Raw genomic sequence first — 72,089 nt, 5'->3', positions numbered from 1 at the left:
GGGAGGCAGGAACGCCTGACTTGAAATTGTCATGGCAGATGAGTCCCCATTCTGAAACCACAGACGATCCCCTCCCATCAACCCACTCCCAAAGACTCCCATCCATTTCACACAATGACGACTTTGGTGTGCACCATTTCTGCCCACTCATTGCTGCTGGGAGCTGCAGCGTCACATTGTGTGTGAGATGTGGCGTTTGAGAAGCCGTGCATCGCCATGGAGGTTGAGCATCAGTGAATATGGGAATAAGTGACTGCAGGGCGTCAAAAGCCCATGCCAGAGACACCATGAGGACATGAAGCTGCTGAGCCGGACCGAAACCACCCACATGTTGGTCCAGAATCTGATCCACAGAGAGATTGATGTGGGGAATCTCCTGATCTTCGGTTTCGCTCACTTGCTGATCATGGCCGCAATCCTGTGTCAAGCATTGGTGCGTATGCAAGGATGCCGAAGTGCGAGAGACTGAGAGCAGAGGTTGCTTCATGGCGTTTGAAGGTTCAATGCTGCCCCAGTTGCAACTTGAAACCCTAGCGAATTTGGGTTCACAACTGTAAACTTTATGCGGGCATCCATGGTCCTGGAAATGTTATGTCAAAGACATCAGCTGGTTCGTCAGTATGCACTACGGCACGTTCATACAGAATTCAATTAAAAATATAATTTTCTAGTCACAAAAATCTCACCGCAGTATGGAATCTTTTGAATACTTTATCGAATTTGATTAGGAGGACAGCTACGAGTGAAGCAGTGTCAGTGCATCGAAATTTGTAATTTAAAACAATGTTTTATATATAATATTTTTAAATTTTATTATGAGTTATATTTACTTATGTGAAAACATTTTTAAATTTTATTATAATACTAAATGCAATTTTTTTTAAGTTAATAGTATTGCTTTAAAAAATAGATTATATTATTGAGGACAAAACTAGATCAAGCTCATTTTGCCACATGAGAAATCATTTTTATTGGTTGGTATGTGAAAATGCAAAGCATGTGTGGAAAATTAGAAATAACACTTATTTAAATATATTATAAAATCAAAAGGTGATTGTTATAAGAAAGTTAGAATATGTTAATTAAATTAGGTGTCTCAGAAGTCGAATCTTTGGCGCTCAAGCCAAGTGATATTGAATATGACTTTCCATGTGACCTAAATGAGATTCCAATCCTTGGCACTCAAGCCAAGTGACATTGAATATGATTTTCCATGTGAGCTAAACGAGATTCCAATCTATCAAGGCATGTTTGTTGTTCCTACTAATTTTGGTGACATTGAATATGACTTTCCATGTGAGCTAAGCGAGATTCCAATCTGTCATGGCATGTTTGTTGTTCCTACTAATTCTGGTGAATATTATTCACAAAAGGAATGATGTCATTCATGTCCTCTTGTTTCCCTTTTAAAACTCTTTCGAACAAGGTCTTTAACTACCAATGAAGAGTTATAGAATGCATGTATTGGCTCTTTGGTTCCTTCTTCCCTTGGTGTGACCAGGGTCGGGAAGCCATTGTGACACCTCCTCTAACAACATTGAATTTGAATAAGTTCGATGATGTTGAGAAACATAATTCTCAAGCCATTGTATATCCTCTTAAGTACTCAAAGAGGTCACATAGTAGTAAGTAACCAACACCTCCTAGGCTTGCAATTAGACACGTCACTGACTTTGCTTACCGCAACCACAGGCCTCGCGACATGAGGACCACATTAAACACCAAACAAACACAAAACCATGAATAAAAATATCACCAACTCTAGAAACTCCAAATAGAGAACGACCCCATAAAAACAAATGCTTGAGTAAGAGAATTAGGAAAGACTACTTCCCCAAGAATGCCATAGACTCAAAACCAAGTAAGCAATCAAGTTGTCCACATGGACACAAGGGCTGACAATAGTATGAAGAATTGAAAAAAAACTAGCCCGCCAAAAGAATCCACAAGTGGAAGCATCTAATAACCAATTCAAAGAGTATGAAATCCCTGATAATAAACCAACTCTAAAGGAAGCTAGGCACCCAGACTCAGAAGAAAAAGTATAATACCAGGCTCTTTCAAGTACCTTTTACCAAAACCCATAACGCGCCAAGAACATATAGAAGTCGAGGTAAATAATACAGAAGGCCCATAGAAAGATGTTACCAGTTTAAATAAATGAAGAAGAGTCAAAGTCGAGTCTGTCAATGACACCGAGCCTGAATTCTGCCTTGCACACCCCCACTTGTTGTTGAAGAAGTTGTTGACATTTCCAAACTCTACCTTGTTGTCTCCACCTTCTTCCTCCTGAGTTCCACCTCCCACAATAACCCAACAAATGAGTGAGTCACACTCTTGGCAAAATCTCTAGCATGCCAATTTAAATCAAGAAACTCCCACTTTTCATTTTGAATCATGGAGTGGCCTTCATAGTAGCGCAGAAATGCCAAACACTGAAAGGGGAAGGAAAATCCCACCCACATCAAGGAAAAAACACTCACAAGACATAAAATCCCGCCTCTTTTCATAGAAACAAAATAATCCACAATACACCTAGCAATAAAAAAATATGGAAGTGCATAAAAATTCTTAAATTTTACTATTAATTATTTGAGTGAAATTTAATTGTTTTATGTTTTTTTCTAGGAAAAAGTCTTCTTAATGTTTTATGTTTTGTTTTTTATTAATGTTATATGATATAATTTTTTATGAAATGAATTTTTTTAATAAATGAATATAATATTTTGATTTTTTTGTAATACTTAAATTATATACCATTTAAATTTTTTTTTATCAAATTAATTTTATATATATATACCAAAATTTAAAACATCTAAATTAGCACTTGTCCCAAAAGATACAAAGAGAAGTTGTTAGGATTGTTAAATTGGAATTGTTAATTTTTTCTAGAAGAGTTAATTGGTTTGTGGAAATTATGGGGAGTGTTATGGACAAAACAAGTAGTAGAATTAGCATTGATAAAAATATAATATTCATAGATGAAGTTTACTTTTGAATAAAATATAATTAATTACATTAATATTAGGGTCTCTAGGGTCATCCTAGATAAGAGTGCATTCATCTTAGAAGAGTGCATTCATCTTAGAAGCTCCAGGGTTTAGGGGAACACTATTTATCTAACCCAAGAATATCAGTCCTAAATACTGGGGAGATTAGAGCTAAGAAGAAGTCTAGTGATTCCATTAACAAGATTTGTGAAGCCTTTGGCCTAGCAATACTGTGGGGGAGTAAATCAATATAACATAAAACTTTGTTTCTATGATTGGGAAAGTATGTAAACCATTTAGATAACATGTAAAGTAATTGCAAATGTGAAAAAAAAAAAAAACAAACAAACATGGTAATACAAACCTATTGAAACTAAAAAGAACAATAAAAATATCATAGAATACAATAGAAATATCATAGATTAAGGAAAAAAAATGAGCTATAAAATATAAGCTACAAAATATTATTTTCCATGTGGAGGAAATATAAAATCAATGCTTCTTCATTATCAAATAAATATTTCAAAATACATTCCTATTTAGACTAAGATCATGAACATACCTTGTAATTATACATAGCATTAAAATAAACAAAGAAAATGCATAGTTGGGCTTTATCAAATATTAACCATAAAGGGTTCGATTTGAATTTAGTATATAGTTTTCTCATAGACCCGAAGTGTATATATATATATATAAACATAAAGAGTTTATATAATCCGACCATGCAAGACTAACCACATACAAAGAAATGCAAATACAAAAAACCCAAATAAAGCTATAACAAAACAATATTTATAAATAAATAAACATAGTTCCAAGTGGTGAGATGAATAATTATAGTGAACCGACTAATGCTAGCAATATACAATTATGGTTCTTAAGGTATTACGGGAAAAATTGCATAAAGTTGGCTAGTGCAAAGACCTCTTGAATGCATATAAACCCTGAGCTTGGAATCCTAGAGTGGTCTCGGCCATCAAATTTGAGAACCTGTACAATTTTATAGAAAATAAAATGTTTGTAAGAACCTGCAAATGGCATAGCTGAGATGAAAAGATTGTGTATAATTTGCCTAGAGCAAGGGGTCTCCTAGGATACCCATGTTCATAACACACCTGCAAACAAAAAGATACGGAGACATCAGTTAGGGTATATGAGAAGGCCTTCGAAAAAATTATCATGAACACTATAATGAGTTTAGACAGAGAAAGTAAGAGTTATACATGTTCATATAGCACGAAGACAAAGATAAAGAACCCTATTCCAAATGAAATTATATATATATATATATATATATATATATATATATAAGCGGTGAGTGTTGCCGACAAAGAAATCCCTCTGTGCAAAGAGAAAACTAGAACTCAAACAAAATTTGCCCGGCGGGAGTCAAACGAAACCACATACGCCTTGGAATCTTGAAGTTAGAGGAATTATTTATAGAAAACCAGTCTAGGGCTTCCCCTTTGAAACCCTAACCAAATATATAATTAGAGGCAAAAGTAACGATGGAAAATGAATTATCACCAGAAAGAAGAATAATAAAATAGCCGAGAACCACAATTGACAAAAGAATTTTTGAGTAATTTAGACCAACGAGTAATTACCTTGACATGTGCACTAGCAAGTTCCCTGTGGGTGAATTCGATCGAAAAACTAAGTTGAACGATATAGAATTAAGCACTAAGCAGGAAGGTTCACCGATGTTTCCCCATCACTAAAAAAATTGCAGTGCCATTTTCTCCGCAGTCTCCTGGCTGTTCAATGGGACGATCTTCTTCTGCTGACCATAAGTAGGAATCTGGTATCTCATCATGCATTGAATTAGTTGTTGAAACGCTCTTGCAAGTATGAGACAGAAGGTTCATCTTAGCAGCATGTACTTGTTTATCAAATTAAAGAACACAACGCCTGAATGCAAAGCGAAGGTAAAAGGCAAACGAACGCTAGTGAGTTTGCCTGCGGTTTTCCATGAAGTGACTGCATGCGATGAATCTTTTTGCATATTTATCGTTGCCATTTGGGAAGAATTAATAAAGAATAACTGGATTTCGATCTAGTAATCAGCCTAAAAATCTGCTAATCTTATGAAAAAACAGTAAAAATATCTTGCCATGCCATGGAGTGCACAACAGAACTCGGAGGTGAAAATAAGGCAACTCAACCGATATTTGGAAAAAGCAATCACACTTCAAATCAACGGTTGAAAGTGTCTCACCTGATCGAACGGAGCAAGGTAAAAGTGTTGACGATTGTTGCTCCTCTCCTACACGACAGTTATTTGCAGTGTGTACTGTTTGGCCACAGAGCCAACAAGCCAGTTTGTTCCACTTTTCTTGTTTATGACTGTGTAAGTGGATATCAAATGGCCTGTAATAGTGTGTTTTTGGGATATACTTGTAATATCCCTTTCTTTTCTGTTGTGCATGGGGCCTGAATGGAGGCCTTTTCTTGCTGAATCTATTATAAGTTTTTCTGGTTTTGTGCAATTTTTCCTTCTTAGCTCTTCTTTTGAGCTTTCTTTTCTTAACTAGTGGATCTTCTAAAGATAGGCCATATTTGCTGCAAAAAAATTTGTTGTCTGGAAATCTAGACAGCTTTTCTAATGAATTATTTACCTTTGCACTAGTACAAAAGCCAAACAGTGTTTTAGTAATCAAATTGTAAATTTGTCCCCATGTATAGGACTCAAATGGCATCTGGAAGACTTCTTGTAATCGAAGATAGTCTACAAACCTTGATTGAAGTGCTGCCAAGTAAACCTATTTCCACAATAGATTTTTGGAGTCCTTTGTTTCATATATCCTCTACATCCATTCTCTATGGAAGTCTTCATATTGGGAGATCTTGTAACATTTGAGGTTCATTAGAATGACTTCATTTTTATCAGCTATATCAGCTTCTAAACCACACTAATGTTCAACGATCATGGAGGTTAGAGCTCCAATCATATTGTTTTGGACCGTCCCATCTGGATTGTGGATTATGTTACCTTGCTCATCTTTGAGCAATTGATCTTCCATTTGCTTAATCAAAGCAGGAGAAGATTTTGTTTCCCACCATCTCAGGAGTGTGCCTGTAAAGCACTGGATAATGGTCTTACAAGCATCTACCTCAGGTTTTCCTCTAAGACACATGATTTTATACTCTATGTACATCATATCTATTAATTCTCTGATTTGTCCTACACTGAGGTTGTCTATAGACCATTCTCTATGAGAATCAACAAAGAATGTGTGAGTTTCTAGAATTTTACCCTTGCCATGGATATCAAGCACAGTGTACCTAGTGTATTGACTTTCTAATGGCTCATATATAGGTAAAACTTTTGTTTTCTCTTCTTCTTTAAATAAAGCTGAGAATGTGATATGCTCATCTTTTGGTGTTTCTGCAATCTTAGAAGATTCTCCTTTGTCTATTTCCTTTTTTATTTCTTGGGATGCAGACTCCTTGGGGAGTAAGAATGAAAACCTGTCGATGGGTTTGACAGGGTCTTGTATTCGCACAGATCCTTTGTGCATAAATGCTACAGGAATTGGTTTCTCTGTTTTGCCAATAGATAATCTGTCTACTTTATTTACCAATTATGTTAATTGACTTGATGTAGAGCCAATGTGCTCTACCACTTTGTCTTCTACATTCTCTAATTTGTCTAGAGATTCTCTCATATAACTCTTGACGACTGAATGATCAAATTGTACTTGATCTAGAGAATTATTTACACTATTCAAGGAAACATATGCAGTGTCAAATTGGTCTTTGACTACGGAAGCTTTGGCAATATTCATTTCAAGGCCTTTCAGAGCAGTATTCATCCAGTTCAACTGCTCTGTTGTTTTCTAAATTCTTCCTTCAGTGCCTATTGCATTATCATCCTTTAACACTAAAGGAACTACTTTGGCAGAACTTTGTCCTTCTCCAAGCACAATTCCCTTATAAGGTGGAAATGTGGTTGGAGTCTCAACCTTACGACCATCTAGAGCTTTCCAGAGATGTTGGGATGGAGAAGATGCTAATGAGTCAGTCATTAAAACATAAGCACACTGTCTTTTTTCTAACCAGGTATAAAAATAAATCCAAGTATCAGTGGATTCCATGTGTTTTTTCCATTCTACAGATAGTGCTATTTTTTGAGGAACAATATGACTGCTTCCAAATTCTTTAGCTTTGGGTTTTGTGAAAATATCCCAATTCAACATTGCTTTCATCCATTTTTTTGGGATTTTGGTTTTTGGAAAACCATCCATAAGCGTGAAGAACTTATGCATCTTTGTTGTACTAGGCTTTTTACAATCTTCTGGAACTCGGCCAAATCTGCAGTTGGGAATCAATCCTTTTGATTGTTCAAGATAAACAAGACCATATCTTGGTTTTGTTGGTTTCATATAATAATTCTATAAGCCTTGGATCTTCTTCTTCTAAGGTAGGAACTGTATGTATCATGAGAACATGCTTAAATTCATGCGGGAATGGAATTTCAGAGCATTTAGGATTTGGACAAGCAGTAACAGAAATAGAAGGAGGTGCTTCACCTATTCTTGGATTATGGTTCTCATGTAGGACCAAATTTGAAAGTTGGCTTAAATTGATAATATTTTGACACTCAGGAAATTTGACTTCTAAAGAATTAAATTTCACAAGCTGGGCTAACTCAAAAACAGAAATATGCTTACAAGAATTTACTGAGGAACTAGAGCAAGCAATATCATCCAATTCTGGAGAAACATAAAAACGAGACATTCTGCAATCTTCATCAATTCTTCTTCTATCAATTTTGGATCTTCGGGAAAAAGAGAGAATGGCTTTGATGATTCTTCATGAATATCTGCAGAGGTTATTTTCTTGATAGAAGGGGAAAGTTAGATCTTCCCATTTGATTGTTTGGTGCTCAATCTTCTGGTTTCTGGTTCCATAAGCAGCTGAGATCAACCCAGATTTTATAGCCAACCAGCTCAATTAACATTATAAATTAATAATATTTATGTTAAGATCATACCATTTGTATCTTGATGGGAAAAAACAAAACCCTGCATTTTGATTTTTCTGGCAAAACAAATTATTCATGTACAAGTGATTCCGGATAGAGTAAAATGTTTTCCCAGGACTTGAACATTTTCACCTACATGCGTACTAGATCACTACTATCATTAATGGGTTGAAGTGGCTGTTTTCACTTCAGAGGTCAGATAAAATCACCATTGCCCTGTTAGGATATTCCGACATATAGGAAATAGTAAAGTATAACTTGGTCTAGTGTAGAGTTAGGTAAAGTGTGTTTCTTTACTATTTACTTTTGTAACTTTCAATCTGACGGACACGATATGTAGTGATCTGACGGTTCATTCTCTCCTCGGTATTACCGACACTTGATCCGTGGCTTAACACCTAATTGGTCCATGATCTCTATTTAAAGAGCATGGAGGGTCATTTGTAGGGTAACCATTCATGAGAGAACCTTATGTAAATTTTCATTCTTTTACTAATAAATTGCCTGAAGTGGCCACATTGGCTCAGGCCATGGACTGTTTCCTCCTTGAGGGATTTAACCACATCAACAATACTGGTATATTGATCTGTGCTCTGTTTTTGAGCGGTGTCCTTTGATGTTCTATCTGAGGAACTTACCCTATAAATTCCTACATGGTATCAGAGCTATTTAAGTGGCACATCCATTGGTGATCCAAATCTGAAGTTGGTAGAACTGTATCCAACTGACTTTTCCTAGATCTACTGTTACTGATTGCTTTCAGGCCGAGAGGATTGCTCTACTGTATTAGGAGCGTCTGTTCAAGTGAGGAACCCCTTTCGTTTGATGCGAAAAGGTTCACAGTGTTATTTTTGGTTCTTAGTTATTTTCTCTCTGTTTATTTCGGTTCATTTAGTTCTTTGTTTTTTTATTACCACATCTATACCATTCATTTCTACATATGCTCTTTGCCCCGCGACTCTGTGTGATCTGGGAAAATCAGAAACAGAAAGGAAGGATTTTTCTCATGCGTATGCTCTTTTCCGTCATGCCTTACCGTGATCTCGAAAAATCAGAAACATTAAGAAAAATATTTATTTTCCGGTTAAAGTTAACTTCAAGCCATAAGGTTTTTTTTTTGTATGTTCGTGTTGCGGTTTTTTTTTTTGTCTTGTAGGCAAAAAATAGCTTTCTCAAGTAAGCATGCACCCCAAAGCTTCGGTGACTTTGAAAAAAGAAAAAAAACCCTTCCTTTTTTCCAAAAGCTACTAACCTTTTAATCTAGTTCACTTGGTCCAAAGCTACTTTATGAGAATAGAGGTCTTTAGTTCAAGTCTTTCTTTTTGTTGAGCTAATTAGATTAAGTTTTGAAAGGGGGTGGATTTTTTTAAATATAACATTATCATTCATTTCCACACATTCCCGCATTTCGTCAGCATCTTCAACAACTTTTCTTCAAAAAGCCATAACTTCTGCATCCGAAAGCTGTTTTTTTTAATCAGCCTAATTTTTCGAGATCTTTCCATTGGAACACTTAGTTTAAACATCTATAGTTTCAATTTCTGCTAAAATGGAAAGTCCATGCCAAGTTATTCTTGACAACACCAACTACTTCCAATGGTGGTCCTACATTGTGGATTTACTTAGAAGCAAAGGCCTTTACAGAATAACCTCAAGCCAAGAAACCAAACTGAAAGATGAAGATAAGGCAGCCAAATTGGAAAATAGGCAAGATCAAGCACGTGGGTTGATAGGGATGTCTATTTCTCTAGACCTTAGATTCCATATCGTAGAACTTGATACTCCTAATGAAGCAATGAAATAAATCACTAAAGTTTTTGGAATTAAAAATGAACTTAGAGCCCATCAACTCGAAAGTGAGTTGCTTACATTGGACCCCAATAATTTTTCTTCCATTGAAGATTTTTGTCCAAGTTCAGACGCTTAGACTTCTCTTGGAAGGTGTTAAGGTTAAGAAAGAAGATGGTAACCTTATCTATTCCATTCTTACTAAGTTGGCACTAGCCTACTCTGTGTTTGTTTCCACCTTCCATTCTACACGAGAAGCCTCCATTTCTCAAGGACAAGACTACCAGTCCCTTTCCTTTGATGTCTTTTGTGATTTTTTAATAAGATAACAAGAAAAACTCTTACATCTTGGTCTTCTTAATCTTGGAAACTCTTCTAAGAAAGCCTTAGCACCCAGCAACAACCAAATTCAAAGAATCCTAAGAAGTCGTATCCTAAAAAGAATGGTCCTAAACCAAACAAGGGTCCTAAGCCATTTTAGTCTAAAAATGAATTTCAACAAAATGATAAAGCAAATAAAAACGAAGGGAAGAAGACTGATAGACATTGCCACTTTTGTAATCGAGATGGCCACTTAGAATCCAAATGCTTTAAGAAGATGGAAGCCTTGGAATAAGCAATGAAGAAGCATAACATCCATTTGGAGCACTCAAAGACTTCAATTTCATCTTCAGGAATAGCACTTTCCACATGTGGTTATCAAGCATCTCAATCTGGATATGCACTAAATGTATCTTCTTCTTCTCATTCTCATGAGTGGCTCATTGATTCTAGAGCTTCTTATCACATGGCCAAAAACAAAGCCATGTTTTCTTCTTTAAATGATTGTAACACCAAAAATATATATGTTGGTGATGATAGATCTCTTAGTGTTGTAGGGACTGGAACTATTCATACAGACAATGGTCAATTCAATGATGTATTATGTGTTCCAACCTTATCCTGCAACCTTCTATATGTATATCAGATAACTCATTCACGTGAAGGTAAAATTGTTGAATTTTCACCTCATGATGTAGTAATTAAGGACCTAAGAGATCCTAGACAGATTTTAGCTATTACCATTACTGATGATTCTACAAGGTTGTATAAGTTTAACAACTTTGGGTCATCAAATTTTCCCTTGGTATTTGTTTCTCATAATGATGAAGTGAGCAAACTTTGGCATGAGCGATTTGGTCACTTAAACTATCGCTCCCTTCAGAATCTATGTAAAGAAAATATGGTGACAAGTCTTCCAATGGTATCTTGCAGAGATGGTGTTTGTTCCGGATGTGTACTCGGAAAACATCATCGAGATAGTTTTGAAAAACGTGCCTCTTGGAACGCCTTAGCCCCTTTACAACTTGTGCATAGTGATTTATATGTTCCACTTCCAGTTGTTTCATTCTTTGGCTACAAGTATTTCTTAACCTTTATTGATGATTTCTCCAGACGCACTTGGGTATACTTCTTGAAACTCAAGAGTGAAGTATTTAACATGTTCTTGGCCTTTAAGGCTTTTGTTGGAAAACAATCTGGACATCAAATTCTTAAGCTAAAATCTGATAATGGCGGAGAATATGTTAACAACAAATTCATCAACTTTTGCACTAAGAATGGAACTCAAATGCAACACACTATTCCATATACTCCACAGCAAAATGTTGTAGCTGAAAGGAAGAATCGCACCTTGAAGGAAATGGTTACTTGTATGCTTAAATATAAATGACTTAGTATTAATTTTTGGGCATAAGCAATTAAATGTGCAAATTACATGATAAATCACACTCCTACTAAGGTTTTAAAGAATATCACTCCAGAAGAACAATGGAGCTCAATTAAACTAAATGTAAGTCACTTTCGTGTTTTTGGAAGTGAAACATGGGGCCATATTCCATATGAGAAACATAAAGCTTTAGAGTGAAAAATTTATTTTTGTTGGATATTCTGAAAATGTCAAAGGGTACAAACTTATTTCACCTAAGCCCAAAAATGTTATCATTAGAAGAGATGTAAAGTTTGCTAAAAATATATCAGCCTACGAGCCTAGTTTGGCGGATGTGCCACCTCTCTCTATCCCTTCTACTTATGAAAATATTTCTTCTTCAGATGATGACAGCAAGGATGGCAATCCTCCCCCACCTTCTCAGGATCCTCCTTCAACTCCTCAGCTTCCAAAATGGGTCTATGCTATTCGGGATGCAGTCGGTTCTCTTGTCGGTGATCCTATAGATTAGCGACGTACACGTTCTCAATTCGATAGAGCCTCTTCTTTACTAGATCAAGGTTCAGCTAATTATGATCTTGACACCTTTGCAGAAGCTTCAAACCATCTAGACTGGGACACAGCTATGAATGAAGAATATTGTTCATTATTGGCAAATGATACATGGGACCTTGTTCCCCTTCCAAAGGGACAAAAACTTGTTAGATGCAAATGGGTTTACAAAACTAAGTATGGACTAGATGGAAAAGTTGATAAACATAAAGCTCGTCTTGTTTCTAAGGGTTTTTCACAAGTTGAAGGAATTGACTATACTGAAACCTTCATGCATGGGGACTTGCATGAATAAATATATATGGAACAACCTACTGGCTTTATACAAATAGACTCCAGCCTTGTATGTTGACTTAAGAAATCCCTTTATGGTCTCAAGTAATCCCCTCAGGCTTGGTATGCCAAAATGGATAGCTTTCTTTTAGACACTGGATTTTTCAGGTGTCATTCTGACAATATTGTCTACACCAAGAAAGTGGACAAGTCTCTTATCATTCTTGTTCTTCATGTTGATGATCTTATCCTTACTAGTAGTGATCCCAACCTTATAAACCATGTGAAGTCCAGCCTTAAAAAGAAGTATGAAATGACAGACTTAGGACACTTGCATTATTCTCTTGATCTTCAGGTCTTGCAATCCAAGGAAGGTATTTCCCTTTCCCAGTCCAAGTATTGATGTGATCTTCTATGCCATCTTCACATGGAATACTATAAGCCAACCCCTTCTCCCTTTCAGTTTGGAGCCAAACTTTTAGTCACTTGTACTTCCCCTAAAGTTGATGCTACCTTATACCATCGACTTGTAGGAAAACTTTTGTATCTGACCCATACTCATCCTGACCTTTCTTTCGTTGTTGGCCTTATTGCTCAGTTGATGGAAAACCCACATGAAAGTCATTAGAAAGAAGCTAAAAGAATACTTCGTTATGTTCAAGGTACAGTTCAGTTTGGGATTCATTACAGTGCAGAAGCATTTCCTTTATTAGTTGGTTTCACTGATTCTGATTGGGCTGGTGACCCTGATGATCGGAAGTCTACTGCAGGTTATGTGTTCACTCTTGGTTCAAGACCTATTACATGGGCTTGCAAGAAACAAAATGTCATTTCTCTTTCTTCAGCGGAAGCAGAGTATCATGGTGCCATAGAAGCTAGTAAGGAAGCCTTGTGGCTTCGTCAAATCCTGTCAGATTTTGGCTTTCAGCGGTAGCATCCGACTACACTTTGGTGTGATAATCAAAGTGCCATTCAACAATGCAAAGATCCAGTCCAACATCAGCACAGCAAACACATTGAAATGCACATGCACTTCATCAGAAAGCTCATTCATGACCAGGTCCTTGAACTGCAATATTGTTCAACAGATGATCAAGTTGAACACATCTTTACAAAAACTCTCACTAAAGCGAAATTTACTAAAATTCGATTTATGACAACTCCTACTGTCTATAAGACAATCTGGTGTCATCATATATACTTTTATCTGGTAGAGAGCTACACCACAAGTACGTGCAGATCACACTTCATTAAGTCAAATGAATATCCAGTATCAGTCCACGGTACAATTATGTACGATATATGGCTATCCACGTTCCATTTGGTCTCTAATAAGTAAACGAGATAAATATCATATGTGAAAACGTTTATTTTGGTATATAATTTTTTTGGGAATAGATTAAAGGAGTCTTTTAAGCAGCCGAAAAATTGTCAGGACGGGGTTAGAATTTGGGTAAATAAATTTACAAAAATCTCTATCAATTTTTTTCAAAACATAATCGAAATTGTAATAAGTCCCCGGACAAAAAAACATAACCGCGATTGTAATATCTCAAGTTTAAGTCGCATGCAGTATCAGTGCGCAGTATCACATTTTTAAACGATGAAGCTTTAAACAACGTGCTTCAATGGGTTTGATACCTATTTGTGCTGGGTTTGCATTCCTTTTTAAAGTGTCTAAATAAATCTACGTTCAATAACTTTATAATCGTAAAAAATAAAAAATAAAAATAATGTTTTATATATATAAACGATAAACCTTGATATTTAGTTTTTTTAATCACTTTTCAATTATTTCATTTATGCGGTTTAAAAAAACATTGAGCGTTGAAATTTCTAAAATCTAATTATATTTATTTTTAGATACAAATTAATTTATCAATAAAATTATCTAATTATCCTTTGAAAAATATTTTTAAAATTTAATTATTTTTAAATATAATTTAGATTTTTAGGAAAATTTTCTAGTTATTATTTTATTAAGAAAATTATCTGATCTATTTAATAAATTAATTAATCAATTTTTAAAACAATTTTTTGATGTATTTCAAATTTATTTATTGGTAAAAATATTTTTATTAGAGATTTAACAACTTTATTTATATATTACAGATTCATTGTGTTGCATTTTTATTATCATGTCAATGAGTCAATAGTTGTAATGAGAGATTTATCGTTGATAATATTTATGACATTTTAAAATGAGAAAAGTTTTATTATATAAAATTTCAATTATATAAGATAATAAGATTGTCACTTGTAATACTAAATATAAAACATATAAGAATAACCAATCAGAAAGCAAAACAGGAGATACTACATTGTATCCGAAAACCTTAATTTATATTGAATGGGTGCAATATCTCTCTTTCTTCTTCTATTTCTTTTTTTATTAATTTTTTTGTTTACCCATTGCAATCTCTTTAAAAAATATCAGTTGTCTTTTAATCACTTTGTTTATATATGCAAATTCAACTTTCAAACATGGGTTATAATCAATCAATCAAAAATTTAGTATTATTGTTTTTGGCTAGGATTTGTTAAATTATAAATAACCTAACATTTCAATTTATCAATCAATAAAATCTAAACTGATCCAATTATAAACCTTACACTAACTTAAATTTAATATTTTTACTTTACTTTACTTTAATTACATTTGAACTAAAATTACATTTAAATTAAACAACAAACCGTAACTATTTGATAATTTTTTTTATTTTATTGTATTATTTATTTGATTTAAACCTAATATTAAATATTACACTAAGTTTGAGATCACTTCTCAAAACAATTATAAATTTATAATATTTATCTTAACTTTATAAGTGATTCCAGAATATCTTAAAAATAAAATAGTCTGGAATAGACTAAAATATTTTTCCAGGACTCGATATGCAGAGATTCTACGGCCAACGCTATTCCCACAGCTTTGTCGAATGACAGTAGTTGCTTACTGTGAACAATTGTTCCATTGAGCGATTAATGCGTCTCCCCTCCATTATTGATATGCAGCGACCGTCTCATCACTCGGAAGTTATATATAGAAGGAATGTGTGAGTTCATGGATTTGAAAAGGTAGTGCGGCAAATGGAATTTACAGAATAGTTTGGATTGTCTCATACGGTCTGCATTATTATACTTTGTCTGCCATTTCCTCTGACTGCTCAGAGTGTTTTGACCAATAAAAGACATTTCCCCTGAATGCTCAGAGTGTTTTGACCAATAAAAGTGTAAAAGATGCCATAAACTAATATTGTGGTCGGATGTTTTTAGAAATATATAAATTTGTGTTTTAATAAAGAGTTATTAGAAGTTTTTAGGCTGGGTTTCTCGTGTAATTTTTCTAAAATTTGATAAGAATTTATTGAAATCACAAGTTTGATGGATCATTCTGCAAAAGTGCTCTAGGGATTTTCCAGGGTGCTGAATCCATATATATAGTCAAAAAATTAGTTTAAATAACACAAATAAAAATTTCACCTCAAATTTTTCCAGCGAATTCCCCCACCAAAAAGTTCAAAAAGTAGCACTAAAGACAACTCCTTTCAATAATATATGAATTTGAGGTAGTTTAAGCAGATTGTTTTTCCTGAAATAGAAATTTTGGTCATATTTTGATAAAATCTGGGAAGAATTTTTCTAAATCTATGTTATAATTGTCCAACTTCAATATTTTAACTGTGCTAGGGATTTTTAGTAGTGTTGAATCTATTTCCACCATCAAAAACATGATTCAAACAATGCTATAACAAGATTTTTTGAATTTTTTTACCTAATTCAAATCCCTTTTCACTATCGTGTCAATTCCCCAACCTCACTCCTCTAAGCCGCCTCCCATTTCTCCCCGGTTCCATTCTTCATTAGCTTTGAAATTGAAATAAACATGCCGTTCATAAACCACTATCCCTGTCGAAATAACTAATTTCATTTCAGTCATTTAAAAACATCTCGTAACTCCTTAGTAATTGCATTAATTATATTCAGAACTGGTCACAGTTAGATGAACAGACTTATCTAGATCAATATTATTATTGAATATGTGTAAGTTTTTTAATCAATAAATAAAACTACTTTTAATTTTTTAAAACCTTTGAACATTAATGGGTTGTTCGAGCGAAATCTCCAAATGTTTAAACGTCCTCTAAAAAGTCTTTCAAACGTTAAATAGCTTCCAAAAACTCTTTAATCACTATTTATATGATAAGAATGTTTAATCTCATTTTACCCTCACAAAGGATTTGACTATCTCATTTTACCATGATAAAGTATTTGACATACTAAAATGTTTCAAACGGAGGACAATTTAGAAGCAATTTCGCGCACTAAGCTCTAATCGTAGATTTTTTTTGACAAAAATGTTTTAAAACACTGATAAGTTAGAGGAAATTTTGCACTAGGTAATTGGTCATTCAGATATTAAAAAAATTTATATAAATGAGATTTAGGGACAAAGGATACTTGACCCACTATCAATTATAAATGGAATGGTTTACGGAGATGGCACGATCAAAATGTTTCAAAAAAATTTGTATTAGAGTTATTTGAATCATGTTTTTGATGGTGGAAATAAATTCAGCACCATCCAAAAACTTTGAAGCACTCAAAATATTGAATTTTGATAGCTTTAAAAAAATTTCCTACCCGATTATATGAAAATAAAACTGAAAATAAACCAAAATTTCCATGACTTTGAAGACAAAAAAACAGTTAGCTAAACTACCACATTATTAGAATGAAAAAACCTTTACCTAAACTACCACATTATTGGAATGAAAAAACCTTTAATAGCATAATTAAGATATTAAATGTAAATAGGGAAAACATATATACCAAGACAAACCTTAATAAATAAATAAAAGATAGAATCACAAATTTTTATAGTCCTCAAATGACAGAATATTATCTAGGTGTTGAACGCTACTTCTTATGCCATTAATGGGGAATTGGGCTCCGGTATCTGGCCTTTGATCATTTTGGCTTCTTCTACCTCCTGCTCTTCCAGCGTTTCATAGAGCGGACGATTTCTGGTCTCGGGGAGAAGTAGAACCAGGAGTCCACCCCACATAGCGAACCCTCCAAACGCAACAAATGAAACCCACGGTCGTGTTCTTCCCATGACAACGATGACAGGAGCGATGGCACCACCTGCCATAAAGGCCTGCCTCACCGTAGCCACTGCCATGCTCCTTACATTCGTAGCAAATAATTCCAAGCACAATATATACACTATATCAAACCCCACACATATTGCCAAGAGCCCCATTGCTTCCACTACCATCTGCATCCACCCAATATCCGTTGCGCACAACACGGCAGAAGCAACGCAACACAAAGTGCAGGTGATACAAGAAATCGATATAAGAATCCGTCGATCGACTCTCGGAAGCAGGATATTTCCGACGGCTATGGCCGGGATTTCAATGAAAGCATTGAGTGCGGTGCTCACATACAGATTCACCTTCATATTGCTCACGTTAAGCAGCAGACCGTAGTAGGCCAAGCCCACCGTGGCTGCAGCAGCCGTGAAGGCCACAATTCTCCTTCGCACCCACGGCACTTTTAACAGATTGATCATCGCCGGGGAAGAATTTTCGACTCCCTCTGCAGAGGCCGAACTGATCCGAACGTTCTCGGGCAGACATTTACCGTTCCGGGCAGCCATGTTTTTAAGAATGTCCAGAGCTTCGTCTTCTCTTTTTCTGATGACCAGCCATCTGGGAGAGTCGCATACAAAAGGAAGAACGAGGCAACAATAGGCCATGGACAGTGCAGAAATCGAAATGTAGGCCATTCGCCATGACGATCTGGTAAGGTATGCAATGCCGGAAAGCGAGAGGAAGCCTGCTGCGAAAAAAACAAAACCATAGAGCCCAACTTGTCCTCTCCAATTGCTCCCCACTACTTCGGTTGAGAGAACTAAGCTGCAGGTGCCAATGACTGCACGACCAATGCCGCTGATTAGCCTGAGGGAGGAGTATATCCAGATGTTGGGAGATAGTGCTGTCAGAAATCCAGAGATTGAGATTACGAAACACGACAGCATTAATGTTCTCTTTCGCCCAAGAGATGTATCCGCGAGAGGTCCCAAAAACCATGAACCTGCCGTGCATGGGATTCAATGCAAAATCATGTTGACAGGGGAAAATGAGTGGTATTAAGTGCACTGGTTTTTAAAATATAAATACTTTATTTTGAGATTTGATAAACATTATCCAAATCAAAGATAGATAATTAATTTTTTTTTTTTGTGTTTTTTTAATCAGATTTCAAAATATTCCCAATTTTAAAATTTGATAATATTTTCAGAATTGGTTTTTAATCCCTGAATCTATGTGCATGGCTCAAATATTATGTGGATCGCTGATTCCTCCAATATTAAGCAATTAGATAAAGATAAACATGAACCCTGTTCCTAAAATATTAAGCAATCAGACAAACATGGACTCTGTTTCTCAAATAATCAATCGGACCAACATGGGCGCTATCAAATAATTGACAGCTGCCATATCAGTATGGATACTTGGATATGTATAAACCTAGATACTTGGATATGTATATACACTAAACCTAGATACTTGGATATGTATATACACTAAACTATCATTCACGAAGCATCATGGAAAACAAAATCAGTATGAGAAAACAGTGTACCTAAAACACATCCCATGAAGAAGAGGGAGGCAGGAACGCCTGACTTGAAATTGTCATGGCAGATGAGTCCCCATTCTGAAACCACAGACGATCCCCTCCCATCAACCCACTCCCAAAGACTCCCATCCATTTCACACAATGACGACTTTGGTGTGCACCATTTCTGCCCACTCATTGCTACTGGGAGCTGCAGCGTCACATTGTGTGTGAGATGTGGCGTTTGAGAAGCTGTGCATCGCCATGGAGGTTGAGCATCAGTGAATATGAGAATAAGTGACTGCAGGGCGTCAAAAGCCCATGCCAGAGACACCATGAGGACATGAAGCTGCTGAGCCGGACCGAAACCACCCACATGTTGGTCCAGAATCTGATCCACAGAGAGATTGATGTGGGGAATCTCCTGATCTTCGGTTTCGCTCACTTGCCGATCATGGCCGCAATCCTGTGTCAAGCATTGGTGCGTATGCAAGGATGCCGAAGTGCGAGAGACTGAGAGCAGAGGTTGCTTCATGGCGTTTGAAGGTTCAATGCTGCCCCAGTTGCAACTTGAAACCCTAGCGAATTTGGCTTCACAACTGTAAACTTTATGCGGTGGGCATCCATGGTCCTGGAAATGTTATGTCAAAGACATCAGCTGGTTCGTCAGTATGCACTACGGCACGTTCATACAGAATTCAATTAAAAATATAATTTTCTAGTAACAAAAATCTCACCGCAGTATGGAATCTTTTGAATACTTTATCGAATTTAATGACGAGGACAGCGACGAGTGAAGCAGTGTCAGTGCATCGAAATTTGTAATTTAAAACTATGTTTTATATATAATATTTTTAAATTTTATTAGGATTTATATTTACTTATGAGAAAACATTTTAAAATTTTATTATAATACTAAATGCAATATTTTTTTTTTAAGTTAATAGTATTTCTTTAAAAAATAGATTATATTATTGAGGACAAAACTATATCAAGCTCATTTTGCCACATGAGAAATCATTTTTATTGGTTGGTATGTGAAAATGCAAAGTATGGGTGGAAAATTAGAAATAACATTTATCTAAATATATTATAAAATCAAAAGGAGATTGTTATAAGAAAGTTAGAATATGTTAATTAAATTAGGTGTCTCAGAAGTCTAATCTTTGGCGCTCAAGTCAAGTGACATTGAATATGACTTTCCATGTGAGCTAAACGAGATTCCAATCCTTGGCGCTCAAGCCCAGTGACATTGAATATGACTTTCCATGTGAGCTAAATGAGATTCCAATATGTTTGTTGTTCTGTCAAGGCATGTTTGTTGTTCCTACTAATTCTGGTGACATTGAATATGACTTTCCATGTGAGCTAAGCGAGATTCCAATCTGTCATGGCATGTTTGTTGTTCCTACTAATTCTGGTGAATATTATTCACGAAAGAAATGATGTCCTTCATGTCCTCTTGTTTCCCTTTTAAAACTCTTTCGAACAAGGTCTTTAACTACCAATGAAGAGTTATAGAATGCATGTATTGGCTCTTTGGTTCCTTCTTCCTTTGGTGTGACCAGGGTCGGGAAGCCATTGAGACACCTCCTCTAACAACATTGAATTTGAATAAGTTCGATGATGTTGAGAAACATAATTCTCAAGCCATTGTATATCCTCTTAAGTACTCGAAGAGGTCACTTAGTAGTAAGTAACCAACACCTCCTAGGCTTGCAATTAGATACGTCACTGACTTTGCTTACCACAACCATAGGCCTCGTGACAACCACAAATTTGTTGGCACGACATGAGGACCACATTAAACACCAAACAAACACAAAACCATGAATAAAAATATCACCAACTCTAGAAACCCCAAATAGAGAACGACCCCATAAAAACAAATGCTTGAGTAAGAGAATTAGGAAAGACTACTTCCCCAAGAATGCCATAGACTCAAAACCAAGTAAGCAATCAAGTTGTCCACATGGACACAAGGGCTGACAATAGTATGAAGAATTGAAAACAACTAGCCCGCCAAAAGAATCCACAAGTGGAAGCATCTAATAACCAATTCAAGGAGTATGAAATACCTGATAATAAACCAACTCTAAAGGAAGCTAGGCACCCGACTCAGAAGAAAAAGTATAATACCAAGCTTTTTCAAGTACCTTTTACCAAAACCCATAACGCGCTAGGAACATATAGAAGTCGAGGTAAATAATACAGAAGGCCCATAGAAAGATGTTACCAGTTTAAATAAATGAAGAAGAGCCAAAGTCGAGTCTGTCAATGACACCGAGCTTGAATTCTGCCTTGCACACCCCCACTTGTTGTTGAAGAAGTTGTTGACATTGCCAAACTCTACCTTGTTGTCTCCACCTTCTTCCTCCTGAGTTCCACCTCCCACAATGACCCAACAAATGAGAGAGTTTACCACAATGAGTCGCACTCTTGGAAAAATCTCTAGGATGCCAATTTAAATCAAGAAACTCCCACTTTTCATTTTGAATCATAGACTAGCTTTCATAATAGTGCAAAAATGCCAAACACTAAAAAGGGAAGGAAAATCCCACCTATATCAGGGAAAAAACACTCACGAGACATAAAGCTCGCCTCTTTGCATAGAAACAAAATAATCCACAATACACCTAGCAATAAAAAAAATATGGAAGTGCATGTGGGGTGCCGGGAGGCCACACCACCCCGACACCACCCCCTTTTAATTACTTGAAAGTCATATTTATTTAAACGGAAAAAAAATTCTTAAATTTTACTATAAATTATTTAAGTGAAATTTAATTGTTTTATGTTTTTTCTTAGGAAAAAAGTCTTCTTAATATTTTATGTTTTGTTTTTTATTAATATTATATGATATAATTTTTTATGAAATGAATTTTTTTAATAAATGAATACAATATTTTGACTATTTGTAATACTTAAATTATATATCATTTAAATTATATTTTTTATCTTTATGATTTATGAAAGTATTGTTAATATATATAATTATGAGAGTTTCATAATTATATATATTAACAATACTTTCATAAATCATAAAGATAAAAAATATAATTTAGATGTTTTAAATTTTGATATATATATATAATAGTTATATATATTATTATTATTAATTATATTTTTTATCTTTATATATTATATTAATAATTAGTAATATAATATAAATAAGTGAATGAGATCAGTTAATTAATATAAAATATAATATAATCAAATAACAATTAAAATCAATCAATTAATATTAAAATCAATCATGGATTTAGATTTCGTAGATTCCTTATCATTTTAATATTGATTTCAATATATGTAAAGTTCTTAAATTTTCATATATTTGAGATAATGGGAATTGAAATGTATGATAAATTTACTGATATTTTAATGATTAATCTAATATAATTAAAAGAATAAAATATGTTTTTCAAAATAATAATATATTTGATTTATTAATGATAATTACAAATAATAATATATATTTGAGCATGTTTATAATATATATATATACTTACTGTATTGGATAATATGTTATATATTTGTTTTTTTTTAAAGGAATCTTTTAGCTTCACGCCGAGCACCCGACGTTGACTACGCATATCAGAATGCGCTGGGACAGCAAACACTGTTAATGAATGCTAATTCCTTTGAACGGTTAATCCACCTTGGGAAGTCTCTATGTAGCGCGAGGAAGAATCTTGTAGATCAATTACGGTTGATCTGTTGAATTTATATGTTGAATTTATATTTATTAGTGTAGATTTATTTTAAATATGGATTTAATATGAGTTGAGAAAGATTTAATTTATTTAAGTGTAAATATTTTTTTTATGAGTTGATATTATTTAAATGTTTTGTATAATTATTTTATTTTATTTTATTTTTATTTTTTGTATTTTTTTTATTTTCGCGGATATGAACAAAATTGCAATTTTTATGACAGATAGAGAGGCTTACACATCTTACTGAGCTGTAGAATGAGCCTCTCGGTTCAACTAGGGTATATGTTATTTAATCGCCTTGAGAGTACTTGTGGCATATCTTTGCATCGTGGCAATTAATAACTGTCACTCATCTATCATATATCCCTGTGCATATCGATGCGACGACAATGCGACAACATTCTTGCTGAGAAAGGACTCCAGTCTCTACGGCGGTCAATATTTCTGGAGCTATAGTTCCATTAATGCACAGGGAAATATATGCTTCCAATTGGATTTTAGCAAGTACCAAATTAACAAGAGACATATATTGCCCCCATGCATTAATGGAGCTATAGCTCTAAAAATATTAGTTGCCCAGTCTCTACCGAGAAACATTGATGTGACGTGCCTTGATATTGGTTTCCCATCAATAGATGTGTTACTTAAGATAAAAGCGTTGCCTCTCATATCATGCGATCCTAACATCAATGTAACTAGCAATTGCATCGAGAGGTGCAAAGAAACACCGAAAGCTTAAGACTGGAATCTGCGAGGTTTTTGCAACCATCGTTGTTCGAGTGGTTTGGGTTTCTTGCGAGCGATGATACAGAGGGAGCAACAAGTGTAGGGTTGGAAGAACCGTCATAATTGTTTCCTTTCCATTCTTTGCCATCTATTGCAATTTTCTATTAAACTTTATGTCTAGACTCTTGATCATGCATACACTGATAACTTTTCCCAATGAGCATTATAAATTGTGGATTTTATCCATTGATGATTTTGTTGATTTCATGGCTTCCATGCTTTCGAACGCATTTTGTTTTGCAGCAAGCAAATCTAGTGATTTAAATTATGGTGGGATGGTGTTTATTTTTCCTAACATTCTATGCAAGATTCAGTTTCCAATGGACTTTCTTTGACGTTTTCTTTCTTTGAACCTATACCCTTGAGTGGGATTTCTTTGACATTTGCTTTCTTCCAAATGTTTTCAATAGTGTCGAAGATTTTGTCAGATGTGAAACTCACAAATGTTGCTTCCTTATCTAAACGGTAAGCAATGTCCATGAAATCCCATGCTTCATAGAAAGCTTGGATAGGCTGCATAATAACATCATGTTGAGATTCACTGCCATCATAAATGTAGATTGTTAGTTCGATCAAAGAGACTACTCGCATCTTCGAATACCTTTTGACAACAATCTTATAATGCTCATCTATTAGATCTAGAGATTCAACTTCCTATGGGTCTGAAGTTGAACCTTCAACTTCATTTTGCATAGGCCTTGTTTTCTAATTAATTAATGTTATTAATTCTTTCAATCTAAATCTAGATACTTCATGTCCTTGATCCATATGCTCCTCTGTTTGCTTAAACGCTGATTTATTTGCAATCCACAGGTTGTGCACATTTTCTCCTGGAATTTCTATGATCTCCAAAGCATTTTTAGAAATTTTAAGTGAAAATATCTGGAACATTTCCTCGATACAAAAATTCTTCAAACATTCCATGAGCCTCTTCCCATAACCCCCCTCGAACACAGACAAAGAACATAGAATTGAATGTTACTCGGCCAGGTTGAACTTCTTCCTGGATCATTTCATCAAAAGATTCTAAGGCTTGCTTGAAATCCACACTCTCGTTAGAAAAGGCATCGATGACATCATTATAAGAAACAAGGTTTGGCTTACAAACAGATCCCTTCATTGACCCAAAGATAGAAATAGCTTCCTTGCACATACCATTGCGGCCATAAGCATTGATGAGAACAGAGAAGGTGTAAACAATGTTGCCATAGATTTCTCTCTTGGCTTGATCAAAGACTTTCATTGTAAGTCCCACTCTCCCATGTTGACCCAAAATGCTAATCAGAATGCTCAATAGTTTCCCTTGCTCATTCCTTCGCTTTTCATGAGAAACTTCCCACTCAAAGCATTCAATGGCCTTCTTGCATTCTGCTTTGTTCCCAAGCTCCCTGAAAATATAAGCATAATCCTCAAAAGCAGAAATCTTGGGGGACCAATAGGTCAGCGGAGATGCAATATTGTCCCTGGGGTCAATGTGGAGAGCCTGGTCCAAAGCTACCTCTGCAAGTTTACTATGTTTTCCTGAACAGATTTTGGGTTCGCCAAAATGCACTTTTGACACATATCTAGTGGACCTCCTACCACAAAAATGTGAAACAAGTTCAACTTGGGGTTTAGGATTGGATTTGGGGATTGAAAAATATGCGGGGGAACTCAGGAGCTGTACACATACGTCCTCCATTGAGCGTCCTCCATTGAGCTACAAGTCTGACGACAAGAGGCACGTGATTAAATATGATTGGATAAAAGAAGACGAAATTTAAGCGTTTTGATTCGATAAAGTGAACGATATTTGCATATGGAAATCCCGTAGAGAGAAACACCTTTGACATAATTATGATAATTTTAATTAGCTTTCAATAGCTTAGATGAGAGCAAAACAAAATTAAATGAGCATGACATAAATTAAAACATTTTTTTATATGGATTTGTAAAAACTTGATTATATAATCATTTTGTATATATTTTAAATTATATATTATTTAAATTATATATTTAAATATATAAATTTATTAAAAAATATAATAATCATTATAGTTTTAAAAACTAATATTTTTATTTTTTATTTTATTTTTCTTAAAATTTTAATTATATTTGAAATAAAACAGCGAAAAAATAAAATTCAATATTAATATAAAAATAAAATTCAAAATTAAAATATTTAAACTAATTATTATATAAACAAGGGCAACTGGTTAGCCGCCGTCTCTGTCTAGGCAAATGCTATTTCATACCCTATAGCATCATTAATGCACCTACCTGACACCAGATTGACGTCACCCGGAGAGCCGTTCCTGGGCATGCATCCATGCATCCACATCTCATCACTCAACTGGGGCAATGCCCGTTCCTGCCCGCCTCCTGTTTGAGGCCAATGCGCTTGTAAGCTGTAAATTTAAAAAATTTCAACCTGCAGTTTACCGCTCAAAATTTCAAAATTTAAAATCTGCAGTTTACCGCTGAAAATTTAAAATCTGCAGCGGGTGGTTTGAATTTGCTATTTCTCGGCGCCCATTTGAATTTTGCTGGTAATGCCTCGACCAAAGCGAGTGGAGCTATCCATGGAACTGGGAGGGTCTTTCATCCTGGAATTCAAATGGATCGCAATGAGAGCATGCAGATGCCCTTTTGCCTTTTGCCAGCTATTTCCATGGTGGTTCTTTCACTAAGGGTTCTCTAGCCAAGTGTTGTTGGTTTCATGCGAATGTGCAATGGCCATGCGGCAGGCGCAATTGTCGTTTCTATCAATTACAGGTTGCTACCAAACATAGCCTCCCGCTGCCTGCCAATGATTACCCACTGTTAAATTATTTTGAGAAAATATTCCCGTGGAATCAGAATGGCAATCTTTAGGTAGATACTAGAATGGAGGATCCAGATTATATGATGGATAAGTTAATGGAATGGGTTCACGAAGTTGTAGCTTATGTTTGTTGCAAATATAACCTAGAAATAGCGAGCAATATATGGAGCGAAAGCCCAAACTTGGTAACAGGCAACTTTGTTGAAGAAATAAATAACCGCAATCCTTGCATATTTCAGAAGAGCGAAGAGGAAGGAGGTTGAAGAAACTAGAAGACAGCGAGTGAACTAGACAAGAATTTTGTCCAGTTGATACAGATCCATTTTACACAAGGAACATGTGATCTCGACGGTGGAGGTGAGACAAAGGTAGTGGTTTGGTTTCTATTTCGTTTACGGATTTGTGCATAAGTTCAATAAAACTTCACAGTGAAGCTCAGACATTTGGGCATTTACTCAATAAAACCTGTGCAATAAACTTGAAGCATTTTGCCTGCATGTCTTGGAACATCATGTGGCATGCCTGTACTCTATTTCATAGATTTATGGATTGTGTACTTGCCCAATGGTTTGTCGTTGAGCGTTAATGTAATATGTCCCTCGATGATTTTGGCAATTTGTTGGAATATCATATTTGGTCGTGTGTGCCTTATTTTGTAAAATCATAAGGTAAAATCCAGTAACAATCCAATTATTTTGTAAGTAACTATTTTGACATGTAATATTACAATATGCATAATATCAAGGTTATTCATATGTGACATTTTAGTGCCCAAATCAAACACGAAATGGAAGGATGTATGGCTTTCCTTACTACGAGTAGAGGGAATTTCACAACTTTCCAATGGAAAAGTTAATGGGGTTAGTAAGAGGTTATAGTGAAAGTTTAATGTTTCGTTAGTATTACTAAGAGGTTATATATTTAATTTCAAACAAATTTAAAATAATATTATATAAATTTTTTAATTTTAATGGTAAAAAAATAATATTTTTAGTTGTTTGGAATTTTGTTTTTAAATTCAATTGTGATTTTAAAATAAAATTATTATTGTAATAAAATAATAAATATTGTGTATGTAATCATTATGTAAAAAGTATGGAGTGAGTTTTCTATTGGTAAGAATATGTGTTTTTCTATAAAAAGCTAGTTGTTCAAATTCTCCATAAATTTTACTAATAAAATTCTTGTGTGGAGGGGATTTCTTTTCCTAAAAGCAAGCGAATCTCATTCATGAATTTCGTAGTAGAAAAATTTAATATTTGATTATGATGATTAACATCCATTGAGGTCAAACTAGTGCATTAAGGAAATGATTTAAATTATTAGATTTTCTTTTGCAAATCAATTTGGTTTATCAAATTAAGTGTTCAATTAGAATTTCTTAGAAAATTATTTTTATGTTACGAAAATATTAAGGGTAGTGTCTCAAAATCCCCATAATTTTGTTGACTTAAAAGGTTAGGAGGATTGGTCATGTGACCAATCTTTTGAAAATGAGATATAACCTCTATATACTTGGGAGATTTGAAGAGAATTTGTTTATTTATCTTCAATTTTTTTTTAAGATTTTTTTTTTTCATTTAAAATCTTTTTAGTGTCACAAAAACTACAAGTTCTTTGAAAATATTTTTGAGAAATAAGCAATACCCTATTTCACTTTAAAACTCTCATAAAAATTGTTTTTATTTTGACAATAAAAATCATAAAATATAATTATTTCTATAAATTTTAAAAATATAACTATTTATAATTTAATTAAAAAAATTTATTCATATACATTTACTTTAATCTTAGATTTATTAAAAATCTAAAAATATCCCAAAAACACATTCAATTTGAAAAAAATTATTCATATACATTTACTTTAATCTTAGATTTATTAAAAATAAAAAAATATCCCAAAACACATTCAATTTGAAATCATTAATAAACATATTTATTTCTCTTATGGTTTATGAAATTAATGTTACAGTGTATTTGTATAAACAAAAAATTAACTCTTTATTTAATAAAAGATATTATTGTTTATCATTTAAGAGTTAATTTTCTAAAATATTGATGTGAAAAAGTTGTTTTATTATTCTTATTATGTGTTTTTTATAATTTCATATGAAATAGATGTGCAATTTCCTCCATGATCAACATGAAGTTGACACATGAAATTTAAAAGAATATTAATAAAACAACTCACTCCATTGAAACCAAGGTAATAGAAAGTAGGTTAGATTGGGTTCATGAGAAGGGGAGTGTAAGTCAAAGGGACATCCTTGGGATCCGCCTTATTACCAAACACTATCTTGTTGTTGTTGTTTAGATAGTCAAAGGCAATACGTAAATTCATCACTAATGAGAGGACTAAGTTGGGAAGGCATAGAAAATCCTCCTTTGCAAAGCTTGTAACACCAACAAGCTTGGATGAAATCACTGAACATCCTACTACAAAGTGTCATATTTCTCATCTTCGTCCATCTTTAGATGCAAAATTCAAGTGAAACTTAGTAGATTCCCAATCGTGTTTCCAATGCCACAAGTAAGGCTAAAATTTGGAAAAATCCACAAGCACTTTTGGAAGCTTTCAACACAACACTGATTTTGGCACAAGTCTTTGCACTTCGCATCTGCACACTTTATGGATACATGAGAGGATGGCCTTCTTGGAAAAAAGACGACGTTGTACTCAGGGTATCACTTACATGTATAATTTTTGGTACATGGTACACATCATTGGTCGTGTCCATGACGAGTGATACATTGTGTGCAAGAATACCCACCAATGATTTGTGTAATACTTGATGAAGTGGTTGGAATATATTCAATTATTTTTATATTAATATTTTTTAATCATTGAGATTCACCCCTATTTTAATATGGTGATTTTTAACCTATAAATAGGAATCTTTATAATACCATGATTCAATACCATAAATCCATCTTAACTCTAGATATAGTAAGAATCAACCGATTCTATCAATATGCAAACCTCTTTTTAAGTGCAAAACATGAAAAAAAGTTCACATCTCGAGATTGATTCCTCTTAACTCTTAGTAGATATGAAGAATTTATGCTCATAAAATGTTCTAATAATAACACTTTTTATTTTATATATAGAATGTTGGCATTCAAATATTTTATTTATGATTCACAATTTTCACATTAAAATGTTAATACATGCTCCCTCATATTCAGAAGTAGAAACCATCTCTCTCTCTCTCTCTCTCTCTCTCTCTCTCTCTCTCTCTCGATATATATATATATATATATATATATATGAAAATATATATGAAAATAAATATACATGTTACATGTTAAACTCCATATTAAACATTAAACAACTACAAATATCCCTCATACCTTAAATGAGGAAGAAACTTCTAACTTCATCTTCCTCTATGTGATGGACACCAAAATAAACTTCTAACTACTGCAAGTGGTGATTTAATTTCAAAGGCATCAATCTCACCTTGATATGTCTTGATGTCCTTCACTTCCATCTTGAACAGGGAATGTGAATGGTTCATGGAACTTGAACTAGGTTGTTATCTTTAAGGTTCTTTCCTAGACTCCTTCTCTAGTTCTTCTTGATCCCATGATGTTCCCTCTATGTTGTAGCAACTACAACCATCCTCCAAAAAAACTATTTGGCTTTGTTTTGGAGCCTCCCTACTAATCATCCTTAGCAGCATGTCTTGCACTGCCTAGGTACTTATGCTTTTAGTTGAGTTTCTTTGGCTTATCAGCTTGTGTTTGCTAACGTGTTTTCCTTTCACCTACAAGCTGACTTCCTATGACTTGGTCTTCAACCGGTTCTTGTGTTGATTTGGAGAATTACACAGAACTAGAGGGAAACTAGCCTTACTCTCTGGAATTACGCAATGCACATGGTAGCCAACTACTCTCCAAAATTGAGTAGAGCATGCAGGTTGCCTTCCCCAAGAAAATTGCTTAGAGAAAACCATCATCAGGCTTGCTCTCAGAATTTGCGCAGTTCTGGCTGGCAGCCTTGGCATCAGTCTAGAAATTGTGCAGAGCATGAGGGGAAGCCATAGCCACTCAACCCAAAAATTGCGCAAAAGCATCCCAAGGCTTGATGTCTATTGCATGTGCCCACAAGTTGACTGGTTCCCTCTAGGACTGTGCAATCTTGCCTTGTATGCATGGGCATATTTTTCCCAAGAAAGAAAAAATCAAAAAGTAAAAAGCATCCCTTGATTTTAGGGATCTATTTTTAGCAACTGGGGGTTACATGCAAAAGTCATTTTAGAAACCTCCCACCAAGTGTCGCTTTTTCCTAGAATTGTGGCATGCATGTCATAAGCCTCGATCTTGTTAAAAATATGTATTCGATGCTTCAGAGCATATTCTTCACTTTGATCTTGGAGCTCTGGCATTCCTAATGCATCTAGGAACCTTCCACACACTCATTGTAGGTTTTCTCGGTAAGTCCACTTTTCATGTATTTTTCTTATTTTCTGTTGCTTTTTTTGTTTCGGTTTGTGTGAATGTTGTTTGCTTGGTTTTATTGAATGCTTGTTGTTATTTTAATGCATGTTAGCTTGTAGAAGCATCGTTTCGAGTTTTTCATTGCATTTCCTTGTTGTCGCATGCATGACATTGTTTTTGCACTGACGGTCGTCATTGTGGCGACTCGCTCCACACACTTTGTTGTTTTCCCTCTTATTGAATCTTGCACTTACTTATTGCATGCATGTTCATTCACTTATGTTTACACCCACCTTCGCACATGCATTTAGTACTCGCTCTTTTCAGTCGCCCGTCGGCAGGTATGAGCTACCTTGGCCGAGACCTTTCCTTGCCCAGCTTGCACTACGCATTTCTGGGATGGAAGGCCTTGCCTTGATCTCAGAAATTGTGCAGAGCCTACCTCAAACTAGCCTCCCAAGATGTGCTCTACGCAATTATGAGAGATAGTGCCTAAGCTGGCCCCCGGGATTGCGCAGTGAAATTTTCTCATGTTGCAGTCATGCTGACTAAAATTGTGCATTGCGCAGTTCTAGTTGTTAGCAGGTCAAGTTGGGCTATGCTTTGCGAATTTTTAGCAATCAGTCAACTCACCAACAGCCTAGGTTGTGCTCTACGTAGTTCTGGCAGTTAGTCTCCCAACCACTTTAGAGAAAATTGCGCAAATTTTCTAGTCAGTCACCTAGGTGTGTTGCATGTTAGTCCTCAAGTTGCTTTTGGTTTTCAACTAATAGTTTGCTTTCCATAAGTGTTTCTATGTCTCTAGGGATCACAAGTGTTCATCAGTCTCTCATCAGTATAGGTACAATGGCTCCCAAGAGAGCAGGGTCAAAGGACGCCATTGAGAGCGCAACTGGAGATGTAGTCGAGAAAGTGCCTCTGAGCTTGCCTATCTATGAAGACATTAAGTTGTTCATAGACAAGGAGATCAATATTACATGGTAGGACATAAATGAAATATTTTAGTCACTTTTGAGGAGAATCTAAAGGACCTTAGAGTCTATTTCAACATACACAAGTCTAGCTTATACCGGGTTGCATGCATGTATCCTGCATTTCCATGTGCGGACATGATTAACTGGATTGTCTCGCATATTGATTCAGAGACAATGGTATTGAACAGTGTCAGTGGAACATAACTTGCTACCTTCAGGGCTAATAAATTTCAGGAGATGTATTGCTTACCATAACCAGTGAATACAATGGATGCACTCTTCACCCATCCTAGCAACATCATGAACTCAAGAGACATCTTGAAGAGCTGGGTGAGAGAGTTACCTAAGTTTAAGATGACACCTAACCAAGTATACAAGACAAAGACATTGTTGAAGGCTTATTAGTTCTTGGTCATCTTCGCATGTCGCTTGTATGACCAAGAGTACAAAAATATTCTTGCAAAATTGGGTGATTGTGTTGGATCAACCGGCAAATGAAGGAAGACCTTTGAATTGGTCCGACATGTTGGCTCTCTAGCTGAAGGGGTAAGTAACAAAAGCCCGACATCTGCCCAAGGGTCAGCCAACAAAGCTCTTCATGTTTGCTTTCATGCTTGATGTAATTTGTTCCCATCAGCTATTCCTTGGCTTAGGTTGGGCATGGACACCTTCAAAAACCTATGTTTCCGTATATGCGTACATCTTCCGTATATGCCCAGTTTCCGTATATGCGCACATCTTCCGTATATGCTCAGTTTCCGTATATGCGCACATCTTCCGTATATGCCCAGTTTCCGTATATGCGCACATCTTCCGTATATGCCCAGTTTCCGTATATGCGCACATCTTCTGAAGATGTGTACAAATTCCATATACAGAAATTGCGCATATATGGAAACTATGCGCATATACGGAAACTGGACATATACGGAAGATGTGCGCATATACGGAAACTGGGCATATACGGAAGATGTGTGCATATACAAAAACTGCGCATATACGGAAACTGGGCATATACAGAAGATGTGCGCATATACGGAAACTGGGCATATACGGAAGATGTGCGCATATACGGAAACTGGGCATATACGGAAGCTGTGCGCATATACGGAAACTGGGCATATATGGAAGCTGTGCGCATATACGGAAACTGGGCATATACGGAAGATGTGCGCATATACGGAAACTGGGCATATACGGAAGATGTGCGCATATCTTCCGTATATGTCCAGTTTCCGTATATGCGCACATCTCCATATATGCCCAGTTTCCGTATATGCGCACATCTTCCGTATATGCTCAGTTTCCGTATATGTGCACATCTTCCGTATATGCCCAGTTTCTGTATATGCGCACATCTTCCGTATATGCCCAGTTTCCATATATGCAGACATATTCCGTATATGCACACATCTTCCGTATATGCCCAGTTTCCGTATATGCACACATCTTCCGTATATGCCCAGTTTCCGTATATGCGCACATCTTCTGTATATGCCCAGTTTCCGTATATGCGCACATCTTCCGTATATGCCCAGTTTCCGTATATGCACACATCTTCCGTATATGCCCACATCTTCCGTATATGCCCAGTTTCTGTATATGCCCACATCTTTCGTATATGCCCAGTTTCTGTATATGCCCACATCTTCCGTATATGCACACATCTTCCGTATATGCCCAGTTTCCGTATATGCGCACATCTTCCGTATATGCACACATCTTCCGTATATGCCCAGTTTCCCAGTTTCCGTATATGCGCACATCTTCCGTATATGCCCAGTTTCCGTATATGCGCACATCTTCCCTATAGGCCCAGTTTCCGTATATGTGCACAACTTCCGTATATGCCCAGTTTCCGTATATGCACACATCTTCCGTATATGCCCAGTTTCCGTATATGCCCACATCTTCCGTATATGCACACATCTTATGTATATGCCCAGTTTCCGTATATGCACACATCTTCCGTATATGCCCAGTTTCCGTATATGCGCACATCTTCCGTATATGCCCAGTTTCCGTATATGCGCAGATCTTCCGTATATGCACAGTTTCCGTATATGTGCACATCTTCCGTATATGCCCAGTTTCCGTATATGCACACATCTTCCGTATATGCACAGTTTCCGTATATTCAAACATCTTCCGTATATGCCCAGTTTCCATATATGCGCACATCTTTCGTATATGCCCAGTTTCCGTATATGTGCACATCTTCCGTATATGCCCAGTTTCCGTATATGCGCACATCTTCCGTATATGTCCAGTTTCCGTATATGCGCACATCTTCCGTATATGCCCAGTTTTTGTATATGCGCACATCTTCCGTATATGCCCAGTTTCCATATATGCACACATCTTCCGTATATGCCCAGTTTCCCTATATGCACACATCTTCCGTATATGCCCAGTTTCCGTATATGCACACATCTTCCGTATATGCCCAGTTTCCGTATATGCGCACATCTTCCATATATGCGCACATCTTCCGTATATGCGCACATCTTCCTCATAATAAAGCATTTCACTCGACATCAAAAGATTAACGACCTCATGCTTTAGGGGGCAACTGTTATAGACATTTTTGGGCACTGCAACCCCAAGCATGAAATGTCCATAAACCAAGGGCTCCTAAGTCCCTAAAAGTGTTGTTCTAACCCCTAAAGGAACAAGGTCAACTGATTACAGCTTCTCCCAGAAGTTCTCCATGAAAAACTGCTCAAAACTGGTCAAAACAGGATCATTTCAGTTGCTGCATAGACAAAGTGTGTTGGCATTATGAGACAAGTGTTGTCCTTGATGGAAAATCACACAAATGATAAATTATAGTGCAACAAATTTATTTGATAAATTATAGTGCAACAAAGTTTCCTTCATGTAGAGAAAAGTTCACGCACTTTTATGCAGAGAAAAGTTTATTCCATGTAGAGAAAAGTTCACGCACTTTTATGCAGAGAAACGTTTATTCCATGTAGAGAAAAGTTCACGCACTTTTATGTAGAGAAAATTTTATTTCATGTAGAGAAAAGTTCACGCACTGTTATGCAGAGAAGAGTTTATTTCATGTAGAGAAAAGTTCACGCACTTTTATGCAGAGAAAAGTTTATTTCATGTAGAGAAAAGTTCACGCACTTTCATGCAGAGAAAAGTTCCTTCATGCAAGAGAAAAGTTCACACACTTTCATGGTTGGTTCATGGTATTAGTTCGACAGTTTTTGATCCTATGGTTTTGGTCCGTGGTATTGCATCCAAAAGTGTTGATCTCATGCACTTTCATGGTTGGTTCATGGTATTAGTCCGACAGTTTTTGATCCTATGGTTTTGGTCCATGGTATTGCATCCAAAAGTGTTGATCTCACGCACTTTGATGGTTGGTTCATGGTATTAGTCCAACAGTTTTTTGATCCTATGGTTTTGGACCGTGGTATTGAGAAAGGACTAAGGCTATAAAAGAGGAAGGAGATCATTTGGCAAAGTATCATATGAATTATTGAATATCTGATAAAGTGCTAGATCTGGAATACTGTGATTGGGTTATGGTGCAAATCTGGATCTGAGCTAAAGAGGGATCTCATCGGTTGATGGAAAACAAGATCTAAGGATAGATCGGGATCAAATGGTTTGAAATGAACAATCTCTATATATTTGATTATGCTTATTCTAGATCTGTATACTGACGCTTGTAATGATCTGAACTGGGTATAACTTGAGTTTGAAATCGCTGCAAGTCATGTTTGAATATTTATAGATCTGTACGCGGGTTGGCTTTGGTGTAAGCACGTATGTATGCAGGTTTGGTTCATTGTAGTAGCGTATACAATTTGAGCTATGATATTTGAAGTCATAGGTGGTTTTGGTTGTTGATGGGTTCTGATGACAGTTTATACGGAAACTGGGCATATACGGAAGATGTGTGCATATACGGAAACTGGGCATATACGGAAGATGTGCGCATATACGGAAACTGGGCATATACGGAAGATGTGTGCATATACAAAAACTGCGCATATACGGAAGATGTGCGCATATATGGAAACTGTGCATATATGGAAACTGGGTATATATGGAAGATGTGTGCATATACAAAAACTGCGCATATACGGAAACTGGGCATATACGAAAGATGTGTGCATATACGGAAATTGGGCATATACGGAAGATGTGCGCATATACGGAAACTGGGCATATACGGAAGATGTGCGCATATACGGAAACTGTGCATATACAGAAACTGGGCATATACGGAAGATGTGTGCATATACAAAAACTGCGCATATACGGAAACTGGGCATATACGAAAGATGTGTGCATATACGGAAACTGGGCATATATGGAAGATGTGCGCATATACGGAAACTGGGCATATACGGAAGATGTGTGCATATACGGAAACTGGGCATATACGGAAGATGTGTATGTCATTTGCATATACGGAAGATGTGTGCATATACGGAAACTGGGCATATACGGAAGATGTGCGCATATATGGAAACTGGGCATATACGGAAGATGTGCGCATATACGGAAATTGGGCATATACGGAAGATGTGTGCATATACCGAAACTGGGCATATACGGAAGATTTGTGCATATACGGAAACTGGGCATATACGGAAGATGTGTATGTCATTTGCATATACAGAAGATGTGCGCATATACGAAAACTGGGCATATACGGAAGATGTGCGCACATACGGAAACTGGGCATATACGGAAGATGTGCGCATATACGGAAACTGGGCATATACGGAAGATGTGCGCATATACGGAAACTGAGCATATACGGATGATGTGCGCATATACGGAAACTGGCCATATACGGAAGATGTGTGCATATACGGAAACTGGGCATATACGGAAAAAAACCAGAAACCCAAAAATCACAAGTACTAACTTGTTTTCAAGTGAGATTGCACTTTTTGGGCTAAAAGGTGCGCCCTAGACTTTAGTTTCCACTTGTTGGGCTAAAAAGTGCAATTTCTGCTCCTTGATTCTCATTCAGAGAATCTCGGAAAAAATTGTCATCTCTGTCGCAGCTAGTTCCTGTGACCTGCGGAAAAGAGCAGAAAGCTTGTGAAACTAAAAATTTTAACATATATAAGATTAAAAAGCTAGGAAACATTACGAGACTTAAAAAAGATGAAACTCTAAGCTGAAAACTGAAGGTCACCAAGGTTTCTGGATCTGAAGTATAATTCCAGTGGAGTCACCAATTTTGTTGTAGTGTTTTCTTCTCAAACATGTACAAACAGAACCCACTTAAGATTGTGGATGACAAACAATCAACAACATAAATGGTTGCTAAACATTATAGATCTCCAACAACTGTTAGAAACAAATCCTACCAAAATTCGGATCTATGCCACAATCATAGTTAAACAACAAAAATAAATAGTAATAATTCTGATGACCTTATAGATATAGTTAATAAAAATCTTTGGCAACAAGAATAAGGGGATTATAATTGTGTATATTATATATATATTTCATATCACAATCTAAATCCACACTTTTCATGACTATTTGTGAGCGGAAATGCAAGTAGAAATCATTGAGGAAAGCCATGAATCGGATTGTTTGAGCTTTTTCAACTTGAACATTCTCTATAAGAAAATTTATCTTCTTTGTTACAACTATATTTTGCATTTATGTGGGATGGAATTACTAATCATATGATTCCTAGTATGTGTATTGAGCAATATTTACTCTTATCACCATATTAAGCATCTTCAATATAATATGATACTAAGTTATTTGTCCTCGTTACTGATGGTCATCTTAAAACCTCTTATCCATTAAAGTTAAGTGCAATTGGTCATACACAAACAAAATTTGAGAAAGGTAGGAAAATGACCCCATATAGCATGAGCTACTCTTTTTCCCTCAAGATTTAGAGGCAAGGATCTATTATGAGAGTGATGTATAGAAGTAAGTTTATGATTAGATATTTTGTATATCGATTCATATTTTCAACAATAATATTTATTTTTAATCATTTGATATTTCTTATAAATAAATTTTTATTACATAAGACCTCAAATAGATCATTGCCATGTTTAGTATTTTAATTAGTGTAATAAATCCTCACTACCCATTGAATCAATTTGGAGTACAAGTTACAGATTTAGTATCCCTCTTTCATCTAAATCGATAGGGTGTTCCCCTTAACTCGTATCATCCTTCTATTAGTAAAAATAAAATATAATTACACATTTAAATACCGTTTTGAACATTGATTTGTCCACGTTTTTAAGACTTTTAAGTCATTCCTACTTGTGGAGCAAGTTCTTCAAACCATTTTTTTTTCTTTCTTATATTTTTTATTATTAGTATTTGGTGTAATGGTATTTCTCACATGTGATACACTTCTTCTTATTGGTGTTATTTAATGACAACAATGTTGGTGAAATCTAGTTGTGTCATCTACTCTCATAATCATGTTATAGTTATTAATGGTAAACATAAATACATCCACACCTTATCATAGAATAAGTATTTGACGTAATGCATTAAAAGTATATTTTTATACATAATGGACTAAAAGTATTTTTTTTATATGGTATCATCATGATAATTTCATTGAAGTGATCCACAACTAAGATAAGATAGTCATTATCCCTATTAATGGTCAACAAACATCCAATAAATATATTAAAATTAATTCCCATGGTTTTCTCATTAATAAAACTCCAGGAAATTTTCACAATTTTTAAATTATTGAATTAAATGTTATTAAGAGAAAACAATATTTGAAAAATGTGGTTACCATTTGTGTCATCTATGAAAATAAGAAATATATTTATAGTATGGTACGAAAGATGTGTGCATATACGGAAACTGGGCATGTACGGAAGATGTGCGCATATATGGAAACTGGGCATATACGGAAACTGGGCATATACGGAAGATGTGCGCATATACGGAAACTGGGCATATACGGAAGATGTGTGCATATATGGAAACTGGGCATATACGAAAGATGTGCGCATATACGGAAACTGGGCATATACGAAAGATGTGCGCATATACGGAAACTGGCATATACAGAAGATGTGCGCATATACGAAAGATGTGTGCATATACGGAAACTGGGCATATACGGAAGATGTGCGCATATACGGAAACTAGGCATATACGGAAGATGTGCGCATATACGGAAACTGGGCATATACGGAAGATGTGCGCATATACGGAAACTGGGCATATACAGAAGATGTGCGCATATACGGAAACTAGGAATATACGGAAGATGTGCGCATATACGGAAACTGGGCATATACGGAAGATGTGCGCATATACAGAAACTGGGCATATACGGAAACTGGGCATATACGGAAGATGTGGGCATATACGGAAACTGGGCATATACGGAAGATGTGGGCATATACGGAAACTGGGCATATACGGAAGATGTGCGCATATATGGAAACTGGGCATATACGGAAACTGAGCATATACGGAAGATGTGCGCATATACGGAAACTGGATATATACGGAAGATGTGCGCATGCCTTTCGATTATGCACGTCGTTAGTGTATCTGCATTGTATACGCGCAAATTCAATATACAGAAATTGCGCATGTACGGAAACTGTGCATATATGGAAGCTATGCGCGTGTCTTCCGTATATGCACAATTTCCGTATATGCCCAATTTCTGTATATGGAATTTGCGCATCTGCGATGCAGATACATGAACAACCTGCATATACAAAAGGTATGCACATACAGAAGGTATGTACATACAGGAAAGTTAGGGATATACGGAAGACATTTGCATGTCTTCCGTATATGCCCAGTTTCCGTATATGTGCACATCTTCCCTATATGCACAGTTTCCGTATATGCGCAATTTCTGTATATGGAATTTGTACACATCTTCGTTTATGTTATAGAAACTGCTCATATACGAAAATTGTGCATATATGGAAGATGTGCGTGTGTCTTCTGTATATGCAGAATTTGTGCATATACGGAAACTATGCATACATGGAAGACACGCACATATCTTCCATATATGCCCAGTTTCCGTATATGTGCACATCTTCCGTATATGCACAGTTTCCGTATATGCACAGTTTCAATAAAGGTTAAAGAGGTTAAATAACAAGTACATGTTTATTAAATGTTTATAGAATCTTGAATTATCTCAGGCGCGTGGTCCACATTTTCTTGTTTTTGAGAAGATGACTCCAATTGTTCATCCATTCTTTTTTTCCTTGCATGAACTCGTCCAACCCTTTCAAATTGTAGAATATCTGTCCCTGATTTTGACTTGCGACCACACCGCCTCTTTTTATTTACTGGACTCAAGAAACTATGTTTTCTCTTGGTGGTGATCTTGGATGGAGTTATAGTATTGAAAAACATTTTGTTGTATTCTTGACATGCTTTGTCAACCAAGTTGTTCAATGCATATGCCTGTTCCAAATTTGTAAGTATTATGGATCTCAATTTCTCAAGAGTTGATGAGTTAACACGTTTCATCTCATCGTGTTCAGAGAATGCACTATCTTGGCGTACATTGGTTGATTCAACATTGTATGAGAAATTCTCTAAATTATCAATGCTTGTTTCATTATGATAATTCAGATTGGGAGGAGCTTCTGCATACAGATATATGCGGACCTATGCAGACTGGGTCGCTAGGTGGTGCATATTATTTTCTACTCTTTACTCATGATTGCACTAGATTCTCTTGGGTATATTTGATTAGAAATAAGAGTCAGACATTTCAATGCTTTAATGAATTCAAGAATAAGATGGAAAAAAGGACAGGGAAATTCATCAATATTCTTCACTTTGATCAAGGGGGAGAATACAAGTTGGGAAAGTTCATGAAATTTTGTAGGAATCATGGGATTATTCAACAGTACAAAGTACCTTACACTCTGCAATAGAATGGAGTTGTTAAACGAAAAAACAGAACCCTTGTGGAGTGCGCACGAAGTATGCTTCAAGGTAAGGGTCTATCTAATGGTTTTTGGGCTGAAGTCATCAACACTGCAGTATACATGAAAACTAGGAGTCCAACTAAATGTCTCAATTTTAAAACTGCTTTTGAAGCACTTTATGGATATAAGCCCATAGTGAATCATTTAAGGGTTTTTGGGTCCAAATCCTTTGCCCATATTCCAAAGGATGATAAGAAGAAGTTAGATCCTAAGGCCACAAAATTCATCTTAGTAGGATACTTCACTGAGTTTAAAGCTTATAAATTGTTTAATCCATTGACTCGTAAAGTTTTTGCAAGTCGAGATGTGCTATTTCATGAGCATGCTGAGGAAGGAAATAAGGAGCATAGCCTTGAAGAGTGGAACATTCCATTGTTGATGGAAGAAAGCAGTGAGGACATTCAACAGCAGGCAGGTGATGCAATCAGTAAGTCGAGCTTGTTAAGATCTGAAGTAGAAAGATTTGAGGTGAGTCTCTTACCGAGAAGACCAGGTAGTCAGACTCAACTACCAGCCAGATTGAGAGACTATGCTTTAATGTTAAACATTTTAAATGTTATAGAGCCTGCAAATTATAAAGAAGCTAGTTAATCTCATGAGTGGAGGGCTGCAATGAATGAAGAATTTGAAACTATTATCATAAATAATACTTGGGAACTAGTTGAATTTCTTGAAGGAAAAATACCCATAGGTTGCAAGTGGCTTTACAAACCTAAATTTAATGCAAATGGGAGCATAAAAAAGTTTAAAGCTAGACTAGTAGCATAGGGTTATTCACAGAAAGAGGGAACTGACTATGAAGAAACCTTTGCTCTGGTAGCCAAACTGAATACTATTAGAATGTTAATTGCTGTAGCTACAAAACATCAATGGAAGCTACACCAATTAGATGTCAAGTATGCATTTCCAAATGGTGATTTAAAGGAAGAGGTTTAGTTGATGCATCCTGAAGGGTTTGTTAAACAAGGGCAGGAGCATTTAGTTTGTAGATTGAAAAAGGCCCTTTATGGTTTAAAACAGGCACCCAAGTCTTGGTACGAGAATATTGATTCATTTTTCTTACAACATGGTTTTCATAGGAATAAGAATGATCCAAATCTATATACCATGTATGATGAACAAGGGAAAATAATTTTGATTTCTTTGTATGTGGATGACATGATTATAACAGGCAATGTAGATGCATTAATCAAATAAATCAAATTGCAAATGTCACAGGTTTTTGCGATGAAAGATATCAGAAGTTTACATTATTGTCTAGGTCTGGAAGTGTGGAGAGACTTTGGGCAGACTTTCCTTACTCAAGGGAAGTATGTCAGAGGGATGCTCAAAAAGTTCAGAATGGAACAGTGTAAGATAACATCAGTACCTTTGCAGCAGAACGTGAAATTGTGCATTGTCGACAGTTCTAAGGAGGCAAATGCTACTTTGTACAGGCATCTAGTTGGTAGTCTGATATATCTGACTACAACTAGACCAGACTTAGCATATGTTGTTAGTGTGTTGAGCCAGTTTATGTCTAAACCTCTTGAAAGTCATTGGGTCACAACAAAGAGTGTACTGAGGTATCTACATGGTACTAGTGATTATGGTATTTTATACACTGATACATCTGATGTTACTTTAGCAGGTTTTTCAGACTCTAATTGGGCAGGTAACTTGGATGATCAATGATCTATCACGAGTTATACATTCAGTATTGGATCTGGGGTCGTAGCATGGAGCAATAAGAAGTAGAGCATTGTGTCCTTATCTTCAGCTGAAGCTGAGTACAAAGCATTATATGCAGCAACATGTGAAGCTATCTAGTTGAGGAGGCTTCTCCATGATGCAGGAGAAGAGCAGAAAGAAGCGACTATCATTAATTGTGACAACCAGAGTTCCATCAAGCTGGCGAACAACCCAATGTTTTATAAGAACACGAAACACATAGATACTCAGTTTCACTTTGTTAGAGAAAAGGTCCATTCAAAAGAAATTTTTGTTGAATATTGTAAAACATGTGACAATGTGGCTGATATTTTTACTAAGCCTCTTGGGAAAGTGAAGTTTGAATTGTTTAGGGGGATGTCAGGACTTCAAGATAATCCTTTCGCCATTAAAGGGGGGAGTTGAAAATAATTAATTATATTGTATTAATGGAGAAATGGTTACATGGTTGTAACGTAACTCCTTAAGTTAGGATTAGTTCCTAGGTTATAGGAGTTGGTTCTCACCTCCCTATTCTTTTGAGTTGTATTTATTGTATTATCTTTGGTTAATTGAATGGGAGAGTATACGCTCCAGATTGTGCAGTCTCCAGGTGTAACTTGTTCACCTATAAACTGCTAATTAATTCAATTCATGTTTTTCTTTCCAATTTTCTAACACAAATAAAATTATAATATTTTTTTGATTATATAAATAACTATTACTTGTTTATATAAATATAATTAATCCTTCTAATTAATTTCTTATCTTCTTAATATTAGTAAATTATAGATCTTCTTAATATTAGTAAATTATATAACTATAGTTTATCATCAATATTATAAAATTTTATATAACTATAATTTATCATTAATATTATAATTTTATCGAAGAAGCCAGTGTTATTGCTAAGGTTCCGCATTTCCATCATCGAAAATTCAGGGAAGCGCTTGAGATCGAAAAGAGACCAAGCAATCTCAATAGAGATGATGGTTGGAAAGTGAGTAGGTGTTGGGTCCCAGCCCTCTCCTCCTAGTCGTTTTTTTGTCCTCTTTGGTTTTTGGTTTCTTTTATTGTTATTTTCGCTTATTTATTTATTTTATTATTGTTATTATTATTTTATTGATTTGTTTATTTATTTATATTTTCTAATCGCCTCTCCTATTATTTTTATTGATTATTTTATTCAGGGGCCTCCGTGTAACTAATTTCCTTTCTGCTTATATTTCGAATCTATCATCCTTTATTTTTCTTTATTACACACAATTTTTAAAATATTTTTTAACTTTATACGTTACTCTATACATCTAATTTTCCTTTTATTTAGTTTTTATCTTTTTATTTTAATTATTGATTTATTATTATTTATTGATTTAGTTATTATTTTTTATTTTATTTTTATTTTTAGGTTTATTTATTTATTTATTATTTTTCTTATTTTTAATTTTTTTTTTTTTTTTTTTTTTTTATATTATGTTTTTTTCTTATTTTTATTTTATCCATTTATTTATTTATTTTATTGTTATTGTTATTTTTATTTATTTAGTTATGTTTATTCACATTTTACTCTTATTTAATTTTTAATTATTATTATTTTATTATTATTTTTATTTTATTTTTATTATTTTTATTTATTTCGTGTTTTTGTATTTATTTATTTATTTAATTTGTTATTATTATTTTATTTTTATTCACTTAGTTATTTTATTTTTAACTCTTAATTTTTTCATAGAAGCGGTCCGTTGTAACTAATTGTCTTTAAAAAATAAATAATTGACCTTTAATTTTTAATATTTAAAAATAATTGACCTAAAATTTTTAAATATTTATTAATAAACTATTTTGATCCTGGTCCATTAGTCAATTTTAACGGTTGGTCAAACTAGTCGTTAGAGGCTCTGCTCGGTCTATATAACATGCTAAGCTGGATCTGGTTCTCCAACTTGTCCTGACGATGAACCACACTGGTTGGTTCGAAACGCGTCGACAAATGATATTGCATGTGATTTTCGCCAAAATCTTTCTCTAATTTATTTTTCAAATTATTCAGAATATAAATAAAATGAAAAATTCCTCCATATAAAAATAAAAACCACATTTATTCAATTTCTTTCCCTATCAAAATAATATAAGATGGGGTATTCGATTTCTTTCACTATCAAAATAATATAAGATGATGTAATATTTTGGTATTGAAATATTAGACCATAAATGTATAATTTTGTGGGTGTCCCAAATACCCTCACAATAAACATAAAATCACTCTCATCATTTTGTCTAGAAAGAGTCAAAACCCAAGCATAGACAAATATCATGATTGTTTGAAATAGAAACAATAAATTTGTAATCAATTTTAATAATGTGAAGTTCAATGGAAAATTATTAAATCTAAATTAAAATTAAGTGTTTGGACACTTTTAACTTTGTTTATGTATTTAAAATTAATTTTAAATAATGAAAACAATTATTTAAGAAATTTTACTATTAGATTTTAATAAAAATATAAAAATATTTAAATTTTATTTTAAAAATATATATAATTTTATATATAATATAATAATAAACATAAATAAATTTAATTTTGATAAAATAAAGAAAAATAAATAAAATTTTATAGGAATGTTATATACGATGCAAATAGAATTATTATATTATTTTTTATTTATTTTGATGTTTTATGAGTAGAAAATTGGAATGAATTTATAGGTAGTGCTTTAGTTTGAAGAATTATTGTCTTAAACTTTTTAAAAGCATTTTGATGCTTTAAATGATGTTTTTTTTTAAGGAAAGTTCATGATCTCATTTAACAATGAGATATCTTTCCAATTGTGTCATGAAGGGGGTTTTTATGTAAAGTGAGATATCTTTCTAATTGTGACATGAAGGGGGTTCCGATGCAAAGTTTATGCTTCTTGAAAGCTAACCTATAGTGATTTCAACACTAGTTACTCATGGAAAAATGGCTAGCCACATGAACACTATGAAGAAGACTCTAAAAGTGTTGAAGTAGTAACTCTAATTGAGAGTTGGAGTCAAACCTCTAGTTGACTAGAGGGTCGTGTTATAACCAAGTCACTACAAAGAAAAGAGTTATGTTCATTTTGATTGTATCTTGTTGCACAATAAAGCATTGGGAGTGGAAGTGAGGGATCATAACAAAGTGGGGTTTGGCTTCCATAATTTCATTTGTATCTTGTTCCACAATAAAACATTTGGAGTGGGAGTGAGAGATCATATCAAAGGGGTGGGAGTGAGATTGTAACAAAAGGGGTTCCATAATTTTGTTTGTATCTTGTTCCACAATAAAGCATTTGGAGTGGGAGTGAGATCGTAACAAAGGGGTGTTTAGTGTCTATAGCTATCTATGAGATTCTGCATGGATCATAACAAAGTGGGGTTTAGTGTTTGTAGTTGCCTATGAGAGGTTCCTATGAGACAAGAGACTTATGCCTATCATACCACAAATAAAGTTCCAAAATTTTGTTTGTATCTTGTTCCACAATAAAGCATTTGAAGTGGGAGTGAGAGATCATAATAAAGGGGTGGGAGTGGGAGATCATAACAAAAGGGGTTCCATAATTTTGTTTGTATATTGTTCCACAATAAAACATTTGGAGTAGGATTGAGAGATCATAACAAAGGGGTGGGAGTCAGAAGTCATAACAAAAAGGTATCAATTAGTCTACACTTTATTGGTGCATAAGTTTGAGAATTAAACTCCACACAAACCAATTGATCTACACCTCATAAATACATAAATTTAATATTATTATATATTGAAACCCTAAATTAAATATAAAAATAAAATTAATATATACTATTCATTGAAAAAAAACTGAAACTTATACATAAAAAATATTCATACCAACTCCCTGGAAAATTTCTCTGGAAATTTTCTAAAATAGCTTAAAATTTGACTGTGAAACTTTTATACATAAAAGGAATCTCTGAAACCAACTCTGTGCGTTTAAAGAATTCACTAAATATTCAATAACAATGAGTATTAAGCCAACCCTTTGAATTGTGACATTGTTTATTAGAAACGATTCTGGTAAATCAAATCCGTTCATACACACCATTCAACTGGAAATGTAGTTAGATGGTTGCAGAGCATGTGTGGTTTCTCAGAACTATATTATTTAGAAAACAACAAAATATAATTGATTGAGTTTTAGGGAAAAGAAGATCATTCTTTCCCAGAAGCACAACAGATCTATACAGATTACAGACTACAACTAGATTTAGTATTGTAATACAGGTAGTCCCTGAATCTGTTCCGGCTGGTCTGCATTGAATATTGATGCTAGCAAAACTGTTCAATATTCGACTGCAAGAGATCCCGAAGCTTCGGCCGGAACTCGGTAATGGTCTCCAACTTTGGCTTCCAGTACCTGAACGCGCTCAATCTCAGGCGTTGAACAACCATGGACCACTCTGGAACGTCCTCCAAATTTAGCTTCGACAGGACAAAGTTCTCTGGAGACGAAATATCTTCTAGATGGTCGTCCGTTTTCATTTCTGGCGGCAGGGGACGCATGAGGAGGTCTCCAAATACGGGGAGAATTTTGGCGCCGGAGCTGCGTCTGGCTGCAGCTTTCATGGCGGAATTGGCTTTGAATGCGATTGAGGCCATGTCTGTTGCACAGAATGAAGATTGGTCATTGACAGAAGAAAATAGAGATGCCCCAAATCCAATTCTTCGTCTGCCGTCAGAGGATTGATCCGACGCCCAATCTGCAGGTCGTTGGCATAACGGACGAAATGCTGAGGATTGTCCAGCATCAGCTCTGCTGCCTTTATGTGCCGCTTAAGCTTTACAGAAAAAGGAAGAAACACATTAGGAAGCCAACTTCCCGGGCTTGGCATTCACGTAACGCTTTTCTCCGCGCTCAAAACTCAAATTTGAAATTTGAAATAGAGGGACTGTTGCCGCGTCTCGAAGTGCATTAATGCGGGAGTCAGAGCTGCGGAGCTGCCGGGAAATAGTGGAGAGCCGTGAAAGTGTTGGAAGCCGGAAAATGTTTGACCATTGGAAGATTGCTGTCAAATGAGGCGGGCAGGGGGCAGGGACATCGGCGCCTGACGCGGGCAGGAATGGGCATTGCCGCAGCTGAGTGATGAGATGTGGATGCATGGATGCATCCTCATGATCGGCTCTCGGGTAACGTCAATATGGTGTCAGGTAGGTGCATTAATGATGCTATAGGGTATGAAATAGCACTTGCCTCCCTGCCTATCTTTATCCACAAAATCCCCTGTAAGCACAAATAAAAATTATTCTGATGCGATTTCCAGAGGATATGAAGCACAGAACTGAGCTTCAATTTGTGGATACTGATTATTTCATACATCGATTACAGCCAAACCACTATTTATTTAGCCGATCCACGGATGTCTTCCTGTGCCAGCATGACCAGCAGCGACAGCTTCGGCCTTGACTCCACTGCGCCTTTCAAGTTCAAGAACGACATTTTCGTCCTCCTCAACTGCTCTCTTTCCTCCTGCCTTTACAGTCCCACAAACTATATGTGCGACACCGGAAGCTCCCAAATCTGCACTGGTCTCTACAGCTGCCCTGGAGTGGTAGGCCTTGGTTTACAGCCATATTCCCCAATTTCCTCCTGCTGTGTATATGCGCCCATCAATCTGAGCTCCGCCGATGAGATAAATCTGGCTAAGCTCGAATGCCAGTCCTACACCAGCATTTACAGCTTCGGCGATGCCACAGATTCCACTCGCTGGAATTATGGTATCGCGCTCAAGTACAGCTTCAATGTCGGCAACAACAATTTCCCCACTGCCTGCGTAAATTGCGAGCAGAGCAAAGGTGTCTGCGGCTTCACGGGGATGTATAATACATTCACCTGTGTCTGCAGGAATGGAGTCAATACCACCACAGACTGTTACGGCCAAGGTATTTTCTTTCTTTCCCTTACATTTCATTTCATATCCAGATTTCGAAGTCTTCAATAAACTCTGGAAATAAAAGCAAATGCCAGATTTCGAAGTCTTCAAGAAACTCCGGAAATAAAAGAAAGTGCCTAAATAAGAAAACAATGTGTATGGTTTTGCAGCGGACTACTGGAACGGAGCCCAGAGTGACAGATCTGCAGCTTTTGGGCTCTGGATTGCTGGTCAGTACGGGCATTTTCTCGTTTTTAGTTAGTTTATAGTACGGTTATGCTTGTTTTATTCAGTATTGATCCAGGTTTTTTTGGCTTGAGTGCAGGACTCGTACTGGCGATTGCAAGTTCTTTCTATGTCTGATTTAATAATAATGTGTAATGGAGAACTGTGAGATTTGATTTGGAGAAACTTTGGCAGAAGCAAGCATTGCACTGCACTGCTGAATGACAGTCCCAACAGTGTTTGGAATGCTGTTCGAAAAGACAAATCCAAATAGTGAAATAATTTTGAGTTTATTTATGAATGTATGTATATTTTTACCAATAAGTTCATTCTTTTCACTAAATTTTTGTTGGGTTTCATATTCCATGGGGAAAAAGCACTGTAATTTCAAGGCTGGGCTCCTCTTCTTCTTAATGTAATGAATGTTCTCCTTTAATTTTTCAGAATGTTATGAAAATGAAAAATGCATGCATCTGTTTTCATTGTTGTGCATTGGATACCTCTAGAAAGAATAAAGATATGAAATAAAAGGAGTTGTCTATAATGCGACTTTTTGAGATTCCGGTGACGGAATCCGGCGGAAGAAATTGAGATGAAATCATGATTTGTTGTAGTTAAAATGGTTTTTTAACTGTATATTCGGATTCAGCACCCTCAAAAACCCCTGGGACGCTTTCATTGTGCAGAAATTAGTTATCAAACTTGGATTTCAATAAATTACTGCCGGATTTTCACCGCAAAAAATCGTCGGAAAAGCTTTCAAAAAGTCGCGTTAAAGACTATGGCGAAATAAAATAACAAATCCAAATCCTTTGAAATAAAGTGGACATGTTCTGTAACAGACAGCTGGCAATTGTCTGAAATGGACAGACTTTTGAATTTTTTTAAGGCTTTTGATTTTTTTGCCAAAGCTAGATCTTGAAAGGCAATAAAATCACAGATATTTAATTATAAGTAATATTTTAACAATTTAAGGATCACATGAAACTTCACAATTTATTGAAGTAGCAAAATAATTAATATAGTTTCGAAGACAGTGGGCAAAAAATAAAGTTGGTTGCCAGAGTTATTAAATCGAAGAGGCTGTTTCCAAAAAGTTCATTTTAATAATAGCTTCTCTCAAACTATAAACCACATTAAGGTCAAACTCTGAGTTGGTGGCTGTATAATGTGAATAGGTGGCTGTATAATGTCATATTAAGGTCAAGGTCTTAAGGTCAAAGTCTTATTAAGGTCAAAATCTCATTGGGTGGCTGCATAATGTTGGTAAGAGGAAGTGTGATTTTAAAGCTATGTTATGCTATCCTCCCCTCTGAATGTTTTCCTTGTTCTTCCTTTTTATTAAGAATATTATGAAAATGAAACTTTGTTGTGTATCAAATGTATTTGTGAAAGAATAAAGTTATGAAATTAAAGTGAATATGTTTCAGAATATTATGAAAATGAAACTCCGTTGTGTAAATCATTATTTTGTGATTGTCATTGTTTTTTTGATTTTCCACTTGTCTGGTTGTGTGGGCCGATAATTTTACTGACGCTGTGGGCCAACGATCTTACAACTTGTCTATTATGCCATAGCCTAACATGCACGATGACAACACAAAGTAGACACTCTAATTTAAGATTTAATGAAATGGGTTCTCGTTTATGCAGCCCTTCGGGCAGGTACCTATGCTCGAGGATGGCGCTGTGATTCTTTTTGCTTTGTATTCATACATATCACATAATTACTCAAACTGCATCTAGAAACTTATGGCAATTTGTTAGAGATTCATCTTTTACTTATCCATTTTTTGGTTTATGGTTAATGCAGAATCGAGGGCCATCATTCGGTACATTGCAGAGAAGTACGCAGCACAGGGGACCATTGGGTTGTTAGGTAAGAAACTAAGTGGCAAGCGCGCACCCGAAAAAACATGTACCAGAACCCTTGGTTTTGTTTTTCAAAATGGGATTGAATCTACTCTCAACACTGCATGCACTGTAGCTCTACCCGCCTTTACAGGTGTTGTCTCTCGTGTTGTTTATGCCTATGACCGACAACCTGGCTAATGCAACAACTTCAACTTCTGAAATATAATTGGAAACCCTAGCCATGGCGGTAGCAACATCATTTGCTGTAAAAACACAGCAATGCTACTCCTTTCCCCATTCCGGTGGACGGATTTCATCTGCACCACAGAATCCACAATCTCAGTTCACAAGGAAATCGAAGGTAAAGTTTTCCTCTAGCTTTCTGGACAGCGGGAGCCCCTAGAATGCTCTGGTCGACTATCAATTATAGTCCAATAACAAAAATCGAATTAATAGCAGCTTACCCCGACCTAGTAGTACTCGTGTGGTAATCTTAGCGATTCACCGCGGCAAATCTTTTTCCATTGTGCTCTGTTAATTCATTGATTATGAGGACTGAATCTTGGCATTGGTTTGGTAGGAGGCGAGATTGTTTGGGCCTGCAGTCTTCCAGGCATCGAAGCTCAAGGTCCTATTTCTTGGAGCACAGGAAGAGAATCATCTGGGGCATTTTCCAAGGATTTATACGCTCACACACAGCGACATCACGGCCAAGTTAACGTTGGCTATTTCTCAAACAATCAATAAAGATCAGGTCGGCTCTGTTTTGCTGAATCTTTTGAAAATAGGATTTTTATGGCTTAGAAGTTTAAAGCCGGTGAGTTCTTTATATATGTGCACAAAATAGGATTTTATGGCTCAGAAGTTTAAAGCCTGTGAGTTCTTTATATATGTGCACAAAATAGGATTTTTATGGCTAGGAAGTTTAAAGCATGTTATTTCTTTATATATGTGCACAAAATAGGATTTTTAAGGCTCAGAAGTTTAAAGCCTGCTATTGGTTTATATATGCAGGGATGGTATAAAAAGTTGCAGGGATGGTATAACAGGGTACAGAGAGACGAAGTTCTTGCGCAGTGGAAGAAATGTCAGCGAAAAATGTCTCTGCACGTACACTATCAGCGGTAGTAAGAGAGTAGCTTCAGCCTATTTGACTCCCGATGGTGCAACTAAGGGCAGTCAGTTTGGCAATCTGTACTTTCCTTCACCCTGATTTTGGTTATCCTTATTTTGAATATAATAGATGCACATAGAAATATAGATTGATTATAATAACTCAAATGAAGATGATGCACACAAAAATAAATATACAGGGGAAACCATTTTTCTTGCAATCAAAGGGTATAATAGTTCATGGTGAGTTTATGCTTACCAATCAATTATTTTTTGTTTTTGGTCTGATTCCTTCTAGATTGGATGCACTTCTTCTTCTGCTACAACTTTTTGCAATGAGGCTGTTGTCTGCTTCAATGGCTTTGCAATGAGGCTGATGACTGCTTCAATTGCTTCAAGTAGAGAATCGGTGGCAATCGGCAGTGGCCCTGGGCAACAGGTGTAAATAATGGAGGCTGATGACCGTTCCAATTGCATAATGGAGGCTGATGACTGTTTCAATTGCTTCAAGTAGAGAGTCGGTGGCAGTCGGCAGTGGCCATGGGCAACATGTGTAAATAATGGTGGTAACCGGCAGTCACAAATGTAATCACCATTTCAAACCTTTTGAACAAATGTTTATGCAACATTGCCCCAGCTATATATATAAAATCACAGAACTTTGGATAAAATGGGTCAGTATGGCGTATTAGTATGATTAATATGAAATCATCACAGAACTTTGGATAAAATGGGTCAGTATGGCCTATTAATATGATTAATATGAAATCAATCATATCCCCGCAATAAGACCTCCAAAAACAAAAAACAAAAAAACCACAAAAAACAAAAAAACAAAAAAAATAAAAAAAACTACAAAATGTTTTTTTTTAAATATTGGTTAAAAATAACAGTGCGCTTGAATTAATATGAAATATATCGACGATCTATAGCTATAATCCTTGCTATGCCGGAAATAAGGACTAATTATTTATCTATTAAATAAATATTATATAAAAAATTTAAAATATCCAATATTTTTAATAGACACTCCATTCATTATTAAAAACCAATATAACTTTGTTTTAATAGACACTCCATTCATTATTAAGAACCAATATAACTTTGTATTCATTATTAAGTACCAATGTAGCTTTATATATGTTAAAAGTAGAACAAAATGAATATGAAAATGATACTCATGAAAAAAATCAAAATATAATTCGAATGTGAAGCTTGAGCAATGGTATTGTAACCATGATTAAAATAGGTTAGTCGCATAAATATATTCGTATAACATTATAAGAGCATGGTATGAACATTGCATTTGTGTGAAATGTACAATTAATATGATGGTGATTAAAATAGGTTAGTCGCATAAATATATTCGTATAACATTATAAGAGCATGGTATGAACATTGCATTTGTGTGAAATGTACAATTAATATGATGGTGAAATGATAGTGATGTGTAAAAGGAAACTTAAAAGTAATAAATGATAGAAATTTTAATAATTATAAATTATTTGTATAATTAATAAAAAATAGTAATAGGGATTATTAATTAACATAAAACTTAAAAGGAAAGCTAGATAAATAATATCAATATATGGGAAAAAATTTAAAAGTTAAATAAAATAAAAGTAGAATGAAATATAAATGAAAAGATAATGTTGTGGGAAAAATGTTTTGTAAATTTCATTTTTAATGGACGAGTAATAAATAATTATTATTATTAAAAAGAAAAACTAAAAAAGAGGGTATTTATTAAAATAAATTTATAATTAAAATATATATTTATGTTTTATTGAAAGATATTATAGTATTGATTTTTAAATTTCCTAATAATTGTAAATTTGATTATAATTAAAATATATATTTATGTTTTATTGAAGGATATTGTAGTATTGATTTTTAAATTTTCTAATAATTAAATATCTTATTGTAAATTTGATTATATGATTGATTAAAATGATGTTGATTAATAATAAATAAAAAAACAAAAGTTCAAAGAGAAATCGAAGAGTTATATATATATATACATATATGAAATAAAGGTTTTAAAAATTAGAGAATTTTACAATTTTATAGGGTAAAAATTGAATTTATAAAAGATGAATTTTGTATTGATTATTATATAAGGTCATAGTTTATAAGAAAGGAAAAAAAAACTTTTTTTTATCTGAAATTTATTTAGAATCATTTTATATTAAATGGCATTGTAATAGGGGTATTTTAGTACTAAATATAATTTTGCATAAAAATAATAATTCCATCACTTTAGCCTATGAGGTGCAGAATAGATGGTAATAGGATTTCTTGTCAAGGCACTTCGTGGTGAAAGGGTCATCAGTTTGAAATCTCGTGGGAAAAAATCTAACCATGTTAAGGGTTGGTGTGACCGAAGCTGGGTGCGATCCCTAAATCGTTTTGATGACTTGGATGCCCCTCAGTCATGGTTACTCAAGCCACAAGTTAAACATGTCATTCATCTCGATATTCACATTACTTAACAAATAAACAAAAAAAAAATCATCATTTTAACTACAAGTTTTGAAAAATATTGTTTGATAAGATTCTAGTGATGGAAAACTAGACACAGCCAAAAAGTATAATGTTTGTCCTTCTTCAAGTAAGATAAATAGAAAATTATCTCGATAGTGTTTTTAATATCTTTATTATAATTGACAAATTTTAAAATTTCATAAGTAGAATGAAAAAATCAAATTTCTGACAATGTATATTATAGGCACCCTCAATGTTTTTAATTCCTTTGAATCCATTCATATCTGGCATCAAGAATATCAACTTTGTGCAATTTCTAGACATTTTGAGCTAGATTTAACTCACTAAATTCAATAATGACTTACGGAAAAATGCTGAAATTATTTACTTATTATCTAACTTCATTACGATATATGTGCCTAGGGAAATACTAATGAGAAAAATTATCCACCACATGAAAGTCCTTCCTAAGCTCTTGTAGTGATAATTTATGGACAACCTATTACTTCACAGCATTGGGAGCATCGTTCATCAGTTAAATGTATGCCCATGTTATCTATTGATGTTAGAACAAGCCTCTACCCATCATCAATGACCATAGCAAAATATCTGAGTATATATTGAACATTCGGCCATAAATCTATTATTATTCATTTTGGAATTCACAAAAGTCTGGATTTTATTTGTTAAAGGGTGTGTACCCATCACCCAAAAGAGTCTTAATTTGCATAATATTGTAAAGAAAAGAGGCATCTTGGAGTAATATTTTTGGGACAACTTGTTACTTCAAAGCATTGGGAGCATCGTTCATCAGGGAAATGTTTTCCCATGTTATCTATTCATGTTACAAAAATCCTTTATCCATCAGCGATGATCATGGAAAAATATCTGAGTATATATTGAACATTAGGCCATAGATCTACTAGTAATCATTTTGGGGTTCGTAAAGATTTGGATTCTATTTGTTAAAGGGTTTGTATCCATCACCCAGAAGCACCTCAATTTTCATATTATTTTCATGTTATTGTAAAGACAAGAGGCATCATGTTATTGCAATGGTGTGTGATGGAAACCTTAATTTCTTTTTTCTAGTTGTATTACATGTTATTGCAATGGTGGGTGATGGAAACCTTAATTTCTTTTCTCTGGTTGTATTACATGAAATTGGCTAGGAAACAACTTTGAACATATCAATATAGAATCCAAAATATTTATACATTTTGGGGATTTTTTTGACGATATGGAAGAATTTTGTGAATCCCTACTCCAAAGGTACATTGATTCTCACTTGTTTGTTTTCCTTTGTGGGTATCATCAATCGATGTGGCATATTTTTTATCCGCCTAGCTAGACCTTTGTTGATGCTTGAATTGTTATACCAATTTTCATATATGAATTGGAGTTCAAAGCCTCTATTGACTTTCATGTAGTAAAACTTTTTCATATAAGCACAATCACATCTTTTGGTTTGTAGTCAAGGTGCTTAATTTTAAATGTTTTTGGTTGAAATATTTTTTGATGGGAAAATTTCTAGTTAATGCTATAGATGCAAAATCTAAGTGGGTTTAAACTCTAGAGTTCTTAAACAGTGAGTGTGTGCACGTGCGTGCGTGTGTGTGTGTGTGTGTGAGAGAGAGAGAGAGTTTTGCAGAAAACATTGTGTGTGTAGAGAGAGAGAGAGAGAGAGAGAGAGAGAGTTTTGCATAAAACATTGTGTGTGTGTGTGTGTGTGTGGTGTAACAAAGTTTTGCATAAAACATTGGAGAAGAGCTAGTAATCAAATAATTCAAAGCATCAATGACTTATCTTAAAAATCAATTCAACCCAAGAATCAACAATATTTGTAAGTTGAAAATAGTATTTTTGTAATCTTACTAGTTAATTCAAGCATGTCTATTTTTAGTAGTTTTTAACACCCTTTATTTTCTGAGTTAGATTTTTGAATAACGACTCAAATTAATGAAGTATTGGAGTTATTGAATACTATAATAATCTCTACTCTTGATGATAAAATAATAGTTAAAAAGGAAACTTGTACTCATGTTCTAACCTGTCAATAAGATTTGCAGGGAAAAAATAAATTTCTCCATCTTGAATCATAGCTCTGATGAGATGAATTATAGCAAAAGAGGTCAACATTCTAAACTAGTCATTTTTCAAAACAATTTTCTTTTTGAATTTGAGAAATAGTAATCTCAGTAGCTAGTACATCATCAAATAAGTAATAGTACTTTAGAAGAAGTTACAAACAAAAAAGAAGTTCTACATTCACTTCCCAAGCCAAACACAATATCTTGGTAAGAAGTCATAGACAACGATCAAAGGATTTGTCTTGAGTGTGAAAATAAACTGATGTTTCATATTCCAAATTATTCCAAACCAATCGAGTTCCAGAGTGTTGGTTTTAGTAAAAAAAAAAAATCCAACTTCATCATTGAGTTCACAACGTGGAGGGTCGATGTTATGATATTCATCCTTGCTAGCATAATAGAAAGCATAATCATCCTTTAGACATAAGTTCTAGTCATAAGAATCCTATAAGGGTAAATATTCACCTTTTATGGATCACTTCTTAACAGTGGTCATCAACAATGAAGAAGATATATCAATGATATTTTTTATTCCATTTAAAGCTATTGACACACCTTGCAGTGGAGAGAATTTTGATTTCTTGCCTTGTATTAGACAAACGAAGAATATTTATGACTAAAAATCAAAATTCAAGTTTCAAATTCCTATCAATCAAATATAAAAACGACACCCTTAACTACAACCAAGACCATAGTCAACAGGGAGAGCCTAGCGATAAAGTCATCTACAACCAGAGTTAAAGTCATGTTCCATGAGCACATTTTAGTTTGTATTCATCCTTAAACCACCACTCAAAAAAATAATTATAATTTTTTCTAGAAAACATTTTTTGGTCATATTTAAACCACCATTTGAGAGAACTTCCATTTTGTAGAAGACATCGATTTATAGCTAGATTAGGAATTGTTTAGAGAAATATTCCTAGCTAATATTCAGAGTTGTTGGTAAGTGTTAAACCACCATTTATTATAATACTTTAGCTTCTACTATTCATTTGATTTGTGGTATTCCTTAAACCATCATATTCAAAGAGCACATTTAGTCATTGGAAACCATCCACTTCTAGATTGTAGCTCTCTTCTTGGACTTTCACGCACCGCTTTGGATTAAAGGGGGAATGTTGGAAACCTAATCTTTAAGAGTGATGTAAATTTGTATTATTCACTTGAGAGGAAGATGAAAAGTCACAACTAAACTAAAACAATCATTGGGAGTGCAAGAAACCTCTTGGAAGATGAAATTAAGGGTCATAAGCTAATGTATTTATGTGTATCATACTAATTAAAAATGTACCATAGACTTATCAAAATATTCTCTCCAATTTTGTGTGTCCAACACTCAATATAGATAATGGTGGTGAAATATTCTCAAATAGTTATTGAAACATGGGTTGTGTACAATTATCACAGGGAAGTGTAATACTACTTTAATCCTCATGTTAAAAGAAATTTCAACCATCATTTCAATGAACTATTTCATTTCCATTCGTTCTATTCAGAGTACCATTCTTATATTCATACTCTACTATAATCATGTAATGTTTTTTAATGCCAAACATTAACCAAATCTAGAAATTGACCAAACTATGAAAAAGGTATTGCAAATATTAGATGAAAGGTAGACATCTATAGGTGGACATAGCGGCTAGGATAGCTACAAATCCTTTACCCATTGTGTACTTCCTACTCATTGAAAGCTTGAGATACAACTATTGTTTTGGAAGCTATTCCCAAAATTTATTTAGTAGATTGGACTCTTGTTATGATGTGCTTGCACTTTAGACCGTATTTTATTATTTTTCATTTCATATACATTTATTTAATTCTCTTCCTCTTTCATAGACCTTCTCCATTGATATTATGGTTAATTTCCCTTCTAAGGGATGGAACTTCAATTCCTTTCTTAGTGGTTGCATGTCCCATGGTTAGGAGTGTTGGTTGAGAACATCCTAATTTTTTGCAACATAACCATTTTTCTCGCTCATTTAGATATCCAATGTCCACAAATATTGTGCAAAAAAGGTACATGGGAAGATTTAGGGGCTACATTTATCCCATGGGATAATTTTCCATTTTTTTCAAAAACATGATTCAATAATTCCATTTTATTCACCTCAATTTTATAGAATAAAAACATTTGACTCTTAAATTCACCAAAAAAATTTAGAAACTATATAAATTCCTTAGAAATTAAAATATTTTTATAAAAATATCACCAACAATTTAATAATCGGTATTTTAATAATTAATAAGATTAACCAATGTTTCTATGCTTTAAGAGAGGTATGGAACTTTTAAATTTTCCTTTCAAAGGTCCATTATAATATATAATGTTAGTATTTTGAACCTTACAAAGGAAGGATTTCTCACATAAGTGTGTCTACTGATTTTCATTGATGGTTGTGTAAAGTAAGGAGAAATGATGAAATCACAAATTCCAATTATTTAACTTATAACCTAGTTTAAATAATAGAACGTAAACCAATCAAAAGTAGGAAATGTAAAAGTGACAATGTCATATATGTAATATATCATAACAAAGAAGTAAGTAGAACTCCCTTGAATCTCCATTATACTAGTTTACAATGCATTACATCAAAGTTGTATCCATATAATAAGCATGCTTAGCATACAAAACTCGAAAAACTCATCAAGAAAAGCTATGAACATAAGTTAAACATATATTTATATAATTTTTGCGGTAGTTAAAATAAGTTCGATGAATATTGATCCAGGAGGATTGATTTAGGTGGATCTTCAAAAAGTACCAGTGGCATGGTAAAAAGGCTCAAAACTCAAAGTCACATAATCTTGATAAACTTAGCTTCATATCCAAGTGCTCATGATACTAATTCCAACGGTGCAAACATCACTCAAATTAGAGCTCATATGAAGAAGTTAGGGCAAGTCAAAGTTCAAGTTTGGCTTGGATAGGTGGAAGGACAAGATGATGTGGAAGAACTCTCAAAGAATGGGGAAGTGCCAAATGGCAGACCGCCATTGGCCCTCCATTTCACAGATCGTAGAAGTTAGATATTCACGAATCATCCCCCAGCATTACCATGTTGTGATGTGATAATTGCAATCGCAGATCACAAGGAACGATGGTTATAAATCGGCCCCTGAGAAGGGAAGGGGTGCGATGCGATAAATCACATATCTCACATCACAAGGTGCAGTAGTACAGAATCAGCCCCGGGTAGGATCAGGTTGCGATTGTGATATCACAATCGCATATCGCATAGTGAAAAGTCTCGTTATATATGTACCCCCTGGCTCTGCAAATTGCGATATGTGATGCATCGCGAATGTGATAGGGTTATGGGTTTCAATTGATATTTCCATCATGTTCGTCAGTTCGCACATTGGTCAGTGCAGCAACCATTATGGATAATCATCGTGGTTCCACTGATTGCGATTTGCGATGGGATATCGACGCCGATAGACTATGGCCACTGATGATAAAGTCAACGGGTTCAAAGAATACACCGATTATTTGTATTATTCTGCTGGTTTGAGGTTTAAAGAAAAACAATTTGTTTGAACTATTCAGTGGTGGTTTTTCCATGTATGGTAGGTTTGTTACCTGCATACTATTCCAGGCCTGAGAATCTCTGTTTGAAATAGCCCACCTGCCTAAACTTGTCATTTGTTGAAACTGCCCGATTTATGAAAGTATCTACCCACCAGAATATAAAATGGGCTATCCGTACAACGAGAGGGGGGAGCAGTAGAGAGAAACATAGATTTATAGAGTAGAGCAGCGACACTTGCTCCTGGAAATTGGTCAGAACCTTGCTTCAGAAATCAAAAGGTTCGAGAAGGTGCAGAAATCTCGATTATCCAAATTGGGTGTCGAATAGGTGATTCTACATGACTTTTCTCCATGCAGTAAGTGGTGTTGTCTGTCTCTAGAGTTGGGCTCTCCATTTTTCATCTATCTTCCATATTGGAGGTATAAGGGTGTTTATGTAAAATATGCTTGTACTTCTTCTCTTTTCATGCCATTTAATGAATGAAGGCCTCCCCACTATTGCGCAAGGCCCAGAGATGTAGTCCAAATTGGATAAACTTCGTAATCAATTCTCCTTGTCTTGATCTCATACGTGATTATGTCTCTTTTATATTTGTTTTATATGCTTATGTTCCATGGTTTTGAAGTGTTCTGTTATATGTAATTTAATAACACATCCATAGCAAAGGAATCCTGGATCAAGTGGTATCAGAGCAAGGCTTAGTGATGTGAATGGCATGAGTACGCTAACCAGAAATAAGACTCAAATGACATGCATCACAAAGAGGAGACATGGTTGATGCTGAAGCTCGTTGGGAAGAGAAGCGGTCTTGTTACTGTTAATAATTGTGAGCATGAATGATCAAGTGTGCAGCCATGGATAATGATAAATAAATGCATGAGACCTTCCTCCGAATGTCCAAAATGGTGGACATCATGTATGAAGCATATGAGAAGAGAAGAGAGGAGGAGACAAGGAGATTGGAGAACGATGCATCATCCACATCTTCTAGTGCTTATGCATTTTATTCCTCGCCTTCCTCAAATGAGGATATTAATCAGAGACTTCAAGTAGATCTTGTTGAATTAAGGAGGCTTCTAGAGGAAGAGAAAGAGGAGAAACAGAGGTTGCTACCCTAGTTGCAATCTAAGGACGAGGCATTGGAAAAGTTGTAGCGTGACCCCCATGAGGTAAAAAGTAATTCTTTGACTCCATGTATTTTTACTGATGATGATTTCGCCATTTTTGAAAACAATACCACATGAATCGGCTCCAAACTATTAAGGAGAATGGGTTATGAGGGGAAGGGCCTCGATATTAATGGCCAAGGCATCATAAACCCCATCAAAGTAGAGGAATCATTTCGTCAGGAAGGACTTGGGTATGTTAGGAAGGAGGTTGGGGAATGTGCCAAAACATCTAGTAAACCACCAATGACAGATGATGAGAAGCCCTCACACTACAAAAAAACCAGCGATTATCGTCCCTTTTTACTTCTTTTTTTGCATCTAGAGCCCATTTTTGGTACTATTTGCATCCATTTATCAAATATGGTGCAAAACTTGACACAAAATTTGCATCAAGTTTTGCACCAAATCTTACACCAATTTTAGCACCAGGTATTACAATAGGTTTTGCACCGCGTTTTGCACCAAATTTTATGCCAAGTTTTGCGTCATCCTTTACACCAGGTTTTGTTCCAGGTTTTGCATCAAGTTTGGCACCTAATTTTGTTTGACATACTTTTTCATCCTCATTTGCATCCACCTTTTGCACCTACACTTGCATCAACTTTTGCATCCTTTTTTGCATCCTTTTTTAAATCATTTTTTGCATCCATTTTTTCATCTACTTTTGTTGCATCCACTTTTCCATCTTGTTTGGAATCCATATTTACATCCTCTTTTGCATCTATTATTGTACCCACTATTGCATATAATATTTTTGTGCCACAATTAGCGCCTAGTTTGGTACCTCCTTTTGCACCCACTTTTGATTATAATTTTGCATCCACGTTTGCATCCTCATTTGCGTCTAGGTTTTCATCAACTACTACATCTATTTTTGCATCCCTTTTTGTATCCAATTTTGGACCAGGATTTGCATCGGGTTTTGTGTCTCGTTTTGCATCTACTTTTGCATCTACTTCTATTGCATCCACTTTTGCACACAATTTTGCATCCACTGTTGCACCCATTTTAAATTTCACTTTTTTCATCCCTTTTTACGTCTTCATTTGCATCATACTTTGATTCTTTTTTTGCATCTATCATTACATCCACTTTTGTTATGCCAGAATTTGTACCATGTTTTGCACTCACTATTATATCCACGTTTGCTTCCAATTTTGCATCCATGTTCGCATCCTCTTTTGCATCAAATATTGCATCTATTTTTGCATCCACTTTTGTGTCAGGTTTATGCATTGGGTTTTGCATCTCGTTTTGTATCTACTTTTGCATCTACTTACATTGTATCCATTTTTTGCATCCAATTTTGTTTTGCCTGTTGCATCAATGTTTGCTTCCACTTTTACATCCATTTTTGCATCTTATTTTGCATATTTTTTGTCTATTGTTACATCCACTTTTGTTGCACCATATCTTGCGCCTACCATTGCAACCACATTTTCTTCCACGTTTGCATCCACTTTTGTTTCATCCATTTTTGCATCTGCTTTTGTGTCCATTGTTGCATCCACATTTGTTTCACCACAATTTGTGCCAAGTTTTACACCTACCATTGGACCCATGTTTGCTTCCACTTTTGCCTTCATGTTTGCATCCTAGTTTGCATTGACAACTGTATCTACTTTTGCATCCACTTTTGTGTCAGGTTTTTCATGTTGTTGTGCATCTACTTATGTTGTATCCACTTTTCATCCAATTTTACTTCTATTGTTGCCCCCATTTCTATGTTCGCTTTTGCATCCCTTTTCCAACACTCATCATATTTTCTGCATTGATGATATTCCTTATGGCATTGACAATTATGAACAATTGATGACAATGTCAATAATATTGACAATGATGAAAATGAAGATGATGGCGATGACATGAATTGTGATTATGATGATAAAGACCATAGTGGTTACAATGACAATGATGATGATGGCAATGATTATGATGATGACGATGCTAATGACGTTGGCGAATCTTCCCAATTTTAGATGTTGTCATTGTCATAGTCATAAGCATTATCTTTGGTGTCATCATCATCATTTTCATCTAGGTCATCATCAAAAACTATAATGGCATGAATGATGATTACAACAATGTCGATAGAAATTACATTAATGATGATGATGGGGATGATAAAAATGACAATGACGATGATAATGGTGGTGATGATGATCATCATCGATCATCTCTCAAAAATAGAGTTGTTATTTCTCTTACGTATATCAATGTGTCCTAAACAACCCTTTTCTAGCACTGATCACATTTTTTGGGTTGATGATATTTCTTACAACATCTACAATTATGAACAATTGCAAACAATGTCCATAATGATGATGATGATGGCATGAATGGTGATTATGATGATAATGTAATGATGGCAATAACAATGACAAGGATGTGATGATGATGACAATGATTATGATAATGAGAATGACCTTACAATCTTATGGATTCGTGAACAATTACTAGTTTCAATACCATCTTCTGGATACGTATTACTATCATACTTTTTAGATTTTCTGTCTCTCTTGAGGTATCTTACTATAATGGTGTTGTCAACACTAGAAATATATCTTGTTGTAATGGTGGTTCTAATGTTAGCACTAGCAAAGTTTTTGTTAAATTTTGGTTAAAAAAAACCGATTTATGCAATTATTTTGACAATCTATGTAAAAAAGTAAATAACATACAATTATTTTGACTGTAGTCCCATTGATTATCATGAATTCACCAGTCTGAAGACCATCTTCTACATACATATTATTATTAAACTTTTTGCATTATATCCCTCTTATATCTTGTTGTAATGGCAGTATTAGCACTAGAAAAATATCTTGTTGTAATGGTGATGTTAGTATTAGCACCAAAAAAATCACTAAATATAATTCCCTAAGTCCTATATATAAGAAAAATCAAAAGAAAGAAAAATAATGCCCAATGAATGGTAACTCATGATAATGCCCAATGAATGGTAACTCATGTATTCACACCCTCTTTGGAAAACATATGAATATATACACTCCTAGTCACACTTGATCACATGTTTGTGATGGTTAAATCATGAAGTCCTCTTTTCCCCTTTCATTTTCACTTCATCATTTAAGCACCTAATTGAGGATCTAGGGAATTTTTCTTGCCTAAGGGTTTCATGTCTACTCTTGGTTTACTTATGTCACACTACGGTCAATCATGTGACGGAGTGAAATACTTAAGTTTGTGGAGTTATTAGAACAGTGTATTAAGTTAGTCACCACACACACATGTATTACATGTCATTGATCCACATGTGTGGGTTGGAGACTCATTTCTTGAGAACTTTAATGGATACTACTTTAGGGCCTTGATGGTATATCTTACAAAATTGCTTTGTAAACATTGTGATTCATCCTTTCTTTTCCTCGAGACACTTGATAATATTGAAGTCACTCCCACTAATCCACGGAGATGGGGAGTATAAATTACTTGTGCTGGAAATAGAATTGAGAAATAGAGGTTTTCCATTTGCGATATTGGATTCATAGACATTGGATACATTGGAGTCTATGATTTGGATATTGGAGTCATAGACATTGGATATTATTGGAGTCGTAATGCGAAAATAGGTAAACATATTGGTAACCTTGATGTCTTGATCATTCCAAATAATAACCATTCCACCCAAGTATATCTAATCATCAATCACTACTATTTGGAAATTCCTCCCCCATTTTCTAATTATATGAGGTAGAACCTCACTTAATATTTTTATTTCTTATATCAACATTATTGATGGGTGCTTTGCATACCATTTTTATTTTATGAGTATTTGTTTTCCTTTACTATTGAGGTCCCTCATGTTCCATGAGACTATTTTCATGGATAATTTACACCTAAAGGAAGTATAATGTGACTAAAAAAAACATGTTCCAAGATTTATGTTATTGGACAATGCCACTTCATGACTCCTATATTTCCTTAACCTAGGACTGAATGGTGAACTTGATAGCCTTAAGGGAAATTAACTAATGAAAATCTCAAAAAGAGGTGACTTTTGACTTTATCACATATAAGTTAATATACTAAAAAAAATATCCATAAAAATTTTGTCAATCAATGAATCTTTAAAAAAAATATCCAAAATAATTTCATCAAGCAATGAAGCATTACATTATAAATTACAATCTATAAACCTTTTGGGAACTTTTTGCTAAACCATGTTCAAAACCAAAATATTTAATATTAATATTTAACAATAATATGGAAAATAACACATTTTCATAAATTAAATAACATGTTATCAATCCTAAGAAATGTCACTAACATAAAACTAAAAAGCATGCAACTAATTGGAATGACCACTCAAGGCCACCATAAGACAATTAATCTATTAAGACAAGGATTAATGGGGAAAGAAATCTACAAAGGACAAAGGCAAACCTATTTTAACTTTATTGTTTTATTAGGTGCAAGTTGAACATCTCAATATATAATGAAGAGAAGAATTAATTTTGTTGCATTGAGAAAACCCAAGCACATTCTATAACTTAGCAAGGAAGAGATGTATAATACCCATCTCAGTGACACAATGCATGGCATTAAGTTACTTTTTGATATATAATTTAAAGTTATATCATAAAATCACAAATTTAGCATGAATGGATGTTTAAAATTCATTTTTATAAAAAGAAAATATAATTTTTGTTATAAAAAAAAAAAAAACCAAAAACTAAACATATTTTTTTAGAAAATAAAAAAAAAATACTAAACTGAATATATATTAAAAAAAACCTAAAATTAAGCAAATATATATTTTTTATTTATTTTATTTATTTTTTGTTATTTTTTTTTTTAATTTTTTTTTTAATTTAAAATAATTTTTAGAATTTTTTGAAACACTTCCCTCCATTCTAAGAAGCAAAAATAATAATAGAAATAAGGACAGACCAAAAATATTCCTTTCCTTGGTAAGTTTTTCCCACCATTCATTCCACTCACTTGAGTTATTTCATAAAACAGATATAAGTGTTATTTCACACTCTTTTGGCAAAGCCTATTGAGCTTCTCTTATGATATATCTATTCCTTGATGGAGTCCTTGATATATTGATCAAGTTTTGATTCCTTGGAGATTAATTAGAGCAAAGAAAACATGAGTACTGTTAATTCCAAGTTCAATGCCTCTAATGGTGGACACAAGGCAAGGGAGGGGTTGCTATCGTGGTCATAACTCCAAGTTCATTGTCTCTGATGGTGGACGAGGCAAGGGAGGGGGTTGCAGTCATGGTTCTGGTCATGGAGTTTTCTCTTTTACATTATATGTAGGGAGTTCAAAGCAATTTGAAAGGAATCATTGTCGTCACTAGGTATAATGGATTAAGTGTGATAATGGATAAAATGAAGTAATTATTTGTGAGCATTTTTTCTTGAATGAACATTAGGATCCATCTTATTATAGAGAAAATTACATGCATTAAAAACAACTCAATATTTCATGTGACATTCATATTGTATGCGACTTATTTTTCATTAAAAACAATTTACTTTTTCATGTGACATTCTTTTTTTGTTAAAATTTCTTCTATTTCTAATCTGAATTACAATTGTAATTTGAAATAAAGCTTCCAATAAATATTAATTTACCAATTCTGCATGGAAATCATAAGAAACATTCACAATATAATATGAAGAACAAATGGGTACCTACTTCATATGGATTAATAAATGCTTTTACTACTTAATGTGAATTACAAGTGTTATCTTATTTGGATCTCCAATATATCTTAAGCCATATATTCATTTCATTTTTAGTACTATTAAAGGTTATTATGTCCTACCTCATTTTATTGTTAGCATTGTAATAAAAATATGCATTTTGCTGTAGAATTAGTACTAACATGTAATATTGACTTTTTTTCCAGAACGCTATAGGTAATGACCACAAAGATGATGATATAGACTATGTTTAGATTACATCATATATCAGAGATGATGATGATTAGGATGGCGATGGCATTGGTGATGATTATGTGGATGATATTATCAAGATGGTCAGGATGATGATCATGGAAATGATCATGAGGATGAGCTTGACTATGATTTTCGTGGTGCTAGCTAGCCATGCGTTATTTTTTATATTTAGTTGGATGTCTTAATATGGTAATCGTACATTTGAATTTTAGTTTATTTGAATAATGATGATGATACTATCGGCACTATCTTGTTACCTTATGAATATGTTGAAAATTGTTTACAATTTTTTTATGAAGAATTATCATGTATGACGAGATTCCTATTTTTTTATGGATGTTGTGAATTTACCTTAGCATAATGATATCTATGAAACATTTTTAGTTGGTAATCTTACATTGACTTTTAGTTGATTTGATTAAATATGATGATGATATTATCATTTTTATCTTGTTATTTTATGTATATATTGAAAATTATCAACATTATTTTGATGGAGAATTATTATGTATGATGATATTACTATCTTTCGATGGATGTTGTGAATTTACCTTAGAATAATGGTGTTCATGAAATATTTTGATATGATAATCACACATTTCAATCTTAGTTGATTTGATTAAAGATGATGAGGATATTATTAGTATTATCTTGTTACTTTATATATGTGTTGAAACCTATCAATGCTTTTTTATGGAGAATGATTATGTATGATGAGATTACTATTTTTGGATCTAATGTTGTGAATTTACCTTGGAATAATGATATCTACGATAAATGTTGATTTAGTAGTAATATATGTATATTGAAAATTGTCAATGATTTTTTGATGGAGAATTGTTATATATGAGGATACTGCTATATTTTTTATGAATGTTGTCAATTACCCTTAAATTTGTTTACAAATAATAAGTTATGAATTTGAATTGCGATATATTCTTAAATGTGTTATACATGAAAATATCTCCTCATCATCTTGGAGGAGAATACTATGCTGTTGGTTGAAATACCCCTTTCTCCTAAACTATATAAGCCTATAATATAAGTTATGTACAATGAGGACCACGATATCCTAGTCTATAACAAGTTGTCCCCTTCATCTAACTTTTTTTATCAAAATTCTCACATTAGAGGAATTTTCAACTCAAAAAATAACCACTTAAGAAAAAATTAAGAAACTAATAAAATAATGCCATGTAGACAATTTTTTAATATATCATTTTTATTATTCTTTTACCAAAATTACCCAAATAAATGTCACATTTATCAAAATAACTGTATATGTATTTTATATTTAAATTAATATATTAGCACAAGATTTAATAAAATTTAAATTAAAAAAACAAATTTAAATTAAAAAAGCAAATTCAAAATTTAAAGGAAATTTAAATTTAAATTTAAATTACCCAAATAAATGTCACTTTTATCACCATCTACATGTATTTTATATTGAAATTAATTTATTAACACAAGATTTAAGAAAATTTAAATTTCAAAGGAAAATTTAAAATATAAATTTAAGTTAAATTTAAATTTAAGTTACTCAAATAAATGCACTTTTTTCAAAATAACCATATGTTTATATTTTATATTTAAATTAATTTATCAATAGAAGATTTAATAAAATTTAAATTAAGAAAGTAAATTTAAAATTTAAATTAAATTTAGGATTTATGATTTTATATTTAAATTTATTTATTTAACACACCATGATTTACTCTTCATTAAAAATATTCTCGATATTCTAATTTGTATAGATTAAGATATTAATTTAATTTTTAATATTTAATATAGTTTTGGGTCACTTGGGCACTATTCACAGTTAAATTAGGTAAGTTATATTATTAAAAAAAAATCCACTGCCTAGTCACACTTGTATGTCTTTTAAATTTTAAAGGATTTTGATTGGATTACACATTATGACATGGAAATTCAAAGTTAACATTTTAAAATGAAAATTCCTCTAATGCGAGGAAAAAAGCTCGAGTTAACTAGAATTTGACACTCTTGTTCACTTTTGGAAACTCATATGGTGGAATGTAATCTCTTTATCCTCATCTTTAGCTTTTTCCTAAAAAATAAAAGCATACAAAAGTGGGAAAGAGCCATAAAGCATGGGGAAGCTTTTTCCTAAGCACAAAAGCTTCTAAAAAGTGGAAAATGCCATTTTTATATGAGGAAACATTATTCATCCAAAAGCTTTTGCCAAAATTGAATTAATGAGGAATTTGGGAAATCTTCATAGCCTTCACTTTCCTATATATTGGAGGCTTGGCCATTAAGGAAATGATGGGAGTTCATGTATTGTCACGCTGCTGAGATTTATCCTGAGAGGGAGAGTTTTGGAGCTAGGAATTGGGGGAGGTATTGTTGCAACTGCATCTAATGGTTGTAACTTTCCTCCAACTCCTTTATTAATATAGATTAGTTGTTCTTCCTTCCATATGCTACTATTCATTCTTTACTTATCCTATTTAACTAATGAATGTATGGGATTTTGGTTTTTATTTATTTATTCAGTAATATTTATATGTTTATGATAGTTTCAATTATCAAGATATTACGTTGTGAAGTTTTATTTGTTCTCTCTCTTGTGTGTAGGACCAAGATTTGGAGCTATCTAGGAGCGCTTCCCAGCTACACTAAAAACTCCAACAAGACCTGCATGCGAGGACTCACATGAAATCATTCTTCTTTTCTTAATCTGTACTCTAAATATTGATCTACTAAGAATCCTAAGCCTTAGAACAACCTTTCTCTTAATCAATCTATCTTAGGTTTTTGGGATAAACTGAGAGGGTTTTATGTTCATCTAACTGTGCATTAAATCCTACAGCAAAATGATATTTAGAAACTGTAATATATTTCACTATGTAATAAAATTAGTAAAATGGAAGTAAAAGTAAAACTCTAAACAAGAAGCCAGAAGTGGATGTAACCATCGATGCAAAATTGGGAGTAGAATTGGATGTTAAACTAGCCATCAAAACAAGATGAAAACAATGAGACAAAAAGAGATTTAAAGTAGAATTAAAAAAGGGTGCAAAACTAGACACAAAGAAGGGAACAAAATAGGGCAGACAAAAAGATACCAAATTGGGTGCAAACAAGGATGTAAAAATGGACACCAAAATGAGGATGCATAGAATGGTGTAAAATTAGGATGCAAAATTGGGTGCAAAAAGGAGGTAAGAAAAGACACAAAACAAGAAGCAAAATGGGACTAAAAAAGGGTGAAACTAAGGATGCCAAAAATGATGCATAACTAGATGAAAATTCAAACTAAAATCTAGGTGCAAAATGAGATGCAAATGTGGACACAAAATGTGGCAGAAAAAATGATGCAAATTTGGATGCCAAAAAGGATGCAAAATTAGACACCAAAAAGGATGCAAAATTGGACATAAAAAATGGTGAAAAATTAGACACAAAAGTAGAAAAAATGGTGCGAAAATGGGCATAAAAATGGTTCAAATTTGAATGCAACATTGGATGCAAAATGAGGTGCAAAAAATGATTCAAAACTTGGTGCAAAAACAAATGCAAAAATAACGAAAAAAATGGCTCAAAATTGAACATAACATTAGACACAAAATGGGATTCAAAGGTGGACACAACACATGGTCCAACATAGGGTAAAAATTTAGATGCTCAAAAGGATGAAAAATTGGATGCAAGAAATGTTGTTAAAAATGATGCTAAATTGGATGCAACAAATGATGCAAAATTAGGTGCAAAATAGGATGCAAAAAAGGGAGACAAATGAAACGAAAAAGTGGATGAAAAAAATGGTGCAAAAATGGATGAAAATTTTGGCACTAAATCGGATTCAACATATGGTGTAAAATTAGATGCAAAAAATGGTGTAAAAAAAGGCAGAAAAACTGATGCAAAAACAGATGTAAAAATAAGTACAAAATTAGAAGCAAAAAATGGTATAAGACTAGATGCAAAAAATGGCACAAACTCGATGCAAAAAAAGGCACTAAATCAGATGCAAAAGATGGTGTAAAACTCGATGCAAATTACGACACAAAAATAGAAGCAAAGAATGGCACAAAATAGGGAGCAAAAAATGATGCAAAAATAGATGCAAAAAATGGCACAAAGCTAGAAGCAAAAACTGTTGTAAAACCAAATGCAAATCTTGGTGCAAAATATGATGCAAAATTTGGTGTAGAAAAAAGATGAAAAATTTGGCGCAAAAAAGGATGCTTTAAAAATTGTACAATAGAGCCAGATTTAGCGCCAGGCTGCTCATCCCAATGGAGAGAAAAATACACTAAAATTTGGTGCTAAATCTGGCATAAATTGCCTGTTTTGTTGTAGTGTCATCACTTCTTTCCAAATTGACCGTGGAGGTAAAAGATGTTGATTTCTCTTAAGTTTCATCTTCACATAGTATAATTTCTGGTGGAAATGTGGAGATACCCATTACAAGGACAAACATGAGACACCTTACCAAGATGAGGTACAAGGAAGAAGAAGGACTTGGTGTTAACGTCCAAGCCATAACTCAGCCATTGGAGGTTGAGCAAAGACCTCGATTCTTAAGGTTGGGGTGCATTGAAGGACAATGCCCAAATATGTTACAAGCTTCCACGACATTATTGAAACTACCGAGGAAAGAGGATGACGGGAACACATCACCATCAACCTATGGCGGTATGCATTGCAGAGAAAGCGCTGAGGCAATCTCTCATTCCCATGATCATAACAGAGACCAACAAGAAAGGTGTAACCAAACTCGATATTCTAATGTTCATTTTCATTACAGCCGTATTGTTAATAATGAACGAAAAATCATGGCATATAAGAAATTTTAGTTTTTGCAGATTGCATAACCATGTGTTTGCTGAGTGCTGGAGGAGAATAGTAGCACGAAAAAGGATGAGGCGTGAAAGACACTCTCAACACTAGGCAAAGAAGAAGGTAAAGAAGATCTGGAGGAAGAAGGTTTATTGTAGTCATTGTGATAGAGGTGGTCATCAAAGAGCCATGTGTTGGAGGCTCCATCTAGAGCAGTGTCGCAAGGACAAAGAATCTGTGCATCAAACAGGTGAAATAGTTGTTCGACCAGCAAACCATGTGTATCATTTTAAACTGTAAAAGTGATGATGTGTTTTCCATCACTTGTTGCAGCAACAATGATGTTTGGCCTTATTTTGTGTTGCTTTTTAAACTGTGAAAGTGATGATGTGTTTCCATCACTTGTTAAAGAAACAATAGTGTTTGGCCTTATTTTTGTAAATCATGTGTTGCAGTGATGATGTGCTTTCCATCACTTGTTGAAGCAACAATGATGTTTGGCCTTGTATTGATAGTTGGGGTATTGTTTCCATTTTTATGTAAACTTGACCACAGAGTATGTGTTATAAATTCGTGGTAAGTATGGGATGCTTGGCTCATTTTTTTTTGGTCACATAATGAAACATGTAATTTGCAAGATATTGTATAGGTTTGCAGGGGATGCAGGTGTCAG

The 72,089-nt window shown here is 34.4% G+C and overlaps 3 protein-coding genes and 2 pseudogenes across 5 annotated transcripts in view; 2 read left to right on the top strand and 3 right to left on the bottom strand.

Annotated features, from left to right (window-relative positions):
• Positions 1–593, bottom strand: part of LOC149164211 (organic cation/carnitine transporter 1 pseudogene) — a 3,503-nt pseudogene extending 2,910 nt beyond the window's left edge. Inside the window, exon 1 of the transcript XR_016260059.1 lies at positions 1–593. This exon is cut by the window's left edge and continues 24 nt beyond it. The product of XR_016260059.1 is annotated as an organic cation/carnitine transporter 1 pseudogene (transcript).
• Positions 594–17,228: 16,635 nt separating this feature from the next.
• LOC149164210 (organic cation/carnitine transporter 1 pseudogene) lies at positions 17,229–19,511 on the bottom strand (annotated as a pseudogene). The gene is made up of 2 exons (XR_016260058.1): positions 18,956–19,511; positions 17,229–18,403 (listed from the first exon to the last, which is right to left on the bottom strand). The product of XR_016260058.1 is annotated as an organic cation/carnitine transporter 1 pseudogene (transcript).
• Positions 19,512–24,301: 4,790 nt separating this feature from the next.
• LOC149164209 (pentatricopeptide repeat-containing protein At2g18940, chloroplastic-like) lies at positions 24,302–46,896 on the bottom strand. Its single transcript, XM_089429403.1, has 3 exons — positions 46,688–46,896; positions 25,693–25,820; positions 24,302–24,954 (listed from the first exon to the last, which is right to left on the bottom strand). Exons 1-3 carry the CDS (start codon positions 46,894–46,896, stop codon positions 24,302–24,304), a joined length of 990 nt encoding a protein of 329 aa, XP_089285529.1.
• Positions 46,897–47,690: 794 nt separating this feature from the next.
• Positions 47,691–48,865, top strand: LOC149164208 (uncharacterized). Its single transcript, XM_089430883.1, has 3 exons — positions 47,691–48,210; positions 48,371–48,430; positions 48,526–48,865. Exons 1-3 carry the CDS (start codon positions 47,706–47,708, stop codon positions 48,561–48,563), a joined length of 603 nt encoding a protein of 200 aa, XP_089287009.1. The 5' UTR covers positions 47,691–47,705; the 3' UTR covers positions 48,564–48,865.
• Positions 48,866–50,520: 1,655 nt separating this feature from the next.
• On the top strand, positions 50,521–51,837 carry LOC149164207 (magnesium dechelatase SGR2, chloroplastic-like). The gene is given in 4 exon segments (XM_089429402.1): positions 50,521–50,766; positions 50,863–51,033; positions 51,309–51,389; positions 51,691–51,837. Coding segments are annotated over 4 exon segments (645 nt in total).
• Positions 51,838–72,089: the final 20,252 nt, after the last annotated feature.

This window comes from Pinus tabuliformis, chromosome 5_1 (assembly GCF_031772625.1).
Source record: "Pinus tabuliformis cultivar Carrire ecotype Pingquan chromosome 5_1, CPIR1, whole genome shotgun sequence".
Taxonomy (NCBI): domain Eukaryota; kingdom Viridiplantae; phylum Streptophyta; class Pinopsida; order Pinales; family Pinaceae; genus Pinus; species Pinus tabuliformis.
This window is presented reverse-complemented; position numbering and strand designations above follow the sequence as displayed.

Coding starts and splice junctions, on each gene's coding strand:
- LOC149164209 (XM_089429403.1), bottom strand. CDS start 46,896: ATGAAAGCTGCAGCCAGACGCAGCTCCGGCGCCAAAATTCTCCCCGTA. Junction 25,821..46,687: donor CTGAGATTGAGCGCGTTCAG/GTACTGGAAGCC, acceptor TTAAATTTACAG/CTTACAAGCGCATTGGCCTC. Junction 24,955..25,692: donor TGACGTCAATCTGGTGTCAG/GTAGGTGCATTA, acceptor AAATCTGTTCAG/GAAAACATAGTAAACTTGCA.
- LOC149164208 (XM_089430883.1), top strand. CDS start 47,706: ATGACCAGCAGCGACAGCTTCGGCCTTGACTCCACTGCGCCTTTCAAG. Junction 48,211..48,370: donor CACAGACTGTTACGGCCAAG/GTATTTTCTTTC, acceptor ATGGTTTTGCAG/CGGACTACTGGAACGGAGCC. Junction 48,431..48,525: donor TTTTGGGCTCTGGATTGCTG/GTCAGTACGGGC, acceptor GCTTGAGTGCAG/GACTCGTACTGGCGATTGCA.